This window comes from Nerophis ophidion, linkage group LG12 (genome assembly GCF_033978795.1).
Source record: "Nerophis ophidion isolate RoL-2023_Sa linkage group LG12, RoL_Noph_v1.0, whole genome shotgun sequence".
NCBI classification, from domain to species: Eukaryota; Metazoa; Chordata; class Actinopteri; order Syngnathiformes; family Syngnathidae; genus Nerophis; species Nerophis ophidion.
In genome coordinates, this window is record NC_084622.1 from 55602321 (window position 1) to 55674409 (window position 72089).

The following is a 72089-nucleotide window of genomic DNA, read 5'->3' on the forward strand; positions in this document are numbered from 1 at the left end:
CTCCAGCCTATCTTGCCGATTGTATTGCACCATATGTCCCGGCAAGAAATCTGCGTTCAAAGGACTCCGGCTTGTTAGTGATTCCCAAAGCCCAAAAAAAGTCTGCGGGCTATAGAGCGTTTTCCGTTCGGGCTCCAGTACTCTGGAATGCCCTCCCGGTAACAGTTCGAGATGCCACCTCAGTAGAAGCATTTAAGTCTCACCTTAAAACTCATTTGTATACTCTAGCCTTTAAATAGACTCCCTTTTTAGACCAGTTGATCTGCCGTTTCTTTTCTTTTTCTTCTATGTCCCACTCTCCCTTGTGGAGGGGGTCCGGTCCGATCCGGTGGCCATGTACTGCTTGCCTGTGTATCGGCTGGGGACATCTCTGCGCTGCTGATCCGCCTCCGCTTGGGATGGTTTCCTGCTGGCTCCGCTGTGAACGGGACTCTCGCTGCTGTGTTGGATCCGCTTTGGACTGGACTCTCGCGACTGTGTTGGATCCATTGTGGATTGAACTTTCACAGTATCATGTTAGACCCGCTCGACATCCATTGCTTTCCTCCTCTCTAAGGTTCTCATAGTCATCATTGTCACCGACGTCCCACTGGGTCATTATTGTCACCGATGTCCCACTGGGTGTGAGTTTTCTTTGCCCTTATGTGGGCCTACCGAGGATGTCGTGGTGGTTTGTGCAGCCCTTTGAGACACTAGTGATTTAGGGCTATATAAGTAAACATTGATTGATTGATTGATTGAACATTATCACCAGACTTATGTATGCGTCAATATATACCAGGGGTGTCAAACTCAAATACAGAGTGGGCCAAAATTTTAAACGGAACAAAGCCGCGGGCCAAGGTTGAACAAATTAACCTTTTAATAGGGACCCAAACAAGTTTTGCATTAAATATTGAACAAGCAAGGCTTATATAACTTTAGTGACATGCAAAATCCAGTTTCAAATAATAATAATAATAATTCAAAAAATATCAATGGCATATCAAATAAAATTTAAATACAAATGTTATGCATTTTTTTCTATTTGCAATCTTCTGAGGTAAATATCACATTTTTTCCACAAGTTAATAATACATTTGAAAATAAAATAACAATAATGAGTGAACCAAACATTCAAGCCTTGAAGTAGCAAGAGAAAAGGCATGAATAAAACGTTAATCATTGGTCAGTTTGCTGGAAGTTTCCCGGAAGAGTTAGTGCTGCAAGGGGTTCTGGGTATTTGTTCTGTTGTGTTACGGTGCGAATGTTCACCCGAAATGTGTTTGTCATTCTTGTTTGGTGTGGGTTCACAGTGTGGCGCATATTTGTAACAGTGCTAAAGTTGTTTATACGGCCACCCTCAGTGTGACCTGTATGGCTGTTGACCAAGTATGCCTTGCATTCACTTGTGCGTGTGTTATGTGACACGCTGTTAGTATGGAGGAAAAGCGGACGTGACGACAGGTTGTAGAGAACGCTAAAGGCAGTGCCTTAAATTCATGCCCCCAATATAGTTGTCCAGGTGGAAATCGGTAGAAATTCGGGAGAATGGTTGCCCCGGGAGATTTTCAAGAGGGGCATTGAACTTCGGGAGTCTACTGGGAAAATTTGGAGGGTTGGCAAGTATGAGTATTAGCGGTGAATGCGGTGTTACAGCGGCGGGACAGCTCTAATGCTAAATTGATATTGCCTCAAGGGCCAAATTAAATTACACGGCGGGCCAGAGTTTGACAGCCGTGATATATACCTAGATGTTGCAGAAAAAAGACCTTTTTTTTTTTTAACCGATTTCCAAACTCTAAAAGGGTGAATTTGGCGATTTAAACGCCTTTCAATTGTTCGCCCGTCGGAGCAATGACCTTTCACCCGTGACGTCACGTCGTGAAGCGACCCGCCATTTTCTCAAACACATTACACACACCAAGTCAAATCAGCTCTGTTATTTTCCGTTTTTTCGACTGTTTTCCAGTACCTTGGAGACATCATGCCTCGTCGGTGTGTTGTCGGAGGGTCTAACAAGACGAACAGGGACGGATTCAAGTTGCACCAGTGGTCAAAAGATGCGAAAGTCCCTCGTTTGTTCCGCACACTTTACCGACGACAGCTATGCTACGACAGAGATGGCAAGAATGTGTGGATATCCTGCGACAATCAAAGCAGATGCATTTCCAACGATAAAGTCAACAAAATCACAAAGGTGAGTTTTGTTGATGTTATTGACTTATGTGGAGTGTGCTAATCAGACATATTTGGTCACGGCATGACTGCAAGCTAATCAATGCTAACATGCTATTTAGGCTAGCTGTATGTACATAGTGCATAATTATGCCTCATTTGTAGCTATATTTGCATCCAGCCTTTCCCTCCACCCACATGTAATGCCAAACAAACACATACCAATCGTTGGTTAGAAGGCGATCGCCGAATTCGTCCGCGCTTCCTCCCATGCCGCTGTCTGTCGTGATATGGCTCAAAAACTTCTGTTTCTTCTTTAATTTCGTTTTCGATACCTGCCTCCAGACTCCAACCATCCGTTTCAATACATGCGTAATCTGTTGAATCGCTTACGCCGCTGAAATCCGAGCTCGTATCCGAGCTAATATCACTATACCTTTCTGTGCTATCCGCCATGTTTGTTTCTGTGTGGTCACGCTGTGATGTCACAGGATAATGGACGGGTGGATATAACCACGGTTAAATCAGGCACTTTGAAGCCGTTTTTCGGGATATTGCGCGATGAGTAAATTTTGAGAAAAACTTCGGAAAATAAAATAAGCCACTGGGAACTGATTTTTATTGGTTTCAACCCTTCAGAAATGGTGATAATGTTCCCCTTTAATGCTCAGAACGCTCATCATTCTCAGCAGGCCACTATTGCAGATTCCAGAGACAAATGACGGCATAGTCATTTGTCTCTGGAAATCAAAGTCCGTGTTGAAATAATGGCTCACGTCAAATGAATTATTACCCCCTAAAAAAAAACACTTTTCAAAGTTCTCAAAGTTGGACACGAACTCCAGAGATGATGCGAAGGTCGATTTCTAAAAGAGGAAATGGTGATGCGCTCGCTATAATCTGTGGCTGTGCCCTTCTGTAAAGAGCACAGACTTTATTAATGTGATCATTTTCAGAGATACACATTTAATTCCACATTTAACAGGTAGTTCAATATTTGCCCCTCTGGGTCAAGCACTTTTTCACTGAAGGACACACTAAATGGAATGAAATTACAATTTATTGTGCAATTATAAGATAAAAGAGCTGCACTCTTCTTCATCCCATAACACAAAAACCTGAGGACGATTTCAATGTGCTAGAATGAAAGAAAAACATTGCTGCTATTATTACTTTAATATGAAATATTTATTATTGTTTGAATGTGTAAAATTCTAAACTATTGTCAAAATGACATAAATGTCTGTAGCACATGTAGCACACTAGAACTGTCTACCTACAGTAGGATCTGTGACATTTATATAGATTTTCAACATAGGGCCTGATCTACTAAAGCAGGAGTCGGGAACCTTTTTATAATATAATCATAATGGGGGACTTTAATATCCATATGAATACCCCATCGGACCCACCGTGCGTAGCGCTCCAGACTGTAATTGATAGCTGTGGTCTCACACAAATAATAAATGAACCCACGCATCGCAACGGTAATACGATAGACCTAGTGCTTGTCAGGGGTATCACCGTCTCCAAAGTTACGATACTCCCGTATACCAAAGTATTGTCCGATCATTACCTTATAAAATTTCACAGTATCATGTTAGACCCGCTCGACATCCATTGCTTTCCTCCTCTCTAAGGTTCTCATAGTCATTATTGTCACCGACGTCCCACTGGGTGTGAGTTTTCCTTGCCCTTATGTGGGCCTACCGAGGATGTCGTGGTGGTTTGTGCAGCCCTTTGAGACACTAGTGATTTAGGGCTGTATAAGTAAACATTGATTGATTGATTTTTAGCTGAGAGAGCCATACAAGCCAAATATTTTAAAAAGTATTTCTGTGAGAGCCATATAATATTTTTTTTAAGATGGAATACAACTATTATTCTATCTTATTTCAATTATTGTGCAGAAATATTGGGAAATGCATATCATGGCAACATAATGCCCTTATTTCACATAAAAGAGCCATTCGTATCATTTTTAAAGTACGAAATAGAAACCACACACAACCACTCTTCATTAGGTCAGGATTACTAAAACTAAAAGACATTGTAGAATTGAATACTCTATTAATGATGTTCAAAGCGAGAAATAAAGTTTATTCCGAAGGACATACAAAAGTTATTTGTGTTCTGAACCACAGAAGGCCGTATGACTTTGAACATCCAAGAGTGCGAACAAATTTGAAACAAATGTGCTTGTCTGTTGTTGGTGTGAAAGCATGGAATTCTCTAAACAAAGACTTGAACAGCTTTAAGAATATATCTTTGTATGTCCCCCCCTCCCTTGTGGAGGGGTTCCGGTCCGATGACCATGGATGAAGTACTGACTGTCCAGAGTCGAGACCCAGGATGGACCGCTCGTCGGGACCCAGGATGGACCGCTCGCCTGTATCGGTTGGGGACATCTCTACGCTGCTGATCCGCTTGAGATGGTTTCCTGTGGACGGGACTCTCACTGCTGTCTTGGAGCCACTATGGATTGAACTTTCACAGTATTATGTTAGACCCGCTCGACATCCATTGCTTTCGGTCCCCTAGAGGGGGGGGGTTGCCCACATCTGAGGTCCTCTCCAAGGTTTCTCATAGTCAGCATTGTCACTGGCGTCCCACTGGATGTGAATTCTCCCTGCCCACTGGGTGTGAGTTTTCCTTGCCCTTTTGTGGGTTCTTCCGAGGATGTTGTAGTCGTAATGATTTGTGCAGTCCTTTGAGACATTTGTGATTTGGGGCTATATAAATAAACATTGATTGATTGATTGATTGATTTTAAAAAGAGTTATAAAAAGAAATAACTGGAATTATATCAAACGGAATTTTGATTTAGATTGGACGTGTCATTGTGAGAATGCTTAAAGGAAAATCGGTAAGTATGTTGGAGTTCGGGTGTTGTTGGAGGGAACAGTTATAAAATCATCTAAAATAATTTGTGTTAAAAAGCGGGCAGATAAATATAAGAATATTATTTTTCCATCTGCTCCTTTCTGGTCATGGAAATGTATAAGAAACAAAAAAACAATGAACGTGTCAATTTTACGTGGCTTTCATGTATGCATTTTCATGAAAGGAATAAATATAAATGATGATGATGCATGCATTTTTAAGTAAGTCCAACATTTTTAGAGTATAATAAGTCTCTTATTCTTTTCAACAACATTGTTATTCTGAAGCTAACCAATAATAAATAAAATACTTCTTACCATTAATGCGACTTCTTGAACAGGTGCGGTAGAAACCGGATGGATGGATTAAAATGCATGAGAAGCTTTTATATTTTGAACGTAATTTTTGACACTGTGATTACCGGCGGAATTATTCATTACTTACCGTGTTTAGCAATGTCAGCTAAGATTTATCTGAGAGCCAGATGCGGTCATCAAAAGAGCCACATCTGGCTCTAGAGCCATAGGTTCCCTACCCCTGTACTAAAGGTTTGCCTGTAGTAAAACGCGTGCAAACTTGATAGCACGCAAAGCTGATCTACATCTCTGCGATGCTGATCCGCCTCCGCTTGGGATGGTTTCCTGCTGGCTCCGCTGTGAACGGGACTCTCGCTGCTGTGTTGGATCCGCTTTGGACTGGACTCTCGCGACTGTGTTGGATCCATTGTGGATTGAACTTTCACAGTATCATGTTAGACCCGCTCGACATCTATTGCTTTCCTCCTCTCCAAGGTTCTCATAGTCATCATTGTCACCGATGTCCCACTGGGTGTGAGTTTTCCTTGCCCTTATGTGGGCCTACCGAGGATGTCGTAGTGGTTTGTGCAGCCCTTTGAGACACTAGTGATTTAGGGCTATATAAGTAAACATTGATTGATTGATACTGAGCGCTTGCACGAGGATGGTGTCTTTTAAATTGGCTAAATAAGGAGTGAAATCCATCTGTGTCCGTCTTAATGCATGTTTGATTGATTGATCGAGACTTTTATTAGTAGATTGCACAGTACAGTACATATTCCGTACAATTGACCACTAAAGGCCTACTGAAAGCCACTACTACCGACCACGCAGTCTGATAGTTTATATATCAATGATGAAATATTAACATTGCAACACATGCCAATACGGCCTTTTTAGTTTACTAAATTGCAATTTTAAATTTCTCGCGAAGTGTCCTGTTGAAGACATCGCGGAATGATGACGCTAAAAGTCCTCCGATTTAATTGCATAATTACACAGTATTCTGGACATCTGTTTGCTGAATCTTTTGCAATTTTTTCAGTTAATAATGGAGACTGCAAAAAAGAATGCTGTTGGTGGAAAGTGTTGTATTTCGGCCGGCCGTAACAACACAAACACAGCCGGTGTTTCTTTGTTTGTTGTGAAGCTTTAATATGGAACAGAGCGGTCAAGCGAACATGTTCCTGTACCACATGTCAACCGGCAGGTTTCGGTGAGAAAATTGTGGTAATAAGTCGGCTCTTACCGTAAACATGAGCGGAGCTTGTGTCGTTCTTCCTGCATTTGTCAAAGAGGCAGCTGCGACTTTCTTGGCTCCTCCATGGCTTCACTCAGAGACACTGGCGGTCACCACACCCCTCCGACTTTCAGGTATGACTATATAATCCCACTAAAACACTAGTAACACAATAAGCAGATAAGGGATTTTCCAGAATTATCCTAGTAAATGTGTCTAACAACATCTGAATCGCTCTCACTGCCCTGTCTTTTTTTTCTCCTTCGAGTCCTTCACTCTCACTATCCTCATCCACGACTCTTTCATCCTTGCTCCAATTAATGGGGAAAGTGTCGTTTTCTCGGTCAGAATCGCTCACGCTGCTGGTGGCCATGATTGTAATCAATGTGAGGATGTGAGGAGCAAGGCTTTTTTATTACCGACCAAGAGTTGCAAACTTTATCGTGGATGTTCTCTACTAAATCCTTTCTGCAAAAATATGGCAATATCGCGAAATGATCAAGTATGACACATAGAATGGACCTGCTATCCCCGTTTAAATAAAAAAAATCTCATTTCAGTAGGCCTTTAAATGGTAACACCTGAATAAGTTTTTCTATTTGTTTAAGTTGGGGTCCACGTTAATCAATTCATGGTAAAGAGAGAGTGGAGAACGTATGCAGATTATTAGAATGTCCTCAATAGTAAAAAGATGAGATGCAAATGTCAAATGATTTAGCCCTCGCAATCTGATTTATCAAACAGGGAACTGTTTTGCGAGAGCTGTTTTGAGTCTGTATTTTTTTTCAAGCGCACAATTGCAGTTAATGTGAATACTGTTGTAGATTGCATTGCAGGACCACTTCTAAAAAGCTCAGAGAAGTTGTACATTGTCTGCTGCGCATTTCCAAACTTAAAAAAATCCTCAAGAATGTGGAGAGAAATGAGTGTGTCCATGGTGACAGCTGCGTGAAATCCTCATTTAAATATCACTACTTTGCAGACCTTATGCAAAACGTCCATCAATGCCCACGCTGTTTAGCACTTGTTATTTGGGATCTTAGTAAATCAGGCCCCTAATGTACAGATCATGATTAATTTAACGATCCCTAATCTCCAATGTCCAAACTCTTTAGATCAGGGGTGCCCATTACGTCGATCGCGAGCTACCAGTCGACCGCGGGGGGTGTGTCAGTCGATCTCCACCCAGGCTTTTAAAAAAAATAGACCTAAAAATGAGTGATCATCAATCTTCACCAAGACGTCACTTAAATGACATTCACGGTACCGGAGGGTCTTGTGAGATGACGCTGGCTGCTGCAAGATCATTATTATGAAAATATGACCGAGAGGAAGGCGAGAAACACTTTTTATTTCAACAGACTCTCGCGCCGTACCTTCCGTCAAAACTCTAAAGGCCGACTGCACATTTCCTATCTTCACAATAAAAGCCCTGCTTCATGCTGCCTGCGCTAACTAAATACAGAGTCTTGGAAAACTGGCGTGCACAAGCGATCCCTCAGAAAGCTGGCGTCCACATCACTTGTGCACGCCAGCTTTCCGAGACTCTTATTTTGTTAGCACAAGCAGCATGAAGCAGGGCTTTTATTGTGAAGATAGGAAATGTGCAGTCGGCCTTTAGAGTTTTGACGGAAGGGACGGCGCGAAAGTCTGTTGAAATAAAAAGTGTTTCTCGCCTTCCTCTCTGTCATTTTTTCATAATAATGAACTGGCAGCAGCCAGCGTCATCTCACAAGACCCTCGGGTGCCGTGAATGTCAATCAAGCAAGCTACGGAATTTGCCGCCAATGTTTTTCTTGTAAAGTGTATGGAAGCTGGATGAATTAGATGCCAAAAACCAACCACTTTCATGTGGTATTGTACAGAAAGGACACATTTTTTTCTCCTCCATTTGAAAATGTGGGCGTTATCATCATTACTGTCTGATTCCAATCAATGCAAGTCATCAGAATCAGGTAATACACCAACTTATATTCTTGTCTTCGTGAAAGAAAGACATCTATATGTGTTACACATGCTTGTATTATCATTAAACACATTTAACCTGTTTACATAAATGTCTCTTTCATAAATAAATAAATATAAATGATATATATAAATGAGGTAGATCCCCTCGAGTTGGTCAATTGAAAAGTAGCTCGCCTGCAGAAAAAGTGTGGGCACCCCTGCTTTAAAGTATTGAATAAGTAATGCCCCAAAACAGCAATAAAACATAAAGTTATGTGGGAATAATAAATAATTATTGTATAATTTATAACAATATTATAATACATAAAAAAATAACTTACAATCATGAACATGGTATTCAACCACCGAGCCAATTATAAATGAACAAATCAATGATTAAAATCAATGTACAAAAAACGCCAAGAAATTGTCTGCCTTGACAATCAATAAAATAACTTACAGCATTTTACTCTGACAATGCTCGACCCAATAACTGATTGCCCTCATGTTCAAGATAGGCTGGGTTGGAATGTTTCGAGGTTTCGTCTGGTTTCTACTAGACTGTGAGACAAGTTTCTAAGTTGGGCTGCGGATTGAACAAGTTTATACCCCAACAGGGCCAATGTTTTGTTACACAGATTCTGCACAGTTCTGACAATGTCAAAGCCGAGACGAAGCCTCCAGCTCTCAGCTGTCACCCTGGAATCTCTGGTGGTGGAGTATCTGTAATTCCATTCTGATGGGGAAGACAAATTACTGTTGGTGTTCTTTGTAATCCATGCCTGAACCCTGTCCTCTGTCTCCAGCCCAAGAAACTGGTAAATCTCTGTGGCTTTGTGCTGCGGGTTGAATGCCAGGTCCTCGTATCTCACCAAGAGGTAGCGTCCCTGCAGCCAAACTGGTTTCTGCAGGCCCGTTTCTGCAGAGGCCACCATGTCCTTACAGGTGCTTGTTATCTGCGATAGATCCACATACCGGGGCTGCCGTCCTGTAGCATTCCATATTTTCCAAGCGCGAAACTGATCCGAAAATGCCATCATGCGTGAGGCCAGAATGGCTCTAGGGTCCCTCACCAGGTGAATGATTTTAAGGTCTAGGCGTGGATCTTCAACTAAAGTTCGCAGGTCCCCCACCTCAGGGATCCGAACAGTCTTTATGGCTATGTGACCTCTCGATAGACACGTTGTTGAAGCTAAGGTGAGGTTCAGTGCCCCACACTTTTTGGTACACCATGTTTCTTCAGGTGGCTCAAGTACTTGTCCATCTGCTCCTTCCATGCACACCGGCGGAGAACAAAGCGCATGACTCGAGCTTCTGCGAAATAAAAAATTGGTGACATGGTCCTGGGGCTCAGGGCGGATGTAACTCTCTATGAAGTGAAGGTCGCAGTTGTACAGGTTGAGCAGGAGGTCTCTGTATGCGCCCAGGAGGGCCCGGCGGTCTAAGCCGCGACGCAGTCTACCACTGGAGTTGGTGAAGGCCTGCTGGACGTGGTAAAGCGGTTCAAACATGTAAAAGATCTCAGGGTGCTGGTTGAGGAGCTGACCGGTGAAGGAGGAACCACTGCGAGTCGTGGCAAACAACAGGATGTGCTTCCGAGGTGCCTCCGTGGACGTCCAGCTGTCATCGCACAGAGTTCTCCAATTGGATTCTTTGAGGAGAAAACATTGAACATGTTAAAGTCCGAACAGGTGACGCTTGATCCTCAATCCTTCTATCCTTTATGATTATGTTTGTGGATGAGGCAGATGGCCACCTCCTTGTGTGGTTCTATTCAAAAATCCTTTCTACCAGAGGGAATTTTTTTCGTGCCTCTTTTGCCAAAGTGCTTGTTTATGTGAGGATCAGTAGTTTCTTTCATATTAGATTAGATTAGATTAGATAGTACTTTATTTATTCCTTCAGGAAAATTACAATTTTCAGCACAATCCCATTCAAGATCAGACAAACATTACAGGGAGACAGAACAGGATCGCTGACGGGTCTGCCGGCTTCTAGCGCCCCTTACAAAAAAGATGACATACAGGTAAACAGGGGGGGAGGGGGGCGAAAAGAATAGAAGATTAAAATAAAATAAAAAATGAAAAATCGGTCTTAGCCTGGGCCCTGGAGTGGGGGTGCAGACTGAAGCCAAGGGACAAAAAAAAACAAAAAAAAACCTCATAGCCATAGTACACATCCCTCTTACATGTGTGTAAGAGGGACACATCAAACATCAAAGAACACAGAGGACATTAAAGACATTAAAGCAGCAGATACAACCAGACACTTCTACATACATCTATGAATAAAAAGTAAAATAAACATATCCACTGTGGTGGCCTCTGCGGTGTTCCACGCCATTTTCCGCTGGGGAGGAGGGAGCATGGCCAGAGACAGGAGCAGACCCAACAAAGCAACCAAGACAGCCGACTCCACTCTCGGCCAGTGTCCAGTCCGCATGGATGAGCGAGGATACGTCCAAGGTGACTGAGGTGTCCGACACCTGCTCACCCAGTCGAGACACCGCGAAGCGTCTACGTCCCAGCGCTCAGTGCTGGGACGTAGACGTGTGAAGAGCGTGCTGCGTTGGATCGGTTCGCAGCCGAGTGTGAAGTGGCCGGAATGAGAATCAGCACCTCCAAATCCGAGTCCATGGTTCTCTCCTGGAAAAGGGTGGAGTGCCATCTCCGGGTTGGGGAGGAGACCCTGCCCCAAGTGGAGGAGTTCAAGTACCTAGGAGTCTTGTTCACGAGTGGGGGAAGAGTGGATCGTGAGATCGACAGGCGGATCGGTGCGGCGTCTTCAGTAATGCGGACGTTGTACCGATCCGTTGTGGTGAAGAAGGAGCTGAGCCGGAAGGCAAAGCTCTCAATTTACCGGTCGATCTACGTTCCCATCCTCACCTATGGTCATGAGCTTTGGGTCATGACCGAAAGGACAAGATCACGGGTACAAGCGGCCCAAATGAGTTTCCTCCGCCGTGTGGCGGGGCTCTCCCTTAGAGATAGGGTGAGAAGCTCTGCCATCCGGGAGGAACTCAAAGTAAAGCCGCTGCTCCTTCACATCGAGAGGAGCCAGATGAGGTGGTTCGGGCATTTGGTCAGGATGCCACCCGAACGCCTCCCGAGGGAGGTGTTTAGGGCACGTCCAACCGGTAGGAGGCCACGGGGAAGACCCAGGACACGTTGGGAAGACTATGTCTCCCGGCTGGCCTGGGAACGCCTCGGGATCCCCCGGGAAGAGCTAGACGAAGTGGCTGGGGAGAGGGAAGTCTGGGCTTCCCTGCTTAGGCTGCTGCCCCCGCGACCCGACATCGGATAAGCGGAAGAAGATGGATGGGATGGATGGGTGCTGCGTTGAAATAACAATTGCAGTGAATTAGCACTATCCACAGCAAAGTCTGGGGACACTTGCTCATGCTATTAATTATAATGTGTGTCCAAACTTTTGATTGATATGCTAGATTAGATTTTATTTAATTACATTTTCCCTGGCTAATAAAAATCTGAAGGGCAGTTTATAACATCAAACCAATCTCGGCCCAATATCCACTTTCCTTACACTAAGTACACGGTCACAACAAGAAAAGCTCACTCCCTGACAATCTTTCCCAGCTCTCTTAAATGTTATTCCTAGGCCAGTTGTGATGGGTCCCTAGTCTCCCCTTTGATGGAAGAGAAGAACTCACCAGGGAGACCACTTGGAGGTATGTAAGTAAGTAAAACCGAGAATGGAGAGCTCTCGGGTCACCATACAGTGATTTCATTACAGCAAACACACCTAGAACCACGTCCTGTGATATAAAGATTGTGGTATCTTCTGGAATCTGCTGAAAATAGATTCCACCAACACCACAAACAGGATACCAAAAGGAACACTGCTGAATAACGTCTCCCCAGTCCATAAAACACACCTGATCTTTATGGTGTGGTAAACTCCAATGCTTTCTCAAGCTCCCTGTAGGGGCTAAATAAATTAAACGATGCATTAAGTGCTTATAAGATTAGACAACCACTATCCTTCCCAGTACGTGCAAATACTGTGGTTAAGGTTAAGGAGTGCTTTTTTGAAAAGAGAAACCACAGCCCATATCTGATAATCTACTGGTGAAGGTTTGATCGGATCTACTGAATGGACTTTATTAGCAGCATTACCAGCACTAAAACTTGTTAAGTACAAACCCAAAACCAGTTAAGTTTGCACGTTGTGTAAATCGTAATAAAAACACAATACAGTGATTTGCAAATCCTGTTCAGCCTATATTCAATTGAATAGACCAGATACTTAATGTACGAACTGGTAAACTTTTGTTATTTTGTGCAAATATTAGCTCGTTTGGAATTTGATGCCTGCAACAGGTTTCAAAAACCCTGGCCCAAGTGGCAAAAAAGACTGAGAAAGTCGATGAATGCTCATCAAACACTTTTACTGAACATCCCACAGGTGAACAGGCTAATTGGGAACAGGTGGGTGCCATGATTGGGTTTAAAAGCAGCTTCCATGAAATGCTCAGTCATTCCCAAACAAGGATAAGGCGAGAGTCACCACTTTGTGAACAAATCGTCAAACAGTTTAAGAACAAAAATTGCAAGGAATTTTGGAAGTGCCAACTTTTTTGCAATGTGTTGCTGCCATTAAATTCCAAGTTAATGATTATTTGCAAAAATAAATTACGTTTCTCGGTTCAAACATTAAATATGTTGTCTTTACAGTTTATATAAGTTGAAAAGGATTTGCAAATCATTGTATTCTGTTTTTATTTACGATTTACACAACGTGCAAACTTCACTGGTTTTGGGTTTTGTACATAATAATATTCTTCTCAAGTTATAACGGAGGATTAAATGTTTTAAGTGAGCAAATTATAAAGATTTATCAAAATAAAATTGTCTTCCTTCTGTGCATACATTTAACTTGTTGATCGAGGTGATTCCACAGCAATTAGTCCGCACAATAATAATAAAAGCGAGTACAAGTTCCTCATGACATTCCAGAATGTGAACGACACAACAAGGCATTACAGTACGAGTCTTTCAGAGAAAGCTTGTCTTCTTTTTACAATGGCAAATCTCTATATATAGCGCAACGAGCTAACATGTAATTACTACTGATGAGGAGTTGATTGCAAATGGGGGTGTTACTTTGAAACACGGGGCCTCCGTGCCAGCCGGTAACAACCACAGTATTATAGAGGATTAATGAAGATAAATTGCTGGATGATTGTAAAACCCATCACGTATTTCGAATTTCTCTCTCCACACCTTTACTTGGGAATTCCTCTGGTTTATGGTATGTTTTCCTACGTCTCGGTGTGGTTCTGTTGTGGTTCTACCAGTGCCTTCACGGAATTTTCTTTCTTTAATACCGGGATTGGACAATTATTTGGTCTCGGGGGCCACATTGAGAAGGAAAAAAAGGCTCTGTTTGCGTATAAAAAAAAAAACCCCTCACTGCAGAACATATCCATCCATCCATCTACTGCTTGTCCCTTTTGGGTCGCGGGGGGTGCATATATATATATATATATATATATATATATATATATATATATATATATATATATATATATATATATATATATATATATATATATATATATATATATATATATGTATCTATATATATATATATATACACATACATATATACATATATTGTATATATATATACATATACTGTATATATACATATTTATGAATTTATATGTATATATATATATATATACACATACATATATACATATATTGCATATATATATGTACATATACTGTATATATATATGTATAAATGTATATGTATATATATGTATATATATACATATATATTAATGTATATGTATATATATGTATATATATACATATACTGTATATATGTATATATATACATATACTGTATATATACATTTATATAAATGTGTATGTATATATATATATACATACTTATATATATATGTATATATATATACATTTACTGTATATACATTCATATAAATGTATATGTATATATATGTATATATATATATATATATATATATATATATATATATATATATATATATATATATATATATATATATATATATATATATATATATATATATATATATATATATAGACAGGGTTTTTGTAGTTTACCCGGCATACAGTGCTCAATACTAGGATACAGCGGAATATACGTTAGGTCAGGAAAAAACAGAGGCTATTTCATCCCTACAAGCCTGTTTCACAGGTTTCCCTGCTCTTCAGGGGATTTTCACCCCCTTGCCTGTAGGGAGGAAATAGCCTCTGTTATATATATATATATATATATATATATATATATATATATATATATATATATATATATATATATATATATATATATATATATGTATATACACACACACATATATATATATATATACATATATATATATATATATATATATATATATATATATATATATATATATATATATATATATATATATATATATGTATATATGTATATATATATATATATATGTGTGTGTGTGTGTGTGTGTGTGTGTGTGTGTGTGTGTGTGTGTGTGTGTGTTGTCTGTCTATCTGTGTTGGCCCTGCAATGAGGTGGCAACTTGTCCAGAGTGTACGTATATGTATGTATATATATATATATATATATATATATACAGTTTACATATGTGTAAAAATCTGCTGTACAGTATGTGTGCTAGGGTCCCTTTTTTCAGGAACACTATCCAAAAGCTCACAATAATGCCTGCTAGAATGTTAAAAACGTTATAACAAACCACCTCAAAAAAACAGAATGGAATTTTACTTTTTTTTACTGAATGAGACACCCGAAGGTGCACGAAATTAAAAAATTTGGAATATGTAATATTAACTATGAACGATATACCACTGAATATTAACAATATATGAACGTCGCTCCTCTTTTCAACATATTTTACAATCAAGCAAAACGCAACACAAATGATATGATGTTACTTTTCGGTAGAACTTTGTTGTAAAAACCTGCTTCCGGCTCTATCCCTGACACCTGTGTTTCAGACTGGCTGCTCTGGGTACAAACCCGAAACCAATGAAATACTTAATATAGTTCAAGATTTATGGTAATTTAAAAACAGCACTGCACATCATAATGGTGGCTCCAGTTTTAATGTTAAAGGTCTCAAGAAATTACTTTAAAATATCCTGTTTTATATTGTTTTATACCATTGACTGGAACACATGTTTGTCAAATTAATGTTTTGCCTTTAACCTTTTCACTGTATTGTTGACCTTAAATGTTGGTTTATGTGCACACCGGTTGCGATACCTCTGTGATGTTTGTTCTGACATTGATAGACACCCTGACACGGTCCAGACCGTGAGTCCCTCAGCGTGCGGATGGCTGTGTACTGGACTCCCAGCGAGGCGCACACCAACAGCAGCACCGTCTTCCAGGAGCACTCCATCCCGTTCCTCCACCTTCGGGCTCTACATCCTTCACATTGATGAGATAAACGCATACATGTTAGATTCCATTTTGATTGATTTTACTTTGTTTCAGGGGCCATGCTTAGGGGCACTTATGAGGTACTGGGCATCTTTAATGGCTTTTTCCATTTGAAATATCCCAATCCATCTTTTGTATTACATTTATATTAGGGATGTCAAATCTAAAAAACATTGAAAATCGTCGGGGAGTCAGGTTTACAAATGTACATATGCACAGCCACACAAGTATGACATTTCTACAAATATAACTGGGAGTTTAAGACACCAAACTACTGAAAGGTTCTAAAACACACTGGGCCTTAGCTAGTAAAGGTTTGCATATGCTAAAACATGTGCAAACTTGATAGCACATGCAGAGATGATCTTTTTTTACCATGAATTAATTAACGTGGACCCCGACTTAAACAAGTTGAAAAACTTATTGGGGTGTTACCATTTAGTGGTCTATTCTACAGAATATGTACTGTACTGTGCAATCTACTAATAAAAGTTTCAATCAATCAATCAATCAATCAATTCCAATGTCTTGCAGAGAAGATTGCGTGTCTTAAAGGGGCCATAATATGAATTTTTTGGTATTACAGTTAAAACACTCCCTTGGGTTCTACATAACATGTAATGGTGGTTCTTTGGTCAAAAATGTGTATGGATTATGTTCTACAAACCTATCTTCAAGATATGTTTTGGCTCCCTTTGAAATTTAGTTGTCTTGGGAAGCGGAGTTGTTTGATGCAAATGAACCCTTCCTCACTACGCTCCTTCATGGTGATTGATTGAATGATTGATTGAAACTTTTATTAGTAGATTGCACAGTACAGTACAATTGACCACTAAATGGTAACACCCAAATAAGTTTTTCAACTTGTTTAAGTCGGGGTCCACGTTAATCAATTCATGGTAGTAACCAAGCTGAGTAACCCTTTGTCTCCACCTCTGCAAAAATGTTTGTAGTTTTTAGTTTTCTTTCTTTTATTTATCGGACCTTATAGACATAGGCGACTGTCCCCTAAAAGACGCTGGAATTTAGCCTCCAACAAAAAACAGGAGTTAGAAACATTCTGGTCACAGATGCTCCTTTTTCAATTTGTTTAAAAGTCAGAGTCCACGTTAATAAATTCGTTGTAGTAACCAAGCTGAGTAACCCTTTGTCTCCACCCCTGCAACCATGTTTGTAATTTTTAGTTTTCCTGCTTTTATTTATCGGACCTTATGGACATCGGCGACTGTCCCCTGAAAGACTCTGGAATTTAGCCTCCAACAAATAACAGGAGTTAGAAACATTCTGGTCACAGATGCTCCTTGTTCAACTTGTTTATAAGTCGGAGTCCACGATAATCAATTCATTGTAGTAACCAAGCTGAGTAACCCTTTGTCTCCACCCCTGCAACCATGTTTGTAATTCTTAGTTTTCCTTCTTTTATATATCGGACCTTATGGACATAGGCAACTGTCCCCTAAAAGACTCTGGAATTTAGCCTCCAACAAAAAACAGGAGTTGGAAACATTCTGGTCACAGATGCTCCTTTCTCAACTAGTTTAAGTCGGGGTCCACGTTAATCAATTCATTGTAGTAACCAAGCAAAGTAACCCTTTGTCTCCACCCCTGCAACCATGTTTGTAGTTTTTAGTTTTCCTGCTTTTATTTATCGGACCTTATGGACATTGGCGACTGTCCCCCGAAAGACTCTGGAATTTAGCCTCCAACAAATAACAGGAGTTGGAAACATTCTGGTCACAGATGCTCCATTCTCAACTAGTTTAAGTCGGGGTCCACGTTAATCAATTCATTGTAGTAACCAAGCAAAGTAACCCTTTGTCTCCACCCCTGCAACCATGTTTGTAAATCTTAGTTTTCCTTCTTTTATTTATCGGACCTTATGGACATCGGCGACTGTCCCCTAAAAGACTCTGGAATTTGGCCTCCAACAAATAACAGGAGTTAGAAACATTCTGGTCACAGATGCTCCTTTTTCAACTAGTTTAAGTCGGGGTCCACGTTAATCAATTCATTGTAGTAACCAAGCAAAGTAACCCTTTGTCTCCACCCCTGCAACCATGTTTGTAATTCTTAGTTTTCCTTCTTTTATTTATCGGACCGTATGTCCCCTGAAAAACTCTGGAATTTAGCCTCCAACAAATAACAGGAGTTAGAAACATTCTGGTCACAGATGCTCCTTGTTCAACTTGTTTAAAAGTCGGGGTCCACGTTAATCAATTCATTGTAGTAACCAAGCTGAGTAACCCTTTGTCTCCACCCCTGCAACCATGTTTGTGGTTTTTAGTTTTCCTGCTTTTATTTATCAGACCTTATGGATAACGGCGACTGTCCCCTGAAAGACTCTGGAATTTGGCCTCCAACAAATAACAGGAGTTAGAAACATTCTGGTCACAGGTGCTCCTTTTTCAACTTGTTTAAAAGTCGGGGTCCACGTTAATCAATTCATTGTAGTAACCAAGCTGAGTAACCCTTTGTCTCCACCCCTGCAACCATGTTTGTAATTCTTAGTTTTCCTTCTTTTATTTATCGGACCTTATGGACATAGGCAACTGTCCCCTAAAAGACTCTGGAATTTAGCCTCCAACAAAAAACAGGAGTTGGAAACATTCTGGTCACAGATGCTCCTTTCTCAACTAGTTTAAGTCGGGGTCCACGTTAATCAATTCATTGTAGTAACCAAGCTGAGTAACCCTTTGTCTCCACCCCTGCAACCATGTTTGTAGTTTTTAGTTTTCCTGCTTTTATTTATCGGACCTTATGGATATCGGCGACTGTCCCCTGAAAGACTCTGGAATTTAGCCTCTAACAAATAACAGGAGTTGGAAACATTCTGGTCACAGATCCTCCTTTTTCAACTAGTTTAAGTCGGGGTCCACGTTAATCAATTCATTGTAGTAACCAAGCTGAGTAACCCTTTGTCTCCACCCCTGCAACCATGTTTGTAATTCTTAGTTTTCCTTCTTTTATATATCGGACCTTATGGACATAGGCAACTGTCCCCTAAAAGACTCTGGAATTTGGCCTCCAACCAATAACAGGAGTTAGAAACATTCTGGTCACAGATGGTCCTTTTTCAAGTAGTTTAAGTCGGGGTCCACGTTAATCAATTCATTGTAGTAACCAAGCAAAGTAACCCCTTTGTCTCCACCCCTGCAACCATGTTTGTAGTTTTTAGGTTTCCTGCTTTTATTTATCGGACCTTATGGACATAGGCGACTGTCCCCCGAAAGACTCTGGAATTTAGCCTCCAACAAAAAACAGGAGTTGGAAACATTCTGGTCACAGATGCTCCTTTTTCAACTTGTTTAAGTCAAAGTCCACATTAATCAATTCATTGTAGTAACCAAGCAAAGTAACCCTTTGTCTCCACCCCTGCAACCATGTTTGTAATTCTTAGTTTTCCTTCTTTTATATATCGGACCTTATGGACATCGGCGACTGTCCCCTGAAAGACTCTGGAATTTAGCCTCCAACAAATAACAGGAGTTAGAAACATTCTGGTCACAGATGCTCCTTTTTCTACTTGTTTAAAAGTCGGGGTCCACGTTAATCAATTCATTGTAGTAACCAAGCTGAGTAACCCTTTTGTCTCCACCCCTGCAACCATGTTTGTAGTTTTTAGTTTTCCTGCTTTTATTTATCGGACCTTATGGACATCGGCGACTGTCCCCTAAAAGACTCTGGAATTTAGCCTCCAACAAATAACAGAGGTTAGAAACATTCTGGTCACAGATGCTCCTTTCTCAACTAGTTTAAGTCGGGGTCCACGTTAATCAATTCATTGTAGTAACCAAGCTGAGTAACCCTTTTGTCTCCACCCCTGCAACCATGTTTGTAGTTTTTAGTTTTCCTGCTTTTATTTATCGGACCTTATGGACATCGGCGACTGTCCCCTAAAAGTCTCTGGAATTTAGCCTCCAACAAATAACAGAGGTTAGAAACATTCTGGTCTCAGATGCTCCTTTTTCAAGTAGTTTAAGTCGGGGTCCACGTTAATCAATTCATTGTAGTAACCAAGCTGAGTAACCCTTTGTCTCCACCCCTGCAACCATGTTTGTAGTTTTTAGTTTTCCTGCTTTTATTTATCGGACCTTAAGGACATCGGCGACTGTTCCCTAAAAGACTCTGGAATTTAGCCTCCAACAAAAAACAGGAGTTGGAAACATTCTGGTCACAGATGCTCCTTTTTCAACTTGTTTGAGTCAAAGTCCACGTTAATCAATTCATTGTAGTAACCAAGCAAAGTAACCCTTTGTCTCCACCCCTGCAACCATGTTTGTAATTCTTAGTTTTCCTGCTTTTATTTATCGGACCTTATGGACATTGGCGACTGTCCCCCGAAAGACTCTGGAATTTAGCCTCCAACAAATAACAGGAGTTAGAAACATTCTGGTCACAGATGCTCCTTGTTCAACTTGTTTAAAAGTCGGGGTCCACGTTAATCAATTCATTGTAGTAACCAAGCTGAGTAACCTTTTGTCTCCACCCCTGCAACCATGTTTGTAATTCTTAGTTTTCCTTCTTTTATATATCGGACCTTATGGACATAGGCAACTGTCCCCTAAAAGACTCTGGAATTTAGCCTCCAACAAAAAACAGGAGTTGGAAACATTCTGGTCACAGATGCTCCTTTCTCAACTAGTTTAAGTCGGGGTCCACGTTAATCAATTCATTGTAGTAACCAAGCAAAGTAACCCTTTGTCTCCACCCCTGCAACCATGTTTGTAGTTTTTAGTTTTCCTGCTTTTATTTATCGGACCTTAAGGACATGGGCGACTGTCCCCTAAAAGACTCTGGAATTTAGCCTCCAAATAAATAACAGGAGTTGGAAACATTCTGGTCACAGATGCTCCTTTTTCAACTAGTTTAAGTCGGGGTCCACGTTAATCAATTCATTGTAGTAACCAGGCTGAGTAACCCTTTGTCTCCACCCCTGCAACCATGTTTGTAGTTTTTAGTTTTCCTGCTTTTATTTATCGGACCTTAAGGACATCGGCGACTGTACCCCGAAAGACTCTTGAATTTAGCCTCTAACACATAACAGGAGTTAGAAACATTCTGGTCACAGATGCTCCTTTCGGGCCGTTTGTTCAACAACTGAATGGAATGCCAACGTGGATGATCCCGACTAATTTAAACTGATTGTGGTCAAATCCACAGCGCTCGTTCTGCCACTCAATACCGCAAATGGTAACAAAGGGACATTCCACTTCAACGACTGTCCTTGGCATTGACAGTAGGATAGCTCATTTGCATCTCAACAGTTGTTTTTCTCAGTATGATAAGACAAAACCATCCTTGTGTTGGAGTATAAATATTTGGGGTTTTGGCACCAGCCGGTAGACTAGATCTGACCAATCTATGGCTATTAAGATGAACTTATGAAGCCTACTTGGATAAGAGGCAAAATCTCTTCTAAGGCTGTGTCTACACTAAGCTGGAGAACCCCTTAAACGAATAATTATTCAGCCTAAGGGCCGTTTCAGCCACACTAAACTATCGTTTAAGGTCCCACTCTTCTGACAATTTTTCACGTAAGTGCGCTGTGTATTTCTTGAATCTCCGGCTCTTAGCTTTGCATGGACTCATTGATCGTTAACAAACTGAGTTCGGAGAGGAAGTGACGCCAGAAAGACTGCGCCCCACACAGGAAGTGACGTCAGAGAGAACGTGCCACAGCCAGCTTCATGATAAAGCAGTTTTGTAACTCAAAGTTAACCACAGGAGATATGGAGGCGAGTCATCCAGACATGCCCGTGTTTCTCCTTCCGTCTGTACAGACGCTTGTGGAAATCACACATGAATACCTTAAAAGAAAGAGATTGCAGCTATTTGGGATACAAGAGCCCTTTCGAATGTCCAGGTCAGCTGTGATTCTACTTACCAAAAAATGTTGTCCATTTGTCATAGGGGAGTCAACGAGAATGCGGGTTCCCGTGGATGTGATAAAAAAAAGGTAGCTTGTGCTTTGTATTACCTGACCGTCGAGGGAATACTACGGAAAATAGCAAATGCTTTTGGACTGGCAAAGCAGATTGTATCTGTTATTGTCCACCATGTGTGTAGCGGACTCAACATCGAGGTCCAGGGTTTATGAAGTCACCAAAAATGAATGGACATTGAAGGTGAGGGCAAGAGAGTGAGGTGTGTCCTGACCAGATATTTACATCCCTAGATTGATTGATGTAAAATGTTCTTCATCACATTGTTTACTTTTACATGTCTGTCAGAATAATTGTATATAAGTTATCACACAGCTTGTTTTCCCATGAGTTCAGGCTGACCTGCAAGAAGACAAAAGCTGTCTTTGATCTTATAAAGCAAAAGGCCTGCCGCTTGTAAAACTCCACTGTGTGCGATGGGATGTGACATGGAGGTGTCGGATTCTTTGATCTATTGGACAGACACCTTTTCTTCGAACTGTTTATGACTGAGTGCGGCAGCATTTTATGACCCCCTACCCTTAGAAACAGCTGCAGCTATCTAATCAGAAAAGGGCCAAATAAAGGAGGAGGCGTGGAACCCTTTCATCAGAGCGTGGGACAACACTGTACGAGGATACAGCTCGACGCGCTAAATTGAATCCTGTCTCTGTTTGATTCCTTGCTTTTTGTCTTGTCTAATAGATGTCATCGATGTTTGAACCTGACAATGTCCATTAAAGATTTGATTAATTTATGATGGCTCAGGTGTGATTCAGTACAATAGGGCCCCACAGCACACTGGATTGCAGTTATCTGAAATACCACAACCTTGGATATTGTTCAAATAAGTTAAATTTAATTTAAGAACTTGCACACAAAGTAACACTGGAGGTGACTATGATACCTGCCAAACTTGAGACCTCCGAATTCGGGAGATGGTGGGGGGGAGGGGGGGTGGGTATATACAAATAATATATATATATATATATATATATATATATATATATATATATATATATATATATATATATATATATATATATATATATATACATATACATATATATATATATATATATATATATATATATATATATATATGTATATATATATATATATATATATATATATATATATATATATATACATATATATATACAGTATATATATAACCCCTCATGAAACAGTTCTGTAGAGATGAAGTAGTCTTGTGATTTTTCCCACACCTACATATATATATATATATATATATATATATATATATATATATATATATATCCATCCATCCATCATCTTCCGCTTATCCGAGGTCGGGTCGCGGGGGCAACAGCCTAAGCAGGGAAACCCAGACTTCCCTCTCCCCAGCCACTTCGTCTAGCTCTTCCCGGGGGATCCCGAGGCGTTCCCAGGCCAGCCGGGAGACATAGTCTTCCCAACGTATATATATATATATATATATATATATATGTATATATATATATATATATATATACATATATATATATATATATATATATATATATATAAAATCTGTTCATGAATGAGTGTATCCGTTCGGCCACCGTGTTCAATGGAGAAGTCTGAGCTACAAAATTTGCAGGCAACACACCCCTTCCCCTTCGAGCTGTCCTGGATGAACAGAAATTTCCAATCATTTTCATCACTTCTTACTCGTCGTCGCCATGTCTCTTGTTCGTTCTTCTGCTATGTTTCTTTTATGTTTTTGGACATTACTACTTGCCGTAGTTTTGAAGCAAAGCATGATGGGAATCCGGAGGTTGTGTGTCAGTGTATTAACTAGCCGGCTGGAATAAACACATGCTGAGAAATAGCTCCATGCCTGCCTATTTTATGGGTTATAGATAAACCTATGGACAACAGAGACATATATGATAGTCTCCTTTTCAGGTGAGAGAGGACGCTAAAGGCAGTGCCTTCTAGGCACGCCTCCAATGTTGTTGTTGTTGGATTAATTGTAAATAAGTGATCTAATTTTATTCAAATATGATTGTTTTGTGCATTGAGTAGACAAGTAGAAAGGAAACTTGGTGTTAGATTGAACTTAGGTTGACCTACCCACTTAAAGGAGGAATTTGCAGATGGGCCAGAGCAATGCAGGAAGTTGCTAATCCTTTTATTTTGCTATGTATTTGCCTGTGTTTAGTTATCAGCACAGGGGTTAGGTATCCCACACAGCTGTAAATCCCCCTACCTGAGCGCAGCTGTGTGTGCGTGCTTTTACTGAAAGGGCTTCCCTAAATGAATTAAAAAGACGAGGAGACTGGAGAAAGTTCCAGAGTAAATTGGGAGCCTGTAACTGACAACGTGCTCCAGTTTCTCTCCTCGTACGAGAAAAGCAATCACTGGTTTGCCTTCTATTCTCTGTTTTTGTGTCTTTATAATGTCTCATGGTATTTGACCCTGACAGTTGTCCTGGTGGAAATAGGGAGAAATTCGGGAGAGTGATTTTCGGGAGGGGCACTGAAATTCGTGAGTCTCCCGGGAAAATCGGGAGGGTTGGCAAGTATGTGCGTGCTAGGTCGCGTTGCGCCGACGGACAGAGGAGGGCAGTGGGTCTTAAACGACTATAGTGTGTGTGTGTTTGGACAAGGATAAGGTTAGGTGGGATATACCCTGGATAACCTTAGCTGTAGAAGGGGCCTATGACTATGAGCATGAACTTATGAAACCTACTTGGATGAGAGTTGAACTGTCTTCTTAGAGAAACCAAACAGTCCAGTTGCGATCCATTGAATGCTTTGAGATTACAATGGCCAGGATAAATGAGAACATTCATGGACACCAGAAATCTGTGCTAAAGTAGTTGGGAAAGGACATGTTCACCACTGTGTTACATCACTTTTTCTTTCAACAACACTCAATAAACGTTTGGGAACTGAGGAAACTAATTGTTGAAGCTTTAAAAGTGGAATTCTTTTTCATTCTCGTTTTATGTTGAGCTTCAGTCGTTCAACAGTCCGGGGTCTCCGCTGCCGTAATTCACGCTTCATAATGCGCCGCACATTTTCCATGGGAGACATGTCTGGACTGCAGGCGGGCCAGGAAAGTACCCGCACTCTTTTTTCACGAAGCCATGCTGTTGTAACACGTGCTGAATGTGGCTTGGCATTGTCTTGCTGACTTTGAGCACAACACAACATCTCTAGTGAGACCACTGTTAGTTGTTGTCAGAACAAGGACGTGATGTGGGTGGAAGAGAGAGAGGAAGAAGAAGTCAGTCTCCAGATATGGTACCATATTTGAAGGTCTGTATTTCTATCATGTCTGTATCTTTGCAATGCTTTATCCTGGATGAATGCATGTGCATCGTGACGATAAAAGGCTTTTGTATTCTATATCATGTTAAAAACTCCAGTACACTGCTGCTTCGACCGCTTGTAAACAATGAGGCTCAAGGCTACAGCATACGGTACGCTATGAGCTACTTCGCAAACATAAAGTGCACTACAACCCTTCCTACATAAATAAAAAATGTCGGACTCATGCAAAGATGTTTAGCTACATTACTACCATTTATTGATAATCCGCTGATGCCACAGAGGTTTGGCGTAGGTATGAAGGAAGGCATGATTATTTTTATAAATATCTCCCCAATGCCTCCATGGTTTGATTTCAAATTTCCGGGACTTATGCAGATCTCAAATACACATAAGCAAATCTGAACAGCCGATATGGGCATCTACATCAACTATATGATTTGCCTGAGAAGCTGGACAGGACAAATAAAAAAAAAATATAAAAAAAAATACACATAAGCAGGTATCAATAGGTAAGAAAAGTGGGTTTTTTATAATAGCAACCATTTAATTTAGAAAAATAGAAAGTGCAATACATTTAGCAGGTTTGTCTTTATGAATATGCAGAATTTATATTGAATACTAGAACACCCATGATGCTGGAATGAGGAAATGTAAATTTAACAATTTAGCACACGCGCTGTGATTTGTCAAGATTTTCACTGTACTGCGGGGGATATTTTGCGAACCGTGCGTGTAAACTGGCAGTCGTGCGGAAATGGCTGTGAAAAAGACTGCAGGTCCATCCTACGTATGTTTGTCAACATATAAGGACTGTGAAAAATAATTTTCTACTCAGCATTATCACTCTATATTTTTTTAGCTGATGAATGACCTAAGGGTGGGGCTTCACGGTGGCAGAGGGGTTAGTGCGTCTGCCTCACAATACGAAGGTCCTGCAGTCCTGGGTTCAAATCCAGGCTCGGGATCTTTCTGTGTGGAGTTTGCATGTTCTCCCCGTGAATGCGTGGGTTCCCTCCGGGCACTCCGGCTTCCTCCCACTTCCAAAGACATGCACCTGGGGATAGGTTGATTGGCAACACTAAATTGGCCCTAGTGTTTGAATGTGAGTGTGAATGTTGTCTGTCTATCTGTGTTGGCCCTGCGATGAGGTGGCGACTTGTCCAGGGTGTACCCTGCCTTCCGCCCGATTGTAGCTGAGATAGGCGCCAGCGCCCCCCGCGACCCGATAAAAGGGAATAAGCGGTAGAAAATGGATGGATGACCTAAGGGTCTGATCAAAACAAATTCAATTGATGCCTTTTTGGTGTCTGCTCGAGTTTTTTTTAATATTGTTGGCCATCCATCCATCCATTTTTCTACCACTTGTCCCTCGAGGCCAATCTCTTCTAAAAAACTTCAAAAAAACATTTCTGGTTGCTGCTTCAGAGAAACCTCCTTCTAACCTGTCTTCTAACATCCTCTCTTAGTTTTCTACTGTATTCCCCACAATGCCTCCATGGTTTGATTTCAAATTTTCGGGACTTATGCAGATCTCAAATACACAAAAGCAGGTATCAATAGGTAAGAAAAGTTGGTTTTGTATAATAACAACCCTTTAATTTATAAAATTGCATGTTCCACTGACTCTATACCTTATTGAATCCTACTGGGTGTTTGTTTTTGAGGTGCAAATGTCTTATTCAGTCTGGTGTGTCCTAATATAATGCATGATAAGATTTCTTCCTCTTTTGTGCTCCCCCTTACAGTTCTTCCCGATCTTACTGTGTTCTGTACTGCATGTAAGTGTCTTCTTGTTGTACTCATGTCCCAGAGTAACTCTGTAAAGTCTCTTCTTTATAATCTTATGTATGTAACATAGAATCATTAGTCAAACACATAAAAAATTCATATTTGCATCAATGTCATACTGATGTATACATCATTTTATCATCATTGGAATCACTTTCCCAAATTTGACCAAATATATGCAATACAACTTCGGCTGACTGGGCTGATTTAGGAGTATAATAAACAAATAAGACTGGTGAGTCTATATCATCATGGGAATTAAATTAATACTATTATTCTTATTAAAAGGACAGAATGCCATCAACATGATTTTAAAGCAATTGATTTAAGGTCAAACTAAGTGTACATCATAAAAACGTAGATTTTTGAGAAACGAGGCTTACCCACAAGGACGGAACAACCATTCTTAATCACTTCTATCATAGAGTAAGTAGCTTTAAGGCTTTGAATTATAGCGTAAGCAAGGATTTATCTCCTAAAAGAAAACAGTCCAAAACAACAGACACACATTTACATTTTTTTAGTTACGTTTCTTCTCTTGGGTAACTTAACATCTAATACTGTACAGTATGTCCACATATGCAATTTCTCAAGGTCTGTCTGAGTGCCAAAGCGAGTGTTTTTCATGATAACTACAGTAAATATATACAATATACAACCATCCATTTGTCCCTATGCATGAAAGTGATGGTAGATAATCACGTAAGAGGCCTGACTATCCATCACTCAAAGTGGCTGTGCACAAGCGGGGTTAAAACATACGGGTAAATGCATCATGTCACAGATGTTATTGCACTCTCTCTGTTTATCCAGTGGGATCCTTGCTCATGAAGGCTGCATGTGTCTCCGTGAAGAATAATATCTGCAGGAATGGGTGCATGGCACTGAGCTGAGATCCACTTTTGATGTTCCATTAATCACAAACAAAACCAAACCAAAGACGTAAATATATTTTCTCACATCATGAGCAATTTCTTTTTGATTACCATTAAAACAACCCGACAATCACACAATGAGGTGTCTATGTGTTGTTTTAAATTAAAAAACACAACATTTTGCTTTGATAGGTTTTTCTGTGTCGTTTGAGCTAGCAAGGACAATATGTTTTAAAAATGGCATTGTTATATGTCTGATGTGCTATTTTTGAATTCACATTTCTTTGTGAGTCATTACACGAGTTCACAACTGAAAGGTTTAAAGCCGCTGAAAGTCACGGTTAGGTGGCTGCCCCGAGGGCGCCACGCGTTCGAACGGGCCACACGCAACTTAACCCGCTCCCTGGTTTGACATCACGCAGGCGGGAAAAGGATGTCATTTTTCAAAGCAGTGTTTGATAAACGAGTATTTTTAAAAATACATGTTTTCATTTATTTGATGTTTTATTATATTTTTAAATTCCTTTTTCCCCCAATTTGTAATATTTTTTCATTTTTTTATTTGTAAATGTTCTTATTAATTTTTTATTTATTTATTTTAACGACATTTTTAATGGACATTTTCTAATTTTTTAATTAATTATTTTAATTTTATTTATTTATTCATTATTTATATTCAAATGCATATATGTATGTATACATATAGATGTATTATTTTATTATATATATTTAAAAATTAAATATTATATATATAATACATATGTATATATATATATATATATATATATATATATATAAACATACATATCTACAGTATATATATATATATACATACAAACATACATATCTACAGTATATATATATACATATATATATACTGTATAAATATGCATACACATAAATATATATATGTTAAAATTATATGTATCTAAAAATGAAATAATATATACATATATATGTATATATACAGTATATACATATATAAACTATATATATATATAGGTTATATAGGTTGTATATATATATATGTATATATGTATATATATATATATAGTGTATAAATATGCATACACATAAATATATATATATATTATATTATTATATGTATTTAAAAATGAAATAATATATACATACATACTTATATACGTATATATACAGTATATACATATATAAACTATATATATATATAGGTTATATATATAGGTTATATATATACATATATACATTTTATATATATATATATACATATATATATTACATATATATGTGTATATATGTAAATATGTATACACATATACAGGTATATATATATATATTTAAAAAAGATTCATACATATATTAAAACTTGTGTAAATAAATACAATTAAAATAATAACAAAAAATTCAAAATGTCAAACAAAAAATACAATTCAAATAAATAATTACAAAAATTAAAAAAAACATTTACAAATAATAAAATGTAAAAATATTCCCAAAAAATTGGAGGAAAAAAAGGAATTAAGAAATATTATTTAAATTGGATGTATGTATGTATGATTTCATCAACCGGTCGAACATTGATCTATCTTCTCTTAAACTTCTCTTGTAAGAAAGCATAACATAGTGGATGGTTATTATACCTGTAGTTCATCGACTTATCTAAAACTTAGTTTTTCTTCTTAAAATGTCCAAATTGGGCTGGTTTGTGCCGATTAAATTAATTTCGATGGGAGACGTTGATTAAGAATATATATGGTTTTGAGTCAACTTGGTCACAAAACCAATTAAACTATAAGTTGAGGTACTACTGTACAAGGTATAATCAACATTAATGTCACAGCCAAATTACTGCTTTGTATTAAATATAAAACACCAATTGTTAAAAAATAACACAATCTATGGCTTGAACAAATAATGTATGCCCTGCATCAGTTAGAATAGGCAACCATTGTCTATATCTTCTTTTTTTTTCTTGTCATGAGAGAGGCTACAAGCCCCCCACACCCTGCTGCCCGCTGGAGAAGGCAAGACAGATGCTTCGCCAGATTACAGTAGTTAGATTTGCAAATATTCTCCCTTTTGCTTTGCTCCAACATCACAACTGCACATTGTCAACAGGCCTTTTGTAGTCTTGGCTATAAAATGCACCCCTCGCTCAAGTGTTTGTAAGGGGTCATAAAAGCCCCCCAAAAACGTGCATCTTCCAGAAAGGGAGCCGTAAATGAAACACAGGTGCTGCTGCAGAGATAACATAGCGACAAACATGTTGGACACATAACGGCATTGGTGCACGCTCAGTAGAAAATAAGGCTACAAATGAGGTCAGAGGTAGATGATGAGGGTGGGACTGAGGGATTTAGGATGCAAGTGATGGAGGAGCGTGAGAGTGCTTGTGATTTGTTCATTATTGCGTACTCAATATCATCTGTAATGCTCAAAGCCCGGCTGGTTATAGGTAATCAATGATGATCTTTTTTTTTTTTATATACCTATACGTCACACAAACAATACAGCCTAGCCCCATGGTTCTCAAATGGGGGTACGCGTACCTCTGGGGGTACATGAAGGTATGCCAAGGGGTACGTGAGATTTTTCTAAAATATTCTAAAAATAGCAACAGCTCAAAAATCCTTTATAAATATATTTTTGGAATACTACTTCAAGAAAATATCAATGTAAGTTCATAAACTGTGAAAAGAAATGCAACAATGCAATATTCAGTGATGACCTGCTAGATTTTTTTGTGGACATGTTCCATAAATATTGATGTTAAAGATTTCTTTTTTTGTGAAGAAATGTTTAGAATTAGGTTCATGAATCCAGATGGATCTCTATTACGATCCCCAAAGAGGGAACTTTAAGTTGATTATTTCTATGTGTAGAAATCGTTATTTATAATTGAATCACTTTTTTATTGTCAGCAAGTTTTTAGTTATTTTTATATCTCATTGTCCAAATATCCATCCATCCATCCCTTTTCTATCGCTTATTCCCTTTCGGGGTCGCGGGGGGCGCTGGCGCCTATCTCAGCTACAATCGGGCGAAAGGCAGGGTACACCCTGGACAAGTCGCCACCTCATCGCAGGGCCAACACAGATAAACAGACAACATTCACACACTAGGGCCAATTTAGTGTTGCCAATCAACCTATCCCCAGGTGCATGTCTTTGGAAGTGGGAGGAAGCTGGAGTACCCGGAGGGAACCCACGCATTCACGGGGAAAACATGCAAACTCCACACAGAAAGATCCCGAGCCTGGATTTGAACCCAGGACTGCAGGAACTTCGTATTGTGAGGCAGACGCACTAACCCCTCTTCCACCGTGAAGCCCCTTATTGTCCAAATAGTTCAAGAAAAAACACTGCAAATGAGTAATATTTTGCACTGTTATACAATTTAATAAATCACAAACTGATGACATAGTGCTGTATTTAACTTCGTTATCTCATTTTTTTTTTAACCAAAAATGCTTTGCTCCGATTAGGGGGTACTTGAATTAAAAAAATGTTCACAGGGGGTACATCACTGAAAAAAGGTTGAGAACCACTGGCCTGGCCTATACAGTGATGCTCCAAACACGTAAATGACCCAAAAGGGAATAACAACATAAAACTAATTCAACTGGAAAATGCTGCAAAATAAAGAAACTGTAATCACATAAAGGCTGCAAGATGAATAACAAATACCAAAACACCCGCATGAGCAAAATGGTACTGCCAACCAATATAGCAAATACATTCCTAAAATAGTTTAACAAAGTTTTATTTAAAATAAAATAAAATAAAATGAATAGACACACAAAATACTTTCATTGGCAGAACAATTATTAAATAATGGGTAACACTGTAGTGTGGGGAACATAGTCACCATTAATTAGTTACATTTTGACTCTTAATTAGTCATTATGAAGTACTTATTAATGCTTTATTCTGCATGGCCTTATTATACGCCCTCACCCTAACCCTATCCCTCTAACCCTAACTAATTCTAAACCTAACCAGATCACTCTAAATTAAGTCTGTGTTACTTACAATATGTTCCCCATACTAAACTGTTACTAAATATTGTTCTGGCTTCTTTAGAGTCCTTTTTTTTTTTTTTTACTGTGCGGGTTGAAAATAAATGTTTATCTCATTCAGTTTTGATTTGTAAAGGTTTAGTGTTTCTTAATGATAAAGGTTAATGTGACTTTTACTTCCTGTTGTAGACACATCTGTCTATGGATCTTCATATTTACAACTTTGGGCTAAGAGAGCACAGCCTGTATGTTCAAAGTGCACAATTGAAAAGCTTGGTCATTCAGACAGCAATTGGTTTGTACAAGTTTGGATCGGCGGATGTAGTTTTTTAATGGGGAAATACATTAATGGATTTTCCAGACCATAGGGCGCACCGGATTATAAGGCGCACCGCCGATGAATGGTCTATTTTTTATATTTTTTCATATATAAGACACATTAAAAGAGACAAATTATTATTATTATTTTTTTTTTCTAAATTGAAAACACTTCCTTATTGTCTACATAACATGTAATGGTGGTTATTTGGTCAAAATGTTGCATGGATGATGTTTTACAGATCATCTTCAAGCCGCTTCCTGAGAGTCGCTTTAGGATGCGCCATTTTGTGGGCGGTCTTATTTATGTGGCTCACCTTTTGCAGAGTCTTCTTCACGTCATCTTTGTTGTAGCAGTGTAGCGTGCAAGGATGAGAGTGGAAGAAGTGTCAAAAGATGGAGATAACTGTTTTAATAACATACAGACTTTACTTAAATCTTTAACGGAGCAGCATCTCCTCATCCGGAAACAACAGCACCGGAATTATGTCCTGTGAAAAAAAAACTCCGACCGGAACTCTATAATAACTAAAGTTCCTTGGGTGAATAATATAAAACTCACTGCACCGGTATGTTTTATCGCTTTCATGGCGAGTTTACTGACGGATATAAGTATGAACTTTACAATACTTTATTATTAGAAATGGAAAAAAGCGGAGGATGAATGTCCCATAATAAGAAGGTAGAGAAAAAGAAGAAGTTTATCTACTACACCGTCAGCACGGACTACAAAGGCGGAGAAGCACAATTTTTCTGGATTCATGCAGATCCAAAATATACCTGTCGATCAGCAGGTACCAGAAGGTAAGAAAAGTTGATTTTGCACATTGTTGCGAAAGAAAACGTCAGATCATATGTCTTAACTTATACACACACCGTAACAATACATGTATGTTGAAGCACAGTACAATCCTTCAAGTGGTGTGTCTTCATAGATTACCAAAGTCGTACTATAACATTTTGATAGATTTTTGAGCACTGTGTGTAATGTTCTATATTTTCAATGGAACATATAAAATGTTGGTGATGTTTACTAGGGTCATATTGCCATCATAGTGCAGTCTACACATATCTCTTATGTTTGACTGCTATCTACCGGTCACACTTTTCATTACACCATGTACCAAAAAAAATAGCTTGAGGTCGGTAAGCAAAACGGGAATTATTCCGTACATTAGGGACCGGGTTATTAGGCGCACTGTCGAGTTTTGAGAAAAAAAAAGGACTTTAAGTGCGCTTTGCAATCCAGAAAATACGGTAGAACACTTGCTGCTTCTCCAGAAACGAGCAGCATCAATATTAGTTTATCAAAGTTCATTAATCAATCAATCAATCCCGGTTATTAAACTCTGAATCTGAATCTGAATCGTAAATTTTAAGCTTATATTGTTTTGGGGTTTGTTTGTGTTTTTTTGGCGTTTCTAGCATATATTTCTTGCATATACTGTATTTTTTTACCCTGCTGTGTTAATGCTATTGCTGTGTCTTAAATGTTTAACATTTTCCTGTTGAACATTTCTTTTATTTGGATCATTTCTGTGTTTGGACCGTTTGGATTGGTTGCTACGCGTTTGTTACCATCAGCTACGGCGAGGGATGGCTACCAAATTCCATACTTTTAGGCACCGAACTGATTTCTGTCGGGGCCGGAATCAATTCACGTAAAGTCAAAAGGTGCCTTATTTCGATACCTTTGTTGCTTGTGACGTTTCATCTGGTTGCAAACTAAACACTTGGTGAGGAAACAAGCACTCAGAGCAAACTTAGCAAAAGGTAATTTCACCATTTTTTATGCCAACAAAGCAAGTATGCCTAATAGAAAATGCTCAAAATAAGGTTCCACTTAAAAACTGAGCTGGCTTGACTGATTAACATTTGCAATTTTAATAATGGCAATTTCAAAATCTCCACATTTGGTAATGACCACTTCAACTAAGTTGCATGTTTACAGCTGCGGTGTAAAACATACAATACTTACAGTACAAACACTTTGTAGGACTCAACGTAAGACTAGACCGACATTACGTTTCATGGCAGGACTATTATTTAATTAGGCAACACACATAGTCTATACACTACTGCCATCTAACAGCTTCAAATTGTAACCGCATGCAAAGTCTACAATATAATATTTGCTAAAGAAACTTACAAATGTAATAAAAAAAAAAAGGCATCACACTTATCATAACGAGCCAATTTTTAAATATTAAATTCAAAAATGCATTTCATTATACATGAATTAACAATCATTAACACACTATAAAGTACAACGATTTGGCTGAGCAGCGGTATCGATTGCTAAGTACCTGGAATTGGTACCGTATCGGTTCCTTTTTGATTGATTGATTGAAACTTTTATTAGTAGATTGCACAGTATAGTACATATTCCGTACAATTGACCACTAAATGGTAACACCCGAATAAGTTTTTCAACTTGTTTAAGTCGGGGTACACTTTAATCAATTCATGGTACAATGTGAAAGGTACCCTTCCTCAGCCATGCTTGAAAATATGATCATTATTAAGGACACATACGGTTGATAGCACATACAAAAAAAAAAAAAAAAGAATCAAAAGTGAGGCGCCAAAAAGGACATTTGGAAAAATAGTCTTATTAACTGCGATGAGGTGGCGACTTGTCCAGGGTGTACCTCCCTTCCACCCAAATGCAGCTGAGATAGGCTCCAGCACAACCCGCAAAACCAAAAAGGGACAAACGGTATAAAATGGATGGATGGATTGTCTTATTAACTTTTTAAAGGATTGACTGAAAAAGGAACTGCACTCTTTTTTTTTTATTACATTGTGCCTATTGTTCACTATCGTAATGAAAGCCATGACATAATGACATCATCGTGGAGCTCGAGGAAGTTTATTCTGGATCATAAACCATGCCTCTCACCTGGATCGATCAAACTTGACAAGTTGGTACACTTTCACAGCCAATTTAGACCCGGGAATTGCAAGAAACACACAAAAAGGTGCATGGATCCACCCCCTTTTCTTCGAAAGGATAATGAGTCATTCTTCATCTAAATTGGAATATATGGACATCCGTCCATCCAGCCATTCATCGTCTTCCGCTTATCCGAGGTCGGGTCGCGGGGGCAACAGCCTAAGCAGGGAAGCCCAGACTTCCCTCTCCCCAGCCACTTCGTCTAGCTCTTCCCGGGGGATCCCGAGGCGTTCCCAGGCCAGCCAGGAGACATAGTCTTCCCAACGTGTCCTGGGTCTTCCCCGTGGCCTCCTACCGGCTGGACGTGCCCTAAACACCTCCTTAGGGAGGCGTTCGGGTGGCATCCTGACCAGATGCCCGAACTACCTCATCTGGCTCCTCTCGATGTGAAGGAGCAGCGGCTTTACTTTGAGTTCCTCCCGGATGGCAGAGCTTCTCACCCTATCTCTAAGGGAGAGCCCCGCCACACGGCGGAGGAAACTCATTTCGGCCGATTGTACCCGTGATCTTATCCTTTCGGTCATGACTCAAAGCTCATGACCATAGGTAAGGATGGGAACGTAGATCGACCGGTAAATTGAGAGCTTTGCCTTCCGGCTCAGCTCCTTCTTCACCACAACGGATCGATACAACGTCCGCATTACTGAAGACGCCGCACCGATCCGCCTGTCGATCTCACGATCCACTCCTCCCCCACTTGTGAACAAGACTCCTAGGTACTTGAACTCCTCCACTTGGGGCAGGGTCTCCTCCCCAACCCGGCGATGGCCTTCCCCCCTTTTCCGGGCGAGAACCATGGACTCGGACTTGGAGGTGCTGATTCTCATTCCGGTCGCTTCACACTCGGCTGTGAACCGATCCAGTGAGAGCTGAAGATCCCGGTCAGATGAAGCCATCAGGACCACATCATCTGCAAAAAGCAGAGACCTAATCCCACGGCCACCAAACCGGAACCCCTCAACGCCTTGACTGCGCCTAGAAATTCTGTCCATAAAAGTTATGAACAGAATCGGTGACAAAGGACAGCCTTGGCGGAGTCCAACCCTCACTGGAAACGTGTTTGACTTACTGCCGGCAATGCGGACCAAGCTCTGACACTGATCGTACAGGGAGCGGACCGCCACAATAAGACAGTCCGATACCCCATACTCTCTGAGCACTCCCCACAGGACTTCCCGAGGGACACGGTCGAATGCCTTCTCCAAGTCCACAAAGCACATGTAGACTGGTTGGGCAAACTCCCATGCACCCTCATATTGTAGAGAATAAATTATGAAAAAAACACTTAATTGAACGGTTTAAAAGAGGAGAAAACAGGGGGAAAAAAATCAAAATTAAATTTTGTAACATAATTTCGACTCTGTAAAATTCAAAATTCAGCCGAAAAAAAGAAGAGAAAAACTAGCTAATTCGAATCTTTTTGAAAAAATAAAAAAATAATTTATGGAACATCATTAGTAATTTTTCCTGATTAAGATTAATTTTAGAATTTTGATTACATGTTTTAAATAGGTTAAAATCCAATCTGCACTTTGTTAGAATATATAACAAATTGGACCAAGCTATATTTCTAACAAAGACAAATCATTATTTCTTCTAGATTTTCCAGAACAAACATTTTAAAAGAAATTAAAAGACTTTGAAATAAGATCTAAATGTGATTCTAAAGAATATTTTTTTTGAATTTTAATCATAATGTTGAAAAAAGATTTCACAAATATTCTTCGTCGAAAAAACAGAAGCTAAAATGAAGAATTAAATCAAAATGTATTTATTATTCTTTACAATAAAACAAAAAAAATACTTGAACATTGATTTAAATTGTCAGGAAAGAAAAGGAAGGAATTAAAAAGGTATATGTGTTAAATATCCTAAAATCATTTTTAAGGTTGTATTTTTTCTCTAAAATTGTCTCTCAAAGTTATAAGAAGCAAAGTAAAAAAATAAATGAATTATATTTTATATAGCGCTTTTCTCTAGTGACTCAAAGCGCTTTACATACTGGAACCCAAGTTCTAAGTTACATTGAAACCAGTGTGGGTGGCACTGGGAGAAAGGTGGGTAAAGTGTCTTGCTCAAGGACACAACGGCAGTGACTAGGATGGCGTAAGCGGGAATCGAACCTGCAACCCTCAAGTTGCTGTCACGGCCACTCTACCAACCGAGCTATACAGCTATAAATAATGAATTTATTTAAACAAGTAAAGACCAAATCTCATAATAAATTCTTGGATTTTCAAATTCTATTTGAGTTTTGTCTCTCTTAGAAGTAAAAATGTCGAGTAAAGCGAGACCAGCTTGCTCGTAAATAAATTAAATTTAAAAAAACGGAGGCAGCTCACTGGTAAGTGCTGCTATTTGAGCTATTTTCATCTAGTCATGTTTGTGACCCCTGCAGTATCCTAATAAACAAACCATTGCACAATATTGTAACTTATCTCCGCCATGTTTCTTTGGTTTGATTTCACATTCCGCGTCATAAGGGTATCCCAAATACACAACAACATGTACCAACAAGTAAGAAAAGTTAGTTTTGCTTATAGGAAAACTTTAAGTAATCACAGTTCTGATATCAGGTAATAATTTCAGTGTTTAAAACAAAAATGGACACACCAAGGGGATAAAAAGAGGTCCTCACACAGATTATACAAAGATGCATTTTGTCGTGCAATTGTACTCCAGCGCACTCACGCACACACAAAGAAACTACAAACAACCACAGAGAGAAAACGTAATCGGATTAAATGCCTTGCAAAGCATTTCACGATCATGCAAACAGAGAGGCAGCAGCACATCACCCTTTAGTAAACGAATAGAGACAATTAAGAGGAAAACAGTCTTAAAAAGTATTTATGACACAATGAACTTATTTGCACAATAAATACAGACTGCAACAAAAGAGGCAAACGCGGCAATTATTCCCAATTTAGTGTACAGTAATGTAAAATAATAACATTGTACCATTCACTCATAGCTCCGATAGTCATCCGCTTTCCTCCTAAAAAGCCTCCAGAAATATATTTTTTTGTTACAACTTACCCCAATTGTGGTGCGGTCTACAGGGGTGCTTTTTTCCCCCCCCCCTCCTAAAAAGTGCGAGGCTGAGCCAGGAGAAGGTGTAAGCGATGGAGATGCGCTATTGATGGAGAGCAACGGGAGGCTGAGTGAAGAGGAGGAGGAGGAGGAGGAGGATGGAGAGGAGGAGGAGGCAACTCAAGGCAGGAGTCTCCAGATTGGATGCGAGATTGCAATGGAGCGCATCATGCTGCATTTTTTTCCATCTTTCATCTTGGATGTTAGCTTAATAAACTCTAACTATTCCTGTGCCATATACCAAACTAGTATTCTACCATTTTAAATAGGAGGTTTTACTGTCTGTTAGTAAACCCTGCTGGGAACATGTACACTGCAAAAAAAATAAAAAATAAAAAATACCAGGATTTCACAGCATTTATTTTTTCCACAATAAAACACCGGAATGAAAATGTACTGCAACATAACAACAAATGACTGCAAAATTGACGACGCCGTTGTATTTCACTGCAGTGAACTGTTGCTTCACGGTAAAATATTGTAATCATAGTCCTTATGACAACAACTTACTGTAAATTCAAATGGATGTGTCCCTTAATAGACTACATATTGCACAGTAGGTGGCAATATAATGTTCAACAGAGCGAGTATTTAACTGTAAAATTACAGAGACATGTCACAGTAAATGTCAATGTGAGAGTAATCTAATCATAATCCAGTAATTTGCTGTGTATTTACAATGTTTTAGTTTTTTTTTTGCAGTGCAGCAATGTGTGGGTGCCTGTAGCTTTAATGTTAATGTCTTTATACAGCTTTAGATTATTGGGCGCATTAAAGGGGTCTTTGTCAGGCTGTTTGTGTTCTAGTTTTTTCTTGTGTGTGTAGTATTTCCTGTCAGCGCTCTTATTTTGTTGGTTTCCTGTCTTTCTCCCTGAGCGCTGTTTCCCCTCAGCTGCGGCTGATTGGCACCTGGCCACACCTGGTGTCAATCAGCCCGCTCCTTTCCTGTGGGCCAGCAGACGCCGCCACCACCATCCTGTCCGGTGGACTAGCAGGGGCCGGCACCACCATCCCGTTCGGTGGGCCAGCAGGGGTCGCCACCACCATCCTGTCCGGTGGGCCAGCAGGGGTTGCCACTACCATCCTATCCGGTGGGCCAGCAGGGGTCGCCACCACTATCCTGTCCGGTGGGCCAGCAGGGGTCGCCACCACTATCCTGTCCGGTGGGCCAGCAGAGGGTGCCACCATACTCTTGTCGGCCACATATGTGATCATTTCATGGGCGACCGCCTCGCCAATTGCAGCGGCGTTCTACTCGTCGTCGCCACCTGGCTCTTCCCCGCTTTGCCGCGGGGACACTTGGTCTGGCAGCCCACTTCCTTGCCCTCCCTCCACCTTCCCGTGACTTTGGACTGTTTTTTGGGGGGGGAGGGGGGGAGGGGGGGTTTACTAAAACATCTGGTATCCGTTGTGGGAACGGGGGCTACTGTTAGGCTGGCCCCTGACAGTTTGTTTGTGTTCTAGTTTTTTCCTGTGTGTGTAGTATTTCCTGTCAGCGCTCTTATTTTGTTGGTTTCCTGTCTTTCTCCCTGAGCGCTGTTTCCCCTCAGCTGCGGCTGATTGGCACCTGGCCACACCTGGTGTCAATCAGCCCGCTCCTTTCCTGTGGGCCAGCAGACGGCGCCACCACCATCCTGTCCGGTGGACTAGCAGGGGTCGGCACCACCATCCTGTCCGGTGGGCCAGCAGGGGTCACCACCACTATCCTGTCCGGTGGGCCAGCGGAGGGTGCCACCATACTCTTGTCGGCCACATATGTGATCATTTCATGGGCGACCGCCTCGCCAATTGCAGCGGCGTTCTACTCGCCGTCGCCACCTGACTCTTCCCCGCTTTGCCGCGGGGACACCTGGTCTGGCAGCCCACTTCCTTGCCCTCCCTCCACCCTCCCGTGACTTTGGACTGTTTTTTGGGGGGGGAGGGGGGGGAGGGGGGGTTTACTAAAACATCTGGTATCCGTTGTGGGAACGGGGGCTACTGTTAGGCTGGCCCCTGACAGTTTGTTTGTGTTCTAGTTTTTTCCTGTGTGTGTAGTATTTCCTGTCAGCGCTCTTATTTTGTTGGTTTCCTGTCTTTCTCCCTGAGCGATGTTTCCCCTCAGCTGCGGCTGATTGGCACCTGGCCACACCTGGTGTCAATCAGCCCGCTCCTTTCCTGTGGGCCAGCAGATGCCGCCACCACCATCCTGTCCGGTGGACTAGCAGGGGCCGGCACCACCATCCTGTCCGGTGGGCCAGCAGGGGTCGCCACCACCATCCTGTCCGGTGGGCCAGCAGGGGTCGCCACCACCATCCTGTCCGGTGGGTCAGCGGAGGGCGCCACCATACTCTTGTCGGCCACATATGTGATCATTTCATGGGCGACCGCCTCGCCAATTGCAGCGGCGTTCTACTCGCCGTCGCCACCTGACTCTTCCCCGCTTTGCCGCGGGGACACTTGGTCTGGCAGCCCACTTCCTTGCCCTCCCTCCACCCTCTCGTGACTTTGGACTGTTTTTTTTTTTGGGGGGGGGGTTTACTAAAACATCTGGTATCCGTTGTGGGAACGGGGGCTACTGTCAGGCTGGCCCCTGACAGTTTGTTTGTGTTCTAGTTTTTTCCTGTGTGTGTAGTTTTACCTGTCAGCGCTCTTATTTTGTTGGTTTCCTGTCTTTCTCCCTGAGCGCCGTTTCCCCTCAGCTGCGGCTGATTGGCACCTGGCCACACCTGGTGTCAATCAGCCCGGCCCCTATTTTTTTACCTGCTTTTGTCTTCCAGTCAGTACTGGATTATTGTCATGTATTGTCGCTTCTGTATTGTCGCTCCTGTCGTACCGTGTCGTGTCTTTGCAGCTTAGCGGTAAGCTATATTAATTAGATGTTTGTAGGTTACTATTTTTTGTTCCCTGCTTCCAGTTTATTTTCATATTACAAGCACGACTTCTGTTTTCCTGCTCGCTACCCGCTAGTTTCCACGCTAGGCCCTTTTGTTTATGCTAGCCTCCATGCTAAGCTCTATTTGTTTTCCAGCTCCCACGCTAGCTCTTTTAGTTTGTTAATAGCCTCGTGCTGGCTTTTGGTTGTACCCCATTGGTTTCTTCTTGTTTTAGTATCTTTGTTAAATCATGTTTGCCTATCCAATGCCTGCCTCCATCTCTGCATCTTGGAGTTTGTCACAAACTAACTCTGACAGTCTTATTTATTTATTGTTTTTTCAAAGTTATTTGTGGTGTACAAAGCATGTAGCTGAGATAGGCACCAGCGCCCCCCGCAATCCCAAAGGGAATAAGCGGTAGAAAAAGGGAGGATGGAACATGTAATCAGTATTTATTCTCTGCATTCGACCCATCACCCTTGATTACCCCCTGGGAGGTGAGGGGAGCAGTGAGCAGCAGCGGTGGGCGCGCCCAGGAATCATTTTGGTGATTTAACCCCCAATTCCAACCCTTGATGCTGAGTGCCAAGCAGGGAGGTAATGGGTCCAACAATCGTTTCACTAAATAATACTATTTTCTTTATATTATGTTATTTAGCCCAACCCATCATTTAGGCTATTCAACAGGTGGCCTGCGAGTTCATTTAAAACAACTTGCAAGAGACTCCCATTTTTGCAGGAGTTCCCTAAAAAAACAGCAGATCGCTCCATTAAAGGCCTACTGAAATGAGATTTTCTTATTTAAACGGGGATAGCAGGTCCATTTTATGTGTCATACTTGATCATTTCGCGATATTGCCATATTTTTGCTGAAAGGATTTAGTAGAGAACATCAACAATAAAGTTTGCAACTTTTGGTCGCTAATAAAAAAGCCTTGCCTTTACCGCAAGTAGCAGACGATAGGCACGTGACGTCACGGGTTGTAGGGCTCCTCACTTTGTTTATAATCATAGCCACCAGCAGCAAGTGCAATTCGGACCGAGAAAGCGACGAGTTCAACATTAATTTGAGCGAGGATGAAAGATTTTTGAATGAGGAAAGTAAGAGTGAGGCACTAAAAAAAAATAAAAAATAAATAAAAAGGCCACGACTCCGATTTAGATGTTATTAGACACATTTACTAGGATAATTCTGGAAAATCCCTTATCTGCTTATTGTGCTAATAGTGTTTTAGTGAGATTATAAAGTCATACCTGAAAGTCGGAGGGTTGCGGTGAACGGCAGTGTCTCTGAGAGAAGCCAAGATCACAGCTGCCTTTTTGACAGCTACAGTAGGTCACATAATCCACTGATGTCTCCGGTAAGATATACATCACAATTTTCCCATTCAAAAACATGCTGGTTGACGTAGAGAAACGTGTTCGCTTGACTGCTCTGTGTTAAAGCTTCACAACAAACAAAGAAACACTGTTTCGGTGCTAAAGGCAGCTGCAATCCACCGTTTTCCACCAACAGCATTCTTCTTTATAGTCTCCATTATTAATTGAACAAATTGCAAAATATTCAGAAACACAGACGTCCAAATTACTGTGTAATTATGCGATGAAAAGAGACGACTTTTAACCGTGAGTGGTGCTGGGCTAATATGTCCCATCCAACCCGAGACGTCACAAACACGCATCATCATTCCGCGACGTTTTCAACAGGAAACTCTGCGGGAAATTTAAAATTGCAATTTAGTAAACTAAAAAGGCCGTATTGGCATGTGTTGCAATGTTAATATTTCATCATTGATATATAAACTGTCAGACTGTGTGGTCGGTAGTAGTGGGTTTCAGTAGGACTTTAACTGACAAAACAAACAGACCAAGTGAAATGTCTACTGTTCTCCGGATTCTACAAACTGACTGTCAAGTTCTTCAGGTTTTTCGCAGCTGCGCCCAAACTTGAAAGGGCCAGTGGGACTCAAAAAGGACACAAAGGGACCACTCAATCCTCTTTCCTTGTGATTTATTGATATTTGATTTGAAGCAAATTTGATTTTGGGCTTCATGGTGGCAAAGGGGTTAGTGCGTTTGCCTCACAATACGAAGTTCCTGCAGTCCTGGGTTCAAATCCAGGCTCGGGATCTTTCTGTGTGGAGTTTGCATGTTCTCCCCGTGAATGCGTGGGTTCCCTCCGGGTACTCCGGCTTCCTCCCACTTCCAAAGACATGCACCTGGGGATAGGTTGATTGGCAACACTAAATTGGCCCTAGTGTGTGAAAGTTGTCTGTCTATCTGTGTTGGCCCTGCGATGAGGTGGCGACTTGTCCAGGGTGTACCCCGCCTTCCGCCCGATTGCAGCTGAGATAGGCGCCAGCGCCCCCCGCGACCCCAAAAGGGAATAAGCGGTAGAAAATGGATGGATGGAAGGAATTTCACTGATGTTTACAAATTGTTTAAGTTGAATGAAAGTACATTTAAAAGTTAAAAAAAAAAATGAGATAACAACGTTAAATACAGCACTATGTCATCAGTTTTTGATTTATTAAATTGTATAACAGTGCAAAATATTACTCATTTGCAGTGTTTTTTCTTGAACTATTTGGACAATAAGGGGCTTCATGGTGGAAGAGGGGTTAGTGCGTCTGCCTCACAATACGAAGTTCCTGCAGTCCTGGGTTCAAATCCAGGCTCGGGATCTTTCTGTGTGGAGTTTGCATGTTCTCCCCGTGAATGCGTGGGTTCCCTCCGGGTACTCCGGCTTCCTCCCACTTCCAAAGACATGCACCTGGGGATAGGTTGATTGGCAACACTAAATTGGCCCTAGTGTGTGAATGTTGTCTGTCTATCTGTGTTGGCCCTGTGATGAGGTGGCGACTTGTCCAGGGTGTACCCTGCCGTCCGCCCGATTGTAGCTGAGATAGGCGCCAGCGCCCCCCGCGACCCCGAAAGGGAATAAGCGGTAGAAAATGGATGGATGGATGGATTATTTGAAGCAATAAAATAAACTGGGTTATCGGCGTAAATGAATGGATGAAATGAATGAATAATCGAATAGTCGGTAGTTAAATAGTAGGATAGTTTATTAGTGGTGGGTTGATTAACTGAATTATAGAATAGCAGATTAGTGGTGGGTTGATTAGTCGATTAGAATAGCCGATTAGTTGGATAGCAGGATAGGCGATTAGGTTGATAACCTTAAACAGAAAAAATAAAGAACATTAGTGTTTCATAAACATACATCAAAATACATCAATCATCAATCAATCAATGTTTACTTATATAGCCCTAAATCACTAGTGTCTCAAAGGGCTGCACAAACCACCACGACATCCTCGGTAGGAAAACTCACACCCAGTGGGACATTGGTGACAATAATGACCCAGTGGGACGTCGGTGACAATGATGACTATGAGAACCTTAGAGAGGAGGAAAGCAATGGATGTCGAGCGGATCTAACATGATACTGTGAAAGTTCAATCCACAATGGATACAACACAGTCGCGAGAGTCCAGTCCAAAGAGGATCCAAGACACAGCAGCGAGAGTCCCGTTCACAGCGGAGCCAGCAGGAAACCATCCCAAGCGTAGGCGGACCAGCAGCGCAGAGATGTCCCCAGCCGATACACAGGCGAGCAGTACATGGCCACCGGATCGGACCGGACCCCCTCCACACGGGAGAGTGGGACATAGAAGAAAATGAAAAGAAACGGCAGATCAACATGCTTTGCTTTCTTTTTAAATCAATCCAAACAAAATGTATTTCCACTGATATGGACTAGGTTTAAGAATAAACTTTAACATTTTAAATAATATGAATGAAATTAAATTCAAACAATCCAAGAATAAACTTAAACATCACTGATAACTTTTAAATGTACTTTCATTCAACTTAAACAATTTGTAAACATCAGTGAAATTCCATCCATCCATCCATTTTCTACCGCTTATTCCCTTTTGGGGTCGCGGGGGGCGCTGGCGCCTATGTCAGCTGCAATCGGGCGGAAGGCGGGGTACACCCTGGACAAGTCGCCACCTCATCGCAGGGCCAACACAGATAGACAGACAACATTCACACACTAGGGCCAATTTAGTGTTGCCAATCAACCTATCCCCAGGTGCATGTCTTTGGAGGTGGGAGGAAGCCGGAGTACCCGGAGGGAACCCACGCATTCACGGGAAGAACATGCAAACTGGATTTGAACCCAGGACTGCAGGAACTTGGTATTGTGAGGCAGACGCACTAACCCCTCTTCCACCGTGAAGCCCCATCAGTGAAATTATCTCCCTTAAATAATTTTCCCCAGTGAAATTATTTTCTTGAAACATTCCCCTCAGTCCAGACAAACACTTCTTTCCTTCGGTTTTCTGACCAGTTGCGTCTTCTGAGTCCACTAAGAGCTGTCTTCCTTCCTCTTAGCAGCTTGTCAAAAGGGGCGACTGACTGAAGCTCAAACATTTTCGAGCATGTGCTCTGAGCAGGAGAACAGGTGAACTCAATCAAGCCAATCAGGTGGAAGCAGGCGGAGATGTTCAGCCCCCAGCTCTCACCTTTGCCCCCTTCAGGCCTGGAGTGTGCTCTGCAAATCAGTGGTGTTTTTTTCTGCTCTGTCTTTTAACTTGACACTGAGACTAATAGTGAAGGGATAAGTCCAGCCCCCTCTGTCATTAGCTATTTAGAAATGTGGCCCCCAAAACAATTCAGTTGAATATCCTTGGCATAGGGACTGAAATTTCGGATCGACTCTAACCAAAACGTCAACTTTGAATAATAAGGGACGTTGAAACTGAAAACCTGGAAATACTAGGTTTGCTTTTAAAGGCTCAGACATTGTTTATGATATTGTTGCGCTTCTTGGAAGCAGCATTCGTCAGCTCCTGTCAGACATCAACAATCTTACCGTCAACATCAGCATCATCAACGCACCCTCTGTCACTGCAACCTTCTCAGCAGAGATCCACACCATAATCTCAGCTAAAGGCACACACACACACACACACACACACACAGGCACACACACACAAAACCACCATTGGTTCCCTTCATTCAAGTGAGGATGACTGCTGTCATGACATGTGTGCAGCTGACTCCACCGCATGGAGCGATAGGCGCAATATCGTGGCCCCCGGGGGGGTCACTCTAGGGTTAGATTTAGCCACTGACAGCATCATCACTCCTTGGAAGAGAGTGGGGGGTGCAGCCTCTGCTTGTCTTTGAGATGGATCTCCTGCTGCGACACAGGCACACTGACTCAAGTGCCTTCGCCGCACCGAAACTGGTGTGAATAATAAATGTCTTGAGATTTGACATATTATTTCACCCTCAGCTAATTACTGTGTTTCTTTATACAGCGGCAACGGGGCGTTTATCACTCAACTGCAGAAAGTACCTGTCAAGATTCTCGCATTACTGTTATCACAAAGCCAAAAACCAGTGACGTCGGCACGTTGCCTAAATTGTAAATAACAACAGACTACAATGATTTGCACAACCTTTTCAAGCTATATTCAATTGAATAGACTGCAAAGACAAGATACTTAACATTCTGTCACCGTTATTAGTTGTTGAACCCCAAGATGCATAGATGGAGGCAGGCAATGGATATGAAGACATGATTTAATATCAATAATAGAACAAGAACAAACAAAAAGCACGCACGTGGGCGGAATAACAAACTAAGGGAGCTAGCACTGGGAGCTAGAAAAACAAAAAGGAACCTTAGCATAGAAGCTAGTGGAAAACAAACAGAACAACTGGAAATAGCTAATGCTAACAGAAACAGCTTACCGCTACGACGACCAGGATAAAATGTAGCACGACAGGTAGTAGCTGTAACAAAACAACATGACACGATAGCAACGACAAGAGCGACATGTGGCAACGAGAATACAATGATCCAGCAACTGACACAAGACAAAGCAGGTACAAATAGGAGCAGGCTGATTGGCAACAGGTGTGGCCAGGTGCCAATCAGCCGCAGCTGAGGAGGAACACAGCACTCAGGGAACAAGACAGGAAGCTGACAAAATAAGAGCACTGGACAGGAACTAAAGACAGGAGATACTAAACATGGAGGAAACAGACAAATGCAGAGGAAAAAACTAAAACATAGACAAACTGTCAGGCGAAAGCCTGACACTTTCGAACTGGAAAAAAGTTGGCATAAATGGCAAAAAAGACTGAGAACGTTGAGGAATGCTCATCAAACACTTATTTGGAACATCCCACGGATGAATAGGCTAATTGGGAACAGGTGGGTGCCATGAATGCATAGAAAAGCAGCTTCCATGAAATGCGCAGTCATTCGCAAGCAAGGATGGGGCGAGGGTCAGCACTTTGTGAACAAATGCGTAAGCAAATTGTCGAACAGTTTAAGAACAACATTTCTCAACGAGCTATTGCAAGGGATTGCGCCATCTATAGTACGTTACGTCATCACAAGGTTCAGAGAATCTGGAGAAATCACTTCACGTAACATTGAATGCCCGTGACTGATGTCAAAAACTGACATCAGTCTGTAAAGGATATCACCACATGGGCACAGGAACACTTCAGAAAACCACTGTCAGTAACTACAGTTCGTCGTTACATCTGTAAGTGCAAATTAAAACTCTACTATGCTAAGCAAAAGCCATTTATCAACAACACCCAAGCTCATATAAAATGGGCTGATGCAAAGAGTAAAAGTGTTCTGTGGACTGAAAAGTTCACATTTCAGATTGTTTTTGGAAATTGTGGACGCTGTGTCCTCCGGAACAAACAGGTAAAAAAAAAAACATCTGGATTGTTCTAGGCGCAAAGTTCAAAAGCCAGTGTCTGTGATGGTATGGGGGTGTATTAGTGCCCAAGGCATGGGTAACTTACACACATGTGAAGGCATCATTATGCTAAAAGTTACATACAGGTTTTGGAGCAAAATATGTTGCCATCCAAGCAACGTTATCTGCTTATTTCAGCAAGATAATGCCAAGCCACGTGTTACACCAGCGTGGCATCATAATAAGAGTGCAGGTACTAGACTGGCCTGCTTGTAGTCAGACATTTGTACCTCCAATTTTCATAACTTTTGTGTTTTGTGCGCTACTCTGCCGCACACTTGTTTGTTATTGAACCCTTGCTACCTGCACTTTGCCTGCCGTCTCTGCATCCTGGCGTCATAATCAACACAACTGTAGCAGTACTAGGCATTTGTCTGAAAAATATTTGACGTTTTTATTTGATCAATTATGCGTTTTGGTTAGAGACGGAATTGTTACCCAACTGCATAAACAGTCCATCTTAAACAGATATCACACATTGGCTCTTTGTAGCATGTCTGACTTTTTATAAGGTCAAAGCGTTACATTCATAAAGATGTGAGCTGTGGGCGGCATAGCTCGGTTGGTAGAGTGGCCGTGTCAGCAACTTGAGGGTTACAGGTTCGATTCCCGCTTGTGCCGTCCTAGTTACTGCCGTTGTGTCCTTGGGCAAGACACTTTACCCACCTGCTCCCAGTGCCACCCACACTGGTTTAAATGTAACTTAGATATTGGGTTTCACTATGAAAAGCGCTTTGAGTCACTTGAGAAAAGCGCTATATAAATATAATTCACTTCACTTCACTTCACCATGCTGATATCCATCTATTTATTCATTTTCTACCTCTTGTCCCTCTCGCGCTGGCAGGGTGCTGGAACCTATCCCAATATTCCTGTGTACCTTCTAATTAAGTGACCTGCTTCTTTTCGACACACTTTTGTTAAAGTTTGTCCCCAGCGTTTGGTCCTACTTGAAGACACTCAAAACCAGGTTGAAAAACCAAAGCGCTTTAAAATCATGTCTTTATTACAGAAAGAGAATACAAATGTGCTTGTGTTTTGACGTACGTTCCATCCTCAGCTACCGTTGATCTGCAAGGAAATCCAAAAAAACCAACAATAAAGTGTACGTAAGCTGTTCTTATGTTGTGATTTAAACGCAACAAAAGATGCGCATTACAATACATGTAAAAAATACAATACTTACAATACAAACACTTTCTAGCTCTCAACAAAAGAAAACACTGGCACATTCTGTCACGGCAGGGTCGCATGTTTATGCGGGGTCGGTCTCCCAGGAATGCAGACGGAAAACTCCGGACGAAAGCGTGAGGTAGGAATGATTTATTGTCCATAACTCATGCAAAACACAAGAATACCGAAAAGCATTCCGATAGCATGGGAGCTATGGCGAAGCTTAGCACACGAACTAGAAGTACTCAACGTAACTGTTGCTTGCAGCAAACAAGGAAGCCAGACTGAGCATGACGAGCGAGGTGAATAAAAAGCTCTCTGATTAGTGGTTGACAGCAGCTGAGTGTGTCGACCACTAACCAGAGGCAGGTGAACCCAATTAATCCCCATGCAAAATAAAACAAACCCAGGGTTCGGTCCTTGGCCCTGTACTCTTCAGCATCTACATGCTGCCGCTGGGTGACGTCATACGCAAATACGGTATTAGCTTTCACTGTTATGCTGATGACACCCAACTCTACATGCCCCTAAAGCTGACCAACACGCCGGACTGTAGTCAGTTGGAAGCGTGTCTTAATGAAATTAAACAATGGATGTCCGCTAACTTTTTGCAACTTAATGCCAAAAAAACGGAAATGCTGATTATCGGTCCTGCTAGACACCGACCTCTATTTAATAATACAACTTTAACATTTGACAACCAAATAATAAAACAAGGTGACTCTGTAAAAAATCTGGGTATTATCTTCGACCCAACTCTCTCCTTTGAGTCACACATTAAAAGCGTTACTAAAACGGCCTTCTTTCATCTCCGTAATATCGCTAAAATTCGCGCCATTTTGTCCACTAAAGACGCCGAGATCATTATCCATGCGTTTTTTACGTCTCGTCTCGATTACTGTAACATATTATTTTCGGGTCTCCCCATGTCTAGCATTAAAAGATTACAGTTGGTACAAAATGCGGCTGCTAGACTTTTGACAAGAACAAGAAAGTTTGATCATATTACGCCTGTACTGGCTCACCTGCACTGGCTTCCTGTGCACTTAAGATGTGACTTTAAGGTTTTACTACTTACGTATAAAATACTACACGGTCTAGCTCCATCCTATCTTGCCGATTGTATTGTACCATATGTCCCGGCAAGAAATCTGCGTTCAAAAGACTCCGGCTTATTAGTGATTCCTAGAGCCCAAAAAAAGTCTGCGGGCTATAGAGCGTTTTCCGTTCGGGCTCCAGTACTCTGGAATGCCCTCCCGGTAACAGTTCGAGATGCTACCTCAGTAGAAGCATTTAAGTCTCACCTTAAAACTCATCTGTGTACTCTAGCCTTTAAATAGACCTCCTTTTTAGACCAGTTGATCTGCCGCTTCTTTTCTTTCTCCTATGTCCCCCCCTCCCTTGTGGAGGGGGTCCGGTCCGATGACCATGGATGAAGTACTGGCTGTCCAGAGTCGAGACCCAGAATGGACCGCTCGTCGGGACCCAGAATGGACCGCTCGCCTGTATCGGTTGGGGACATCTCTACGCTGCTGATCCGCCTCCGCTTGAGATGGTCTCCTGTGGACGGGACTCTCGCTGCTGTCTTGGATCCGCTTGAACTGAACTCTCGCGGCTGTGTTGGAGCCACTATGGATTGAACTTTCACAGTATCTTGTTAGACCCGCTCGACATCCATTGCTTTCGGTCCCCTAGAGGGGGGGGGGTTGCCCACATCTGAGGTCCTCTCCAAGGTTTCTCATAGTCAGCATTGTCACTGGCGTCCCACTGGATGTGAATTCTCCCTGCCCACTGGGTGTGAGTTTTCCTTGCCCTTTTGTGGGTTCTTCCGAGGATGTTGTAGTCGTAATGATTTGTGCAGTCCTTTGAGACATTTGTGATTTGGGGCTATATAAATAAACATTGATTGATTGATTGAGAGGTGCACAAACAGGAACTAAGGGAGTCCAAAACCAACAGAACATAACAAAACATGATCCGGGCCATGGATCATGACACATTCAACTTAATAGCAAAGACTACTTACTGACTGTAGTCTAAACACTTAAGCCATCTAACGTCTTGGAATTGCAGCTGCATGCAAAGTCCGTCGTATAATACTTACAAATGAGACGCAGAAGTGTAAGAAGTGGAAGTCTCTGCAGAGAGTGGTGAGGACGGCGGAAAAAATTATCAGGACTCTTCTTCCTCCTATCCGAGAGATCGTAAAAAGCCGCTGCCTGACCAGGGCTCAGAAAGTCTGTAGGGACTCCTCCCACCCACACCCAGGACTGTTTTCACTGCTTGACTCTGGATAGAGATTCCGCAGCCTACGTAGCAGAACTTCCAAGTTCTGTAAAACATTCTTACCTCAGGCCATAAGACTCTTGAACGCATCATAATAATCCCCTTAACTCGCTGGAATATAAAGACAATATAACATACATCCATAAACGTGGATGCATATGCAAAAGTACAATATATCTATCTGTAAAGTAAATCTATATATATCTGCACTTTATTGCTCTTTTATCCTGCACTAAAACGAGCTAATGCAACAAATTGTTGTTCTTATCTGTACTGTAAAGTTCAAATTTGAATGACAATAAAGGAAGTCTAAGTGTAAGTCTAAGAAACAAGATATCTGGACAGCACAGCTCACTGTTAAATTTTTTAACAACTAACACTTGTTATCACATTTGAACACACACGAAAGTACCTAAAATTGAGTACCGATATCAATTCCTAGCTACGGAGAATTGGTATGAAGTCGGTTTGAATTTGAAAGGTCCCTTAACCTCTAAAGACCTTAGTGGCCACATGCATGGACAGCACCTTTTAGCTGTTATTTCCCAAATTGTGCACACTACTGAATTGGGGTCTTATGGCCACTTATGTGGACACTTCTATTGCCATCTGGTGGCGTCTGAAGAGTATAACAAACAATAGAAGTTGAAAAAAAATTAAAAAATAAAAATTAGCATGTCACTACACATGAAGTACACATTTGTTACTTATTGACTAAGTAGATCATATAAAAAGATGATTTTTAGTTTTTATTCTAATTAGGTTCGAATAAGCCCAAACAGCAAAGAGAAATAAAATAATTATGTAAACAAACATCTTGGGCCTTAAGAGGTTATGTAGGGATCGATGCCTACTTATAAATGATCAATGCAATAGATAAAGATCACTATTATTTATATCAAAGACTCAAATTGGTGAAGATTTATAATGAGTGGAGATTAAGGAAGGGAGAGAAAAGCCAGAGGGATGCCACCGCCCCGTCTTTGCAGTGACTTCTTTCCATAATTCAATAGTGTTTCTCACCTTCTTTATCATATGTGCTGGGTTTCATGACCCCATGGTGGCTTATTTTGCTAAAAAAAAATAATTGAGTTACAGGGTAACTAATGCGTGAAATGTGTCTTTTGATCACTTCTATACTGTGGAATGGTATACGGTAAAATAGTTTGTTACGTGCAAGAACCAAGATGGGATACAAAAATGCGGGGTACAAACCCCGTTTCCATATGAGTTGGGGAATTGTGTTAAATGTAAATATAAACGAAATACAATGATTTGCAAATCCTTTTCAACCCATATTCAATTGAATGCACTACAAAGACAAAATGTTTTATGTTCAAACTCATAAACTTGATTTTTTTTTTGCAAATGATAATTAACGTAGAATTTCATGGCTGCAACATGTGCCGAAGTAGTTGGGAAAGGGCATGTTCACCACTGTGTTACATCACCTTTTCTTTTAACAACACTCAATAAACGTTTGGGAACTGACAAAACTAATTATTGAAGCTTTGAAAGTGAAATTCTATCCCATTCTTTTTTGATGTAGAGCTTTAGTCGTTCAACAGTCCGGAGTCTCCGCTGTAGTATTTTACGCTTCATAATGCGCCACACATTTTTGATGGGAGACAGATCTGGACTGGAGGCGGGCCAGGAAAGTACCCGCACTCTATTACTACGAAACCACGCTGTTGTAACACGTGGCTTGGCATTGTCTTGCTGAAATAAGCAGGGGCATCCATGATAACATTGCTTGAATGACAACATATGTTGCTTCAAAATCTTTATGGACCATTCAGCATTAATGGTGCCATCACAGATGTGTAAGTTACCCATGCCTTGGGCACTAATACACCCCCATACCATCACAGATGCTGGCTTTTCAACTTTGCGCCTATAACAATCCGGATGGTTATTTTCCTCTTTGTTCCGGAGGAGACCACGTCCAGAGTTTCCAAATATAATTTCAAATGTGGACTCGTCAGACCACAGAACACTTTTCCACTTTGCATCAGTCCATTTTAGGTTAGCCCGGGCCCAGCGAAGCCAGCGGCGTTCCTTGGTGTTGTTGATTAATGGGTTTTGCTTAGCATAGCAGAGTTTTAACTTGCACTTACAGATGTAGCAACCAACTGTAGTTACTGACAGTGGTTTTATGAAATGTTCCTGAGCCCATGTGGTGATATCCTTTACACACTGATGTCGGTTTTTGATGCTGTACCGCCTGAGGGATCAAAGGTCCGTAATATCACCGCTTACGTGCAGAGATTTCTCCAGATTCTCTGAACCTTTTGATGATTTTACGGACCATAGATGGTGAAATCTCTAAATTCCTTGCAATAGCTTGTTGAGAAATGTTGTTCTAAAACTGTTCGACAATTTGCTTACAAAGTGGTGACCTTCGCCCCATCCTTGTTTGCGAATTACTTAGCATTTCATTGAAGCTGCTTTTATACCCAATCATGGCACCCACCTGTTCCCAATCAGCCTGCACACCTGTAGGAAGTTCCAAATAAGTGTTTAATGAACATTTCTCAACTTTATCAGTATTTATTGCCACCTTTCCCATTTTCTTTGTCACGTGTTGCTGGCATCAAATTATAAAGTTAATGATAATTTGCACAAAAAAATAATGTTCATCAGTTCGAACATCAAATATGTTGTCTTTGTAGCATATTCAACTGAATATGGGTTGAAAATGATTTGCAAATCATTGAGTCGAACACATTTCCAGTGAGGGTTGGACTCCGCCAAGGCTGTCCTTTGTCACCGATTCTGTTCATAACTTTTATGGACAGAATTTCTAGGCGCAGTCAAGGCGTTGAGGGGTTCCGGTTTGGTAACCGCAGGATTAGGTCTCTGCTTTTTGCAGATGATGTGGTCCTGATGGCTTCATCTGACCGGGATCTTCAGCTCTCGCTGGATCGGTTCGCAGCCGAGTGTGAAGCGACCGGAATGAGAATCAGCACCTCCAAGTCCGAGTCCATGGTTCTCGCCCGGAAAAGGGTGGAGTGCCATCTCCGGGTTGGGGAGGAGACCCTGCCCCAAGTGGAGAAGTTCAAGTACCTAGGAGTCTTGTTCACGAGTGAGGGAAGAGTGGATCGTGAGATCGACAGGCGGATCGGTGCGGCGTCTTCAGTAATGCGGACGTTGTACCGATCCGTTGTGGTGAAGAAGGAGCTGAGCCGGAAGGCAAAGCTCTCAATTTACCGGTCGATCTACGTTCCCATCCTCACCTATGGTCATGAGCTTTGGGTCATGACCGAAAGGATAAGATCACGGGTACAAGCGGCTGAAATGAGTTTCCTCCGCCGTGTGGCGGGGCTCTCCCTTAGAGATAGGGTGAGAAGCTCTGCCATCCGGGAGGACCTCAAAGTAAAGCCGCTGCTCCTTCACATCGAGAGGAGCCAGATGAGGTGGTTCGGGCATCTGGTCAGGATGCCACCCGAACGCCTCCCTAGGGAGGTGTTTAGGGCACGTCCAACCGGTAGGAGGCCACGGGGAAGACCCAGGACACGTTGGGAAGACTATGTCTCCCGGCTGGCCTGGGAACGCCTCGGGATCCCCCGGGAAGAGCTAGACGAAGTGGCTGGGGAGAGGGAAGTCTGGGTTTCCCTGCTTAGGCTGTTGCCCCCGCGACCCGACCTCGGATAAGCGGAAGATGATGGATGGATGGATGTATTCCGTTTATATTTACATTTAACACAATTTCCCAACTCACATGGAAACGGGGTTTGTACAAATGTAAAACTACAACAAACACCATGGAACGTGACAAAATGCATGTCCACTAAAGCCATGCAGACAAAGGTTAAACCATGCAAACGCACACAAAGGATAACAAGCTGCCAAGAACACATAACACGCCTCCTTGTGTTGATCCCTCGCTGTGCTGCCTACAGCTTTCAAATCCCTGAGTTCCGAGTAGCCAAACGCCCCCACACCTTCTTGGTGGGATTGGAAGCAGCCAGCAGACAATAGCAAAAAGTAGGATTTCTTTGCCGTTCAAACACAATCGCTTCATACGCATGCAAAGCATACGAGATTATATCCCGTTTTACTTCCTGGGCCCTAAAAAAAAAAAAAAAATGCATCACCAACCTGCAGTTCTACCCCTGAAAGCATCTTTCTCATGTTGTTTTTCATCGTAAAGCTGATGGAAGACTTCATTCTGGATCATCAGTATTTCCTTTTGCAAGACACAATATGTCAGTCAGATTAGGTGTCAATCTGCTTGTCAGGAGGAAAATCCCCACCCCAAAAAAACAGCCCCCCTGTATTCACATCCTCCCTCTCTGCAAATGCAATAAGCAAGTGAGAAGAAAATCTCATTCCACCCACCTAGTGTTCCGGCTGAGACAGCTAAATTTATTTCAGCAAACAACGGGCAGACTGCATAACTACATTCTATTACACTATAATTGGCTTCTGCTGCCCGGGCAACATTTGAGAATGTTTTTGTTTTTTTTTAAAATAGTGAGCAGAGTAGTTAAAGGTACCTTGGAACATCAGAGGTTATAACTCTTTTGTTGTAATTATTAAAAACACATTAAACAAAATGTTGCCATAAAACAAGGGTTTATGTAAGGCTTTTTTTATTGGGCGCTACAACAGGCTGAGGATGCTTCGCTCCATAATATATACTCTTAAAAAGTCAGAGTGAACTCATTTTACAATCCTTTTTTTTTTTAAACTCCACCAAAAAGTCAATGATGCAACTACTTACAACTATAATAGCGTTTAGTAAACAATTGAACTGTGGAGAGGAGTGAAAAGGCAATTGTGGCCATTTACGCAATCGGCAGTGTGCTGACAAAACCGCAGCAGTGAATGGCGATGAATTGGCTTTATTTGTAAAAATGGTTACTTCCTGAATCACAAAGCACGATGTAAAGTCTCACCTTAAAACTCATCTGTATACTCTAGCCTTTAAATAGACCTCCTTTTTAGACCAGTTGATCTGCCGCTTCTTTTCTTTCTCCTATGTCCCCCCCTCCCTTGTGGAGGGGGTCCGGTCCGATGACCATGGATGAGTACTGGCTGTCCAGAGTCGAGACCCAGGATGGACCGCTCGTCGGGACCCAGGATGGACCGCTCGCCTGTATCGGTTGGGGACTTCTCTACGCTGCTTATCCGTTTCCGCTTGAGTTGGTTTCCTGTGGACGGGACTCTCGCTGCTGTCTTGGATCCGCTTGAACTGAAGTCTCGCGGCTGTGTTGGAGCCACTATGGATTGAACTTTTGCAGCATCATGTTAGACCCGCTCGACATCCATTGCTTTCGGTCCCCTAGAAGGGGGGGGTTGCCCACATCTGAGGTCCTCTCCAAGGTTTCTCATAGTCAGCATTGTCACTGAATTCCCACTGGATGTGAATTCTCCCTGCCCACTGGGTGTGAGTTTTCCTTGCCCTTTTGTGGGTTCTTCCGAGGATGTTGTAGTCGTAATGATTTGTGCAGTCCTTTGAGACATTTGTGATTTGGGGCTATATAAATAAACATTGATTGATTGATTGAGCATAATACAGGTGTAACACAGGTATTGGTATTCCTTACAATGACACAGCATTGTAATATTAATAGTACAATAATGCTTCGTTTCTGAGAGTGTATGACAACAATATTCAGAGACAACAGATTGCCTTAAAATAAAAAAACACATAATCTCTCCCCTAACATTTATTCAGGAACATTGTCATCCATGGTTGCCAAGTTAGCTGAGCTTCTTTTATTACACTTGGGTTTGACTGGCTCGTGGAATCTGCTGCATCACGCTGGCAGAGCGAGTCTCACAGAACGACGGCAGGCTGTAGGAATTTGGGACGTTTTAGAGATGAGGAGGAGATTTGGAGTCATCCAGGAGGTTTCTGTGCATGTGATGTGTTCATGATGTGTGATGTCATCCCATGGGTTATTTCAATCAAGAATACATTTATAGATTTATAAATTGGGGCTGAATTGTATTTTGAGGCTTTCCTCTCACCCAGGAAATACAGGAAAATGTATTTATTTATTTGTTTATTTGATGTGTGTTTAGTACTGAAACGAAAATAAATATATTAATGATCTTAGAGCAAAAAACACATTTAACATCATCAAAACATACATTTGCATTACCATCCTGTCACATCTCCAACGAGGATTTTAACTGTTTAGAATAGAATTGAATAGTATAGACTTTATTGTCATTATATTTGCATATAACGAGATTAAAGACTCCAATTTAAGGTGCGGTTGTGGGAACAAATATGGGGTAAAATAAACAACACAAGAGGAAAAACTAACAATTGAAATAAACAAACTACTATCCAATAAAAATAACAAGCAATATTGTACAATATACAAAACACTATAAAAATACAAAATACTGTACAATACACAGGACAAGACAAGAGTACCGAAGTAATAAATAACAATCAGTGTCGGACGTATTGCACTCGAAGGGCAGGATATTGTACAGGGGTGTGTTATTATTATTATAAGTTAGAGTTCAACATGGTAACAGCTCTGGGAAAAAAGCTGTCTCCGAGCCTGTTTGTTCTGGCCCGGATGCACCTGTAGCGCCTGCCCGATGGTAGCAGGTGGAACAGGCGGGTGTGCAGACTTTACGACCCTCTGAATTGCCTGTTTGTCTGCTTCAGTGCAGCTGGCGTACCACACTGTTATGCAGTTTGTTGACAGCCGAGCGATAGAAGGTCACCATCAGCTGCCTCTCCAGTCTGTTCTTCCTCAGAAAGGAAGTGGAGTCTCCGCTGGGCCTTCCGGATGACCACAGTGGTATTTTGAGTCCAGGACAGGTCAGCAGATATGAGGGTGCCGAGGAACTTGAAGGAGCTGACTCTCTCCACCTCCACGCCATTGATGTAAAGGGGGGCGGGGTCTGCAGTGTTTTTCCTGAAGTCAAAGATGAGTTCCTTGGTTTTTGTGGTGTTCATTGCCAGATTATTCACTGAACACCACGCTGATAGTTTCAAGCTACAAGTTACAAGTTAGAGTTCAACTTGATGACAGCTCTGGGAAAAAAGCTGTCTCTGAGCCTGTTTGTTCTGGCTCTGATGCACCTGTAGCGCCTGCCCGATGGTAGCAGGTGGAACAGGCGGTAGCCAGGGTGTGCAGACTTCACGACCCTCTGAATCGCCTGTTTGTCTGCTTCAGTGCAGCTGGCGTACCACACCGTTATGCAGTACGTCGACAGCCGAGCGATAGAAGGTCACCATCAGCTGCCTCTCCAGTCTGTTCTTCCTCAGAAAGGAAGTGGAGTCTCCTCTAGGCCTTCCGGATGACCACAGTTGTATTTTGAGTCCAGGACAGGTCAGCAGATATGAGGGTGCCGAGGAACTTGAAGGAGCTGACTCTCTCCAGCTCCACGCCGTTGATGTAAAGGGGGGGGCGGGGTCTGCAGCGTTTTTCCTGAAGTCAAAGATGAGTTCCTTGGTTTTTGTGGTGTTCATTGCCAGACTATTCACTGAACACCACACTGATAGTTTCAAGCTACGAGTTACAAGCCCAGCACGGACACACATGCAAAATTTCTGGGGAAATTTACCACTGAATTATTATCAGTGACTGAGCATGAAGGGGCTTGTAATACGTTTGCGGTAAAATTATATATGAAGTGCCCTATAGTTCATTAATTGACATTTTACATGTGCTACTTCACACAAAACGGGACCCCCACTGATTCCTACTGTTGCTTTATGTCCGTCATGTTTTTGGTTTTTTGTGTACTGTAATGTTTAGAGGACCAACGTGCTATTATGCCTGGGAAATATTTCACTCCTCGGGATAAGCACCGAAACCTGGCTCCATGTTGCCACGTTACATAAACGTTACGAACCAGACCGAAAAAAGAAGCCATCGGTGACTTATAACGTGTTGTGATCCGGTTCCCGGATAACATCCTTAGTCTGTTTTTGAGTCCTTTTTGGTGTTTTGATTATTTTTGGACTCTTCCGATCCCTTAGTTCAGGGGTAGGGAACCTATGGCTCTAGAGCCAGATGTGGCTCTTTTGATGACCGCATCTGGCTCTATGGTATATTTTAGGCCATTGGTTCTTTGTTTTATTTTTGCAAAAATGTATACAGTATATCTATTTTATAGTGCTATTTTTATCCTTGGTATGAAAATTATTATGTAACAACATTTATTATTACTTTTTGGTTCTTTGTTGTTGCTATTTTTGTATTATGACAATTTATTATTGGATCATGTTGTACTGCATTTTAATCGTTTGTTCTGTGGTTGTGTGATGTTTTTTGCCTGGACCCCAGGAAGAATAGTCTCCACTGCGGTGTAGACTAATGGGGATCCTTAATAAACTAAACTAAACTAAGCTCTCAGATAAATCTTAGCTGACATTGCTTAACGCGATAATTATGAATAATTTCGCTGGTAATCACAGTGCTAAAAATAACATTCAAAATATAAAACATTCTCATGCTATTAAATCCATCCATCCGTTTTCTACCGCACCTGTTCAAGAAGTCGCATTAATGGTAAGAAGTATCGTATGTCACGATGGGAGGGGGGGGGGGGTCGCAGCTTGCTGCATGGTCGTTCCCCCAGGAAGGCAGACGGACTACTCGAGACATGGCATTTAGGTCAAAACATGATTTAATTCAAACTAAAAAAAGATACAAACAAAAATAGCTCACAGTGGAGGCACAACATGGGCAAAGCTAACGCATAAACAAACTATGAACATAAATCAAACAAAACTTACTTGGCATGGCATGAAGCACGAAACTATGGCAAGGCATGAAACAAGTCAGCACAGGGCGACTGACTGGCAAAGACGAGCTTAAATACTGCCTCTGATTAGTGCCCGGGAAGCAGGTGAACGGGCATTTTGTCCACCAGAGACAGGTGGACAAAATGAGTAACCAAGGAAACCAGACAAGGGAGTGGAAAAAAAAACAGGAACTTAAAGAGTCCAAAGGACAAACAGCACATGGCCAAAGAAAAACATGATCAAAAGACATGACCTTGGTTAGCTTCAGAATAAAATTTTATTAAAAAGAATAAAATACTTCTTATACTCTAAAAATGTTGGTCTTACTTAAAAATGCACACCTTTAGTTGTATTCAGTGTTAAAAAATATGATATGGCTCTCACGGAAATATATTTTGAAATATTTGGCTTTCATGTCTCTCTCAGCCAAAAGGCACTTCCTGTTTTGGTTACCATGGTTACTTGATTTGTTCACCTGTTTCCTTATGCACACCTGTTGGCAATTGTTTGCTTTAGTATTTATACCTGCCTGCTACCTCAGTTCATTCTTGGTTCGTCACTTGCTATATGCAACACGCATGTTTGATTTTCTCGAAGTCCTTGTCGTTTACTAAGTTACGTCTTAGCTTCTGTGCGCTCGGCACGCGCTTCTGTGGACACTTTAAACTTGATGCTAGTTTAGCATTAGCTTCTCTTTGCTGTTTTGTACAAGTGTTCTTTTATCATTTTGTATATTAAAATCAGCTCTTATCTGCTATCCTGCCTGTCTGGTCCCACTGCATCCTGGGGTGATATCTTTGCGCATCGTTATGCGTTCCACACGCGACAATAACATGGTGTAAATAATGTAGCGTCAAGACAGAAGCACACAGTGTCTGACGCTCTTTTTAAACTTTATTGCCAACCTTTAAAAAAAAAGTGTAATAATTTTATTTTCTTTTATCGATTTTTACTTGCATTTATGAACACCTGAAAATATTACAACTCATGTTACTAATTTTTTGCACATTCTCTATGTTCTACAATAATTATGACAATTTATTGTAGATTGTATTACTTACTTGTCAATTAACGAATATAAGTGACATACTTAAATTACTAGTCTGTTCAATTTCGATCCAACAAAATTCCAAAACATTTTTTCCTTTTGTACAATATATTGCATGTTTTCCATTTTTAAGTACGGGTTTAGGCATATATATTTTTATTTTTTGTGATTATATCAACATAAAAAACCACAAGATACACTTACAATTAGTGCACCAACCCCAAAAAACCTCCCTCCCAAATTCATTTAGGCATCGTTTTCAAAGTACCGATTTGGTGTCAGTATCGGTTCAAATGTAAACGATACTAATCCTTATCACCACCGGATGGTTCGCATTTGTGCATGGGCAACATTAACACTACTTGCCCACAGTAAAAAATGTTGGGTTTAAAAATAACCCGCTTTTAACCCAACTGCTTGTTCAGAAAAGGATGAACTCCTTATTTGAGGTAGTTTAACTCAACATTTTGGGCTAAATTTTCAACCCAACTTTTGCGTTGAAATATTTAACCAAAAAAGTTGAGTTTTGATAACTTAATGTTTGGTCTATTCCCCACCAAACTATTGGGTTGAATTATTTAACCCAAAAGTTGAGCTATGCTGACTCAATGTTAGGGGATTGTAAATAATGTTAATGAATTAATTCATCCATCCATCCATCTTCTTCCGCTTATCCGAGGTCGGGTCGCGGGGGCATCAGCCTAAGCACGGAAGCCCAGACTTCCCTGACTTTAAAAAAAAAAAAAAAAAAGACTTTAACCGAAAATGCGTTAGACATTGGGAAACCACCCCAAAAATTTTCAGAATTTTGAAAACCCAGAAATGTTGCTAAAATAATATCCTTATAACCCCCAAAATGTATTGCTATTCATTAAAAATAACTCCAAAATTTAACCCAACACTAGTTACTCATAAATTGGGTTATCAAAATAAGCCAGCTTTTATTAGTGTGTAGACAAACTACCCGAAATATGTTGCAAAACATTTTTTTTTTTAATCACTGCACTGCACATGGGTTAATTGCTTTCAACTTTTTAATCATATTAATAATGATGATGAAGTAACAATTCAATTTGACAAGCTTAGCTTTTATCAATTATTGCTTCATTAAAACAACATCTTACAGTCAACAAATAAATTAACTAAATGCAAATTAACAGGCGTTGTCCAAAACGCGCAACCCGGCGTATTTGAGGCCTTCAGGTCTTTTTTTTTTTGTTATGCACATTTCAAACACAAAAATTAGACATGGCCTATCATTACAGTAATTACAAACTCGTCTAACCCATCAATCAAATGGAGTCCGGCCTTTCATATTGCAAACTGTAGAATGGGGCCAGACGAGGCGATGTCAATTTTTTTTTTTTACCTTACAAAGTATGAAAAGGAACATTTATATCATGCCCTGCCATGTGTGTCAGAAGAAATGTTCACATTTTAGCCGACAACAATTCCACTTTCAACTAGATCAAACATGTTGCGATAAGTTCTAGATGTTTGTTTATGTTTTAGCTGCCTATATGCTAAAATTAGCCCTGATATAACGTCATATCAGGGCTTTTATAGTACATGCTGTTGTTGTGTCTCTGTCACTCACACACAAACACACACTAAATACAAAACAGCGTAATACATAAAGCAGAAGTTATTTACCAGTTACTCAGTACTTGAGTAGTTTTTTCATTGAATGCCTACTTACTCTTAAGGGGGAACATTATCAGCAGACCTATGTAAGCGTCAATATATACCTTGAAGTTGCAGAAAAAAGACCATATATTTTTTTAACCGATTTCCGAACCCTAAATGGGTGAATTTTGGCGAATTAAACGCGTTTCTGTTTATGCCTCTCTGAGCGACGACGTCAGAACGTGACGTCACATCGGTACTCAACGCCATTTTTCCCTACACATCAGACGCATAGAGTCAAATCAGCTGTTATTTTCCCTTTTTTCGACTGTTTTCCGATGCCTTGGAGACATCATGCCTCTTCGGTGTGTTGTCGGAGGGTGTAACAACACGATCAGGGACGGATTCAAGTAGATTTACGTAGAATGTGCATCGATTAGCACGGTATGCTAATCGATGCTAACATGCTATTTAGGCTAGCTGTGTGTACATATTGCAGCATTATGCCTCATTTGTAGCTATATTTGCATCCAGCCTTTCCCTCCATCCACATTTAATGCCAAACAAACATTTAACAATCGACGGATTTAAGTTGTTCCAGAGCCCATCCATCCATCCATTTTCTACCGCTTATTTCCGTTCGGGGTCACGGGGGGCACTGGCGCCTATCTCAGCTACAATCGGGCGGAAGGCGGGGTACACCCTGGACAAGTCGCCACCTCATCGCAGAGCCAACACCGATAGACAGACAACATTCACACTCACACACTAGGGCCAATTTAGTGTTGCCAATCAACCTATCCCCAGGTGCATGTCTTTGGAGGTGGGAGGAAGCCGGAGTACCCGGAGGGAACCCACGCATTCACGGGGAGAACATGCAAACTCCACACAGTAAGATCCTCAGCCTGGAATTGAACCCAGGACTGCAGGACCTTCGTATTGTGAGGCAGACGCACTAACCCCTCTGCCACCGTGAAGCCCTTGTTCCAGAGCCAAGAGATGCCAAAGAGATGGCACAGAGATGGCAAAAATGTCTGGATATCCTGAGACACTCAAAGCAGATGCATTCCCAACGATAAAGTCAACGAAATCACAAAGGTGAGTGTTGTTGTTGTTATTGACTTATGTGCTAATCAGACATATTTGGTCGCGGCATGACTGCCAGCTAATCGATGCTAACATGCTATTTAGGCTAGCTGTATGTACATTTGAAACTATATTTACATCCAGCGTTTCCTTCCACCCACATTTAATGCGAAACAAACACTTACTAATCGACGGATTTAAGTTGATCCAGTGTCAATGCGAAAGTCCTGATCAGTTGGTCTGCACATTTTACCGGCGATGCTCACGCAAAGATGGCCGAATAGCGTCAATAGCTATTCGCTCAATAGCTTCAGTTTCTTCTTCAATTTCGTTTTCGCTATCTGCCTCCATACTCCAGCCATCTGTTTCAATACATGCGTAATCTGTTGAATCGCTTAAGCCGCTGAAATCCGAGTGTGAATCCGAGCTAGTGTCGCTTTATCTTGCTGTGCTATCCGCCATGTTGTTTGTATTGGAATCGCTAGGTGACGTCACAGGGAAATGGACAGTGGCTTAAGCAAATAGCGAAAATCAAACACTTTAAAGCTTTTTTTAGTGATATTCCGGGACGGGTAAAATTTTGAAAAAAATTTCGAAAAATAAAATAAGCCACTGGGAATTGATTTTTATTGGTTTTAACCCTTCTGAAATTGTGATAATGTTCCCCTATAAGAACTTATTTGGATGAGTACTTTTTGCTTGTATTTAAGACATAATACTCTGGAGTAACTTACTTGTGTTAGTTGAGTAACTTACTTGAGTACATTATATTTCCTACTCTACTCACCTCTGATCCGTCATGGTTTGTCACGACCGGTCTGAACTTTGTTTTATTATGTTCAGGTATTTTATTGTATTTCCTGTTGTACGCTTTTATTTACGTTTCCATTTCCTTTTTTAGCCTCTTTTTTCCGTTATTTTACCAGGTCTGTGTTGAATTCTTTACCTGTTGCCAACCAGGATACTTTATATGCCAGCTCTCTCCATACAATTTACCTGCACTTCACCTGCCGTCCCTGTATCCTGGAATCACAACCAACCACACGCAAACCAGAGCGCAACATGATAATTTGTAATTAAAGTAAACAATAAGTGAATAATATCATATAGAGTGTTTTTCTGCGTGGAAAAAACACACTCTTGGCCCAGGTTATGGAATATGTTGAGTTGATCTCTTTTCGTGGTTAGAGTGTCCGCCCTGAGATCGGTAGGTCGTGAGTTCAAACCCCGGCCGAGTCATACCAAAGACTGTAAAAATGGGACCCATTAGCCCCCTGCGTGGCACTCAGCATTAAGGGTTGGAATTGTGGGTTAAAGGCCTACTGAAATGAGATTTTCTTATTCAAACGGTGATAGCAGGTCCATTCTATGTGTCATACTTGATCATTTCGCGATATTGTCATATTTTTGCTGAAGGATTTAGTAGAGAACATCGACAATAAAGTTCGCAACTTTTGGTCGCTAATAAAAAAACCTTGCCTGTACCGGAAGTAGCAGACGATGTGCGCGTGACGTTACATGTTGTAGGGCTCCTCACATCCTCACATTGTTTACAATCATAGCCACCAGCAGCAGGAGCAATTCAGACTGAGAAAGCGACGATTTCCCCATTAATTTGAGTGAGGTTGAAAGATTAGTGTATGAGGAAAGTTAGAGTGAAGCACTAAAAAAAAAAAAAAAAAAAGGCGACGGCTCCAGGCGGCGGCAGTGGGTTATTAGACACATTTACTAATTCTGGAAAATCCCTTATCTGCTTATTGTGTTGATAGTGTTTTAGTGAGATTATAAAGTCATACCTGAAAGTCGGAGGGCTGCGGTGAACCCCAGTGTCTCTGAGAGAAGCCAATGGAGGAGCCAAGAAAGTCACAGCTGCCTTTTTGACAGCTGCAGGAGGAGGTAGCATAATCCGCTGAAGTCTCCGGTAAGAGCCGACTTAATATCACAATTGGTTGACATGTGGTAGAGAAACATGTTCGCTTGACCGCTCTGTGTTAAAGCTTCATAACAAACAAAGAAACACCGGCTGTGTATCGGTTGCTAAAGGCAGCTGCAATCCACCGCTTTCCACCAACAGCATTCTTCTTTGACGTCTTCATTATTAATTGAACAAATTGCAAAAGATTCAGCAACACAGATGTCCAAAATACTGTGTAATTATGCGATGAAAAAAGACGACTTTTAGCCGTAAGTGGTGCTGGGCTAAAATGTCCCCTCCAACCAATGACGTCACAAAAACGCGTCATCATTCCGCGACGTTTTCAACAGGAAACTCCGCGGGAAATTTAAAATTGTAATTTAGTAAACTAAAGCGGCCGTATTGGCATGTGTTGCAATGTTAATATTTCATCATTGATATATAAACTATCAGACTGCGTGGTCGGTAGTAGTGGGTTTCAGTAGGCCTTTAAATCACCAAAAATGATTCCTGGGGGCGGCCACCGCTGCTGCTCACTGCTCCCCTCACCTCCCAGGGGGTGACAGTGATGGGTCAAATGCGGAGGACAATCTCACCACACCTAGTGTGTGGTTGACAATCATTGATACTTTCACTTTTTAACCGCACGTTTTAATTTTTAGGGACGTGTCACGCCAAATTTCTTACCCCCTACAAAAAACTTCCCCCTGGAAGAAACTACTTGAAGGACCCCAATGAGGGTGGAACGACCTTAAAGCAGCCCACACAGCTGCCTGTTTTAAAAGCATGATAATTGGCTGATTGTCATCGGTGTAAAATAACGGTGAGGAAAAAATATTAGCATTTCAGCATGCTAACCTTTCAAGCTATTTTTGTTTCGCTAATTTTGCAGCTGTAACCCTTAACGGTGAGGAAAAAATATTAGCATTCCAGCATGCTAACCTTTCAAGCTATTTTTGTTTCGCTAATTTTGCAGCTGTAACCCTTAAGAGTCATATAACTTGGTATTGTCACGCCCTCAATGGGGTCCTTCAGGCATTGGGGGGGCTGTCACGCCAAAGTTCTTCCGGGGGGGAAGGTTTTTGTAGGGGGGAAGAAATTTGGCGGGACGGAACATAATCTTAAACTATCTGTCGATGAGTTAACATAAATAAACTTAATTACCTGCACGTATGCATGTTAGTTGAACATTTTCATCCTGCACTCACTTTGACATTCACAAAAAATTCACTTCCTTGATGCACACCTGGACAAGACAATTAACCGAAGCAACGTTTCTGGTTGAACCAGTTGAATTTTTTTATTTTTTTGTGCAAATTCCCATGAGGAAACATTTGCTGTGATGAGTCACTTTGATGCATTTTAAAACAGCTTCTGATTTCTGCTTTGCACGCCAAGATCAACAAAAAACACAAAAAAACTACAAAAAAACGTTAAATGTTTCGTTGTTTGTTCTCAAACTGTTCCATCGCACAAGGGAGCAGAAGTTTTCCAATCAGACAAAAGTGTGTATCACAACATCTCAGCCTCATCCACAGCAGCGTCTGGCCTCCAGACTCTAAATCAAATCTCCGTAAAGCCTTTAGGACCTCCGGGGGGGAAGTCGGTTTTTATTGAGAGCGTTTGATTGGTCCCGGTCTCGCTTGGTTTGCGCCTCTGAAAATCACAGTCATAAATTTCGCTGTTGCTACAATCTAACCAAACACCTTCACCCGTCTGCCTAGTGAGCAGACTGTTATTAAGAAAGAAAAGCCCCAAGCGCCTCGTCACCTTTCTGCATGTCTGTATTTTTTCGTGGGGGTTGTGTTTTGGACCTAAAAGCCTCCTTCTGTCATGTTTTTACCCCCATATAAAACAGTCAATCAGCAGCTCTTTGGTGCATAATTGGTGCCATTAGCTCCACACATCATCCACTCAGTGTGCTTAAAAAGCAGCCCTGGTGAGTCCTCGCTTTACCTCTCCACTTGTTTATCACACTGGCTGTTGTCACATTCCCAAGGTTTGTGGGCATCACGTTCATTTACGGGCCCATTGGGCCTCTTCAGTCCCAACCCACTAAACTACAAGGGACACTGAACAGACACACTGTTGGGAGCCCACCAGGTGGCAGAATTTTGGATTGGAATAACCTCCCAGGGGTAGTGATGCCATAGAGCTATTATTCTCCAACTATGGTACGCATACCACTGTTGGTGCGCCCAAGAATCACTTAATTAAATGATGTATACTTCTGGTCTTGTCATCCTCGTCCGGACAGAAGGGCGACATGGCAGTGCGGCTGGATCAAAAGAGACGTTGGAGATGCTTTACTAAACCATCCATCCATCCATCATCTTCCGCTTATCCGAGGTCGGGTCGCGGGGGCAACAGCCTAAGCAGGGAAACCCAGACTTCCCTCTCCCCAGCCACTTCGTCTAGCTCTTCCCGGGGGATCCCGAGGCGTTCCCAGGCCAGCCGGGAGACATAGTCTTCCCAACGTGTCCTGGGTCTTCCCCGTGGCCTCCTACCGGTTGGACGTGCCCTAAACACCTCCCTAGGGAGGCGTTCGGGTGGCATCCTGACCAGATGCCCGAACCACCTCATCTGGCTCCTCTCGATGTGAAGGAGCAGCGGCTTTACTTTGAGTTCCTCCCGGATGGCAGAGCTTCTCACCCTATCTCTAAGGGAGAGCCCCGCCACACGGCGGAGGAAACTCATTTCGGCCGCTTGTACCCGTGATCTTATCCTTTCGGTCATGACCCAAAGCTCATGACCATAGGTGAGGATGGGAACGTAGATCGACCGGTAAATTGAGAGCTTTGCCTTCCGGCTCAGCTCCTTCTTCACCACAACGGATCGGTACAACGTCCGCATTACTGAAGACGCCGCACTGATCCGCCTGTCGATCTCACGATCCACTCTTCCCCCACTCGTGAACAAGACTCCTAGGTACTTGAACTCCTCCACTTGGGGCAGGGTCTCCTCCCCAACCCGGAGATGGCACTCCACCCTTTTCCGGGCGAGAACCATGGACTCGGACTTGGAGGTGCTGATTCTCATTCCGGTCGCTTCACACTCGGCTGCGAACCGATCCAGCGAGAGCTGAAGATCCCGGCCAGATGAAGCCATCAGGACCACATCATCTGCAAAAAGCAGAGACCTAATCCTGCGGTTACCAAACCGGAACCCCTCAACGCCTTGACTGCGCCTAGGAATTCTGTCCATAAAAGTTTTGAACAGAATCGGTGACAAAGGGCAGCCTTACTAAACTAAAGGTTGCTTTATTACAAGCGAGTGTCATTATACAGGACTGCAGTTCCTGGAGGAGGTGAGGCCAAGAAAATGAAGAAATCCTTACTTAGAGAAGCCAAACCATCAGTTTTATATTTCTCCTTCCTTGTGTGTGTGTGTGTGTGTGTGTGTGTGTGTGTGTGTACCCGCCCCCCCACAGGAGGGGCAGGCACAGGTCTGGTGGCCATGGATTAAGTGCTGACTGTTCAGAGTCGGGACCCGGGGTGGACCGCTCGCCTGGGCATCGGTTGGGGACATATCTGGGCTGCTGACCCGTCTACGCTCGGGATGGTCTCCTGCTGGCCCCACTATGGACTGGACCAGGGGTGCCCATTACGTCGATCGCGATCGACTGGTCGATCTCGGAGGGTGTGTCAGTCGATCTCAAGCCAGGCATTAAAAAATAGACATAAAAATGAGCAATCATCAATCATACCAAGACTTCACTTTCGTCAGTTGTTTGACATTCTCGGCACCCGAGGATCTTGTGAGATGACGCTGGCTGCTGCGAGCTCATATTTAAGAAAAAAATCACTAACAGGGCGGACGCAGAGAAACACATTTTATTTCTAGAGACTCCGTACCTACTGTCAAAACTCTAAAGACCGACTGCACAGTTCCTGTCTTCACCATAAAAGACCTGTTTCATCCTGCCTGTGCTAACAAAATAAGAGTCTCAGAAAGCTAGCGTGCACAAGCTAGCAAGCTACGGAGTTTGATGCCAATGTATTTCTCCCCCGCCCTCAGCGACCGCTTTCTCACTTGCTTGCCCACCCGCACACTCACTGACGTCACTCACCTGCTGCCAGACATTAAAGGGCCACACACATATGCTACTCTCATAACAAAGTGTTTAAAAACGAGTATGCAAGTTGGACAAATGAGATGCCAAATCCAACCACTTTCATGTGGTATTGGACAGAAAGGAGGACTTTTTTTTTCCTCCATTTGAAAATGCGGACGTTATCAGCACCACTGTCTAATTCCAATCAATGCAAGTCATCAGAATCAGGTAATACACCAACTTATATTCTTGTCTTCATGAAAGAAAGGAATCTATGTGTGTTAAACATGCTTGTATTATCATTAAACACCATTAACTTTTTAACAAAAATGTCTCTTTCATAAATAAATAAATATAAATTATAAATAGGAATGAGGTAGATCTCCTCGACTTGGTCAATTGAAAAGTAGCTCGCCTGCAGAAAAAGTGTGAGCGCCCCTGGACTGGACTCTCACTATTATGTTAGATCCACTATGGACTGGACTTTCACAATATTATGTTAGACCCACTCGACATCCATTGCATCCAGTCTCCCCTAGAGGTGGGGGGAGGGTGGGTCACCCACATCTGCGGTCCTCTCCAAGGTTTCTCATGGTCCTTCACATTGACATCCCACTGGGTTGTAAGTTTTTCCTTGCCCTTATGTGGGCTCTGAACCGAGGATGCCGTGGTGGCTTCTGCAGCCCTTTGAGACACTTGTGATTTAGGGCTATATGAATAAACATTGGTTGTAGGGCTGCGAATCGTTGGGTGTCCCGCGATTCGATTCAATATCGATTCTTGGGGTCGCGATTCGATTATGTATTGATTGTTTTCAATTCAACGCGATTCTTAATCAAAAACGATATTTTTCCGATTCAAAACGATTCTGTATTCATTCAGTACATAGGATTTCAACAGGATTTACCCCAGTCTGCTGACATGCTAGCAGAGTAGTAGATTTTTTTTTAAAAGCTTTTATAATTGTAAAGGACAATGTTTTATCAACTGATTGCAATATTCTAAATTTGTTTTAACTATTAAACGAACCAAAAATATCCTTGGACACAGTGTGTTGTCAAGCTTATGAGATGCGATGCAAGTGTAAGCCACTGTGACACTATTGTTCTTTTTTTTAATTTCTATTAATGTCTAATGATAATGTCAATGAGAGATTTTTAATCACTGCTATGCTGAAATTATAACTAATATTGATACTGTTGTTGATAATATTCATTTTTGTTTCGCTACTTTTGGTTTGTTCTGTGTCGTGTTTGTGTCTCCTTTCAATTGCTCTGTTTATTGCAGTTCTGAGTGTTGCTGGGTCAGGTTTGGTTTTGGAATTGGATTGCATTGTTATGGTATTGCTGTGTAGTGGTTTGTTGGATTGATAAAAGGATTTTTTTTTAAATGAGAATCGATTCTGAATCGCACAACGTGAGAATCGCGATTTGTTTTCAAATCGATTTTTTCCCACACCCCTAATTGCCATCCATCCATCCATCTTCTTCCGCTTATCCGAGGTCGGGTCGCGGGGGCAGCAGCCTAAGCAGGGAAACCCAGACTTCCCTCTCCCCAGCCACTTCTTCTAGCTCTTCCCGGGGGATCTCGAGGCGTTCCCAGGCCAGCCGGGAGACATAGTCTTCCCAACGTGTCCTGGGTCTTCCCCGTGGCCTCCTACCGGTTGGACGTGCCCTAAACACCTCCCTCGGGAGGCGTTCGGGTGGCATCCTGACCAGATGCCCGAACCACCTCATCTGGCTCCTCTCGATGTGAAGGAGCAGCGGCTTTACTTTGAGTTCCTCCCGGATGGCAGAGCTTCTCACCCTATCTCTAAGGGAGAGCCCCGCCACACGGCGGAGGAAACTCATTTCGGCCGCTTGTACCCGTGATCTTATCCTTTCAGTCATGACCCAAAGCTCATGACCATAGGTGAGGATGGGAACGTAGATCAACCGGTAAATTGAGAGCTTTGCCTTCCGGCTCAGCTCCTTCTTCACCACAACAGATCGGTACAACGTCCGCATTACTGAAGACGCCGCACCGATCTCACGATCCACTCCTCCCCCACTCGTGAACAAGACTCCTAGGTACTTGAACTCCTCCACTTGGGGCAGGGTCTCCTCCCCAACCCGGAGATGGCACTCCACCCTTTTCCGGGAGAGAACCATGGACTCGGATTTGGAGGTGCTGATTCTCATTCCGGCCGCTTCACACTCGGCGGTGAAGCGGACCCCTAATTGATTGATTGATTTTGACGGCCCCTACTTGTATCATTTTACCATTTTTGAGTAGTTTTTTTTTTTTTTTTGTTTTTCGAGTT

The 72089-nt window shown here is 41.6% G+C and overlaps 1 protein-coding gene across 2 annotated transcripts; it reads right to left on the bottom strand.

The window, feature by feature from the left end:
* Positions 1–8692: 8692 nt before the first annotated feature.
* Positions 8693–55628, bottom strand: si:ch73-62b13.1 (Carbohydrate sulfotransferase 1-like). Of its 2 annotated transcripts, none has more exons than XM_061918109.1 (3): positions 55432–55628; positions 15805–15972; positions 8693–10174 (listed from the first exon to the last, which is right to left on the bottom strand). In XM_061918109.1, exons 1-3 carry the CDS (start codon positions 55508–55510, stop codon positions 9033–9035), a joined length of 1389 nt encoding a protein of 462 aa, XP_061774093.1. In that variant the 5' UTR covers positions 55511–55628; the 3' UTR covers positions 8693–9032. The 2 variants fall into 2 exon arrangements, with proteins under 2 accessions (XP_061774093.1, XP_061774094.1); XM_061918110.1 differs by lacking the exon at positions 55432–55628 and adding an exon at positions 38163–38271.
* Positions 55629–72089: the final 16461 nt, after the last annotated feature.

Coding starts and splice junctions, on each gene's coding strand:
- si:ch73-62b13.1 (XM_061918109.1), bottom strand. CDS start 55,510: ATGATCCAGAATGAAGTCTTCCATCAGCTTTACGATGAAAAACAACAT. Junction 15,973..55,431: donor TTTCAGGGGTAGAACTGCAG/GTTGGTGATGCA, acceptor ATCAATGTGAAG/GATGTAGAGCCCGAAGGTGG. Junction 10,175..15,804: donor TCAGAACAAACATCACAGAG/GTATCGCAACCG, acceptor TTCTCCTCAAAG/AATCCAATTGGAGAACTCTG.